General features: G+C 37.4%; 3 protein-coding genes across 3 annotated transcripts; all 3 read left to right on the forward strand.

Annotated features, from left to right (window-relative positions):
- The first annotated feature begins 12,620 nt into the window (after positions 1-12,620).
- Positions 12,621-17,086, forward strand: LOC117333049. Its single transcript, XM_033892171.1, has 2 exons — positions 12,621-13,058; positions 16,643-17,086. The coding sequence occupies exons 1-2, from the start codon at positions 12,635-12,637 to the stop codon at positions 17,056-17,058; spliced, it is 840 nt and encodes a 279-aa protein (XP_033748062.1). The 5' UTR covers positions 12,621-12,634; the 3' UTR covers positions 17,059-17,086.
- A 6,893-nt stretch (positions 17,087-23,979) lies between these two features.
- LOC117332400 (complement C1q tumor necrosis factor-related protein 4-like) lies at positions 23,980-27,141 on the forward strand. The gene is made up of 2 exons (XM_033891285.1): positions 23,980-24,299; positions 26,706-27,141. The coding sequence occupies exons 1-2, from the start codon at positions 23,984-23,986 to the stop codon at positions 27,116-27,118; spliced, it is 729 nt and encodes a 242-aa protein (XP_033747176.1). The 5' UTR covers positions 23,980-23,983; the 3' UTR covers positions 27,119-27,141.
- Positions 27,142-31,588: 4,447 nt separating this feature from the next.
- LOC117332934 lies at positions 31,589-37,288 on the forward strand. Its single transcript, XM_033892013.1, has 2 exons — positions 31,589-32,006; positions 37,032-37,288. Exons 1-2 carry the CDS (start codon positions 31,589-31,591, stop codon positions 37,286-37,288), a joined length of 675 nt encoding a protein of 224 aa, XP_033747904.1.
- The last annotated feature ends 34,801 nt before the right edge of the window (positions 37,289-72,089 follow it).

A 72,089-nucleotide genomic window follows, 5' to 3' on the forward strand; every position in this document is an offset into this window, starting at 1 on the left:
TTGGTATAAATTGTATACCATTTGAGCTTCAAATGAGCTTTTTGGTGATGGTTTCACTATAACATATATTCATGTACAGTAAAATATTTAGTTGCGTGAGACCTTTAGCGCGAGACTACCAAATCAACGGAGTTATATATTACCATACAATATTTTTGACCAATAGCGAGCATGTAATAATTCATTGCAGCAACAATGTATGATCCTCTGAACTGACAGTGTTATACTACAGATTGGAAAGGAGCTTCTTGGAATAAAGAATTGATCAAACATATCAATATATATATATGTATTAGTTATTTTATCTTTCATACTACCAGAGACATGGTGTATACGTCTCTGATACTACATGTATATGTTTTGATGCTGAAAAATGTGTTGTCCCGGACATATTATTAGCATTTATTACATTTTACCAGTGAAATATCAAAAATTATTCATTCTATAAAAGTGATACTAGTGAAAAATATCACTTTTGCTGATTTGACCAATCAAATTAATGATTAGAAAATACCAAAATAATTGACCAATCAGAAAGCCCGACATATATGTCAGCACCTGGACAGGGGAAACTACTTTTTTTGTTTACAAATTGTCGCTGTAGTCCTAGTTAGCATACGGGGTAGGGTTTTCGTTGATAAAAAATGTAATAAACAGAATATCTAACAGTGTCTTCAGAAAAACCAAATATATTTCACTCGTGTGGCTAATATTTTGATATTTTTCACTCGTGCTGCGCACTCGTGAAAAATATCAAAATATTAGCCCCACTCGTGAAATATATTTGGTATTACTGAAGACACTGTTAGATATCCTCTATTTACTTTCAGGAAAAACAAGATATGAATTGAATATCATTCATTATTCACTTATCCAGCTTAGGACGTAGGTTGTAATCCCGTTCTCAAAATCAAAATCCTGTCAATTCTTTCTCCACTCGCCATAGCCTCTGAAGCCATGCTATTTGAAACGTCAAAAAATCGTTTGACCCACTATACTATATTCTAATTTGGTAACAACTGACCGGACGTAAGTTAGACTGACCATCATGCAGTCCCTAAGTCTTTAATTCGGTCCCGGATATGACGCGACAGATGGCGTTACTGGTCAAGATGAAGATGTGATTGGCCAATGTAGCGGTAAATGCAAAATGCAGATATGCAGTTAACAACGAAACAAATTTTTTTTTTTTTTTTTTTTTTTTTTTATTATTTTTTTATTTTCAAAGACATTTCATTTTGGATTACAAGGCAATAAACATCACATTCACACACTTCACATTCACACACATATATACTGAAGAAAACCAAACTGTCAATTAATGGGTTTTTTTCATTGTATTATGTATTATGGAATAAATTTAGTATATATGAAATTTAAGTTAAGATTGAATGCAAGCTGAACAAGTGGATGTATTTCTTTTTGAAATGACACATTATTAAAAGCATTTTCCTGTTTCAAATGCAGTCTTATTATCACCAAAAATGATTCAAACTGATATAATTTTGAAATCCGTGCTGAGACGCATTAGATCGTTAATTTATTTCACCAGCAGTTTTATATTATAACAGCATTAAAACAACGCCGTTTACCTTTTCTTAAAAGATATTTCTTGTTGTTATTAGTGCTCAACTAAATTGTAGGACTAGATTATCTCCCCTTGTGCGAAAACTTGGAATCTAGGATCAGACATATTAACGAGACCAAATCATAGACCTCAATTTAAGTTATAATCTTAATATTCTGTGACCAGTCTACTGGTAACTATGCGATATTTATTGAGTTTAATATTTTTTCTTATATATAACATGATTTTGTCTATATCTTTACAAATGTACAAATGCAGCTCAAAATCTGAGAAGCTCGCTGTATATTTTTCTGAGACTGTAAAGAAGTTCTTTATGCAAATTATTATACTAAATGGAATATAACTGTAAAAGTGAGAGAGAGAAAAAGGGATAAAATCTTTTTAGAAAAGGTTGAAGATTATATAATAATGGAAAATGGCATTGCAAAGGATGTGAAGTTGATAGCGTGGATCAATTTCCACACCTAGGTGTTATCTTAAATTACAATAAATATGAATGTCCGAAAACAGTTTTACATATAATATGCAAGGACGTAGACTATTATGTTTACTATATTTTCAAAGTCTTCAAAATTAAAATTAATATTATGAATTAACCAAGCTGCGCGTTTCCACAGGCATCTGCTTCTGGATTAGTATTAATACATGATGTAGAAAAAAAAAAAGAAAAAAAAAGAAAAAAACAAAACAACAACAACAAAAACAAAAACCAGAAAAATAAATAATGTATTATTGTTCACCTATTGAATACTGGTTAATTGCCACACTTTTCATTCAGATTTCAGTACCAGGTGTCTTCAACAGCAAAGATTTTGCCAAAGCTACTGGAGCAAGACCAAAGTCAGTAGCCAAGATGTCGCCACACAAGTCTCCATTTTCTATTCCATAAACAACTTACACAAAAGCATCCACAATAGGAAAAAGAAAAACTGCAGCTCTCAATATCTGAACGAATTCAACAATTATCTCACGTTGTTAATTGTTATACATATTGAGAAATAAATACCCCAGTATAATATAATTGGCGAGAAGCTTCGAATTTAATGCTATTTTGGTATTATATACCAATATGTTAAGTTTATTTGAAATGGCTACCCATTCCTAGATTAAATCATGCATTTTAATCACTGATTGGTATGTGGTGAAGTTATTTTCACTTTTATTCCAGATGTCCAAACAGGCATCCATTCTGTATGATGTTCATGATGTTCGTGATGTTCGTCCAAAAGAGAAGGTGAATACTACTTGACACAAGAAAATTGACACATTCAAGGCAAAAATAGCAGGCCCGAAAAGGAAATGTTTGATTTTTCTGATATCTTGGGAACTTTCAGAGAAACAGAAAAAAATTAATAATAATAATAAAAATAGAATAGAAAAACATTGATGAATTTGATACAAAAAACAATTTTAAAAATGGCAAGTACGTATTTCTTCAATTTCCTGGAATGTTTTTAAGATCAATAATTTCAGGGGTTTAGGAAAAATCTTTGATTTGAAAATAGGTCTACATAAGATATCATTGCTTGAAACTTGAATCTAATACCATGAGTGCAAAATTTGTAGCTTGTGTTTAAAATAAAGATTAAAAAACGTCATTTTGCTTCAATGCTCTCTATATTACCAAGAAGTTATTTATATCAAACTTTTAATCTGAAAGGAATTCTAAGTAGACATGAAATGTTAAAATTAAACTTTATCAATACATTCTGAAATTGTAAGAAAATACTGTAGAAAATTTTTGAAACTTTTGACAATTTCGATAATTTTGAAAATCACTTTCAAATAAAATTCTAACAATACCATATATTAAAAACAAACAAAATAAAGCCATATAAAATATGTTATTTGTGATTTAGATATGAAAGAAACATGTATAAAAAAAGGGAACAAAATACATATCGGTCAATAATATACACCCATAGAATGCCATGTTGTGTTATACATTGCAGTGAAGTAAGATTTGCAACACCTTATGAGTGGGGATGTGCTTTAACCCTCATTTTTACCCTTACTACAAAGCCAATGTTTGATTTTCTAACTGTTTGGGGGTACTTCTGGACAAAAATGTAATACCAAATTAAACAAAGGCTAATAACTGTTGCAAAAGTAGTCAAATCAATCTGCATCTTTAGGACACTATATCTGGTTATAAAACCTAAAATGTTTCAAAGAAGGCAGTTGAAAACTGTAGCTGAAAATCTCCGGACATAAAATTAATACTTTTGAAAAAATATTCGAATAAAAATGCCTCTCATAGAAACACAACTATGTATCCTGTTTAGGTAGCTAATCAAGTTTCTAAGGAAATTGTTGATAGATCTAAGACTTTTAATTTTTGACTACCAAAGTGGTTAGAGTTTTGAAAGTGGTGGCGGTAGTTTCTTTGTTATATTTTTGAAACTGTTGAAATCCCTACCCCATAACGATATGTAACATTGCTGGGCACCAAGAGATTAACACAACCCTGTTGTAAAAATAGGTCCAGGGGTCTTTTCCCACCCCTAGGGACTTCCCGGTAGTTTCCTGGTTATACTTTTGAAACCGGTGACATCCCCACCCATTAACCATACAAAGCATTGCTGGAGGTCAAGAGATAAACGCAATTCTGATGTAAAAATAGCCCAAGGGGTCTTTCCCCACCCAGGGGATTTTGAACTTTGTTTCTGGGTTATATCTTTGAAGCAGTTGAGATCGCCACCCCATAACCATATACAGTGTGTATTGCATTGTTCAAAATTAACAAATAGAGCTGTTAACGAAACGAACATGCACATTTGGTGAAATCCAACCAAGTGAGTGATACAGGCCCTTTGAACCTCTTGTTAGAATTAAGAAGATCATTGTTTTTCTGTTTATTTTGGTTATGATAAGATTATGATTAAGTTTGCTGAACCATACAAAAATTGAAAAAAACCCGCAAGGAATACTGTTTTAAATAAAAAAGTTCAACACCAAACCAGTTTTAATTGATACAAGTTCATCTTAAGTTTTTATTGTTTTTCTGTTGGTAGACTACACAGTACAGCGGAATGAGATCCTCCAAAGGCATGCCAATCTTCCCGTGTTGAATCCTCCGGAGTTTCAATTCCTAAATCTGTTAGGGAAAGGAGCAAAAGGATCTGTTTATCTAGCTATGGCTAACAACACTGTCCCAACAGCAGTAAAGGTGTACCATTCAGAATATTCCAAAAAAGCTCCAAGAAGACATTTTAAATGAATCAAGCATTTTGTCAATTCTGCAGGACACTGGTTTTGTGCCGCGGGTTTATGGTTTACTTCCCGACCAATCCGACGTAAGAAAACGTATGCTGGTACAGGAGATTTTAGGAAATGGCAAAACACTCGATTCTTAATGGAAGAGACCCAACTATTGATATTAACACTGCAATCAAAATCAATATTGCCTACTAGTTGGTGTATGCACTCATGGTAAGGAATTATTTAAAAAAAAAAAAAAAGATAATGCAAGCATAAATGCTAAAAATACTCTGTTAGATATCCTTAGTTTGCATACAGATAATGATCTGTTAAGTTTTCTCATAGATGATATGATGTATTTGCTTGTGCAATTTAAGATAATGGGGCATGTCAAATGCATGTTTTCAGAAGGTACACATGTTTGCTGTTTTATCTGAAATATGATTTCTGGAAGGTTTAACATTTTATTTACAGGTCATCCATGACAAAGACATCTTGTTAAATTGTATCAAAATTAACAATGTCAATGTAGACACAGTACAGTTGAAACAGTGAAGGCTTTTAAGATTGCAAACAAACTTTAGCATCTGACCATAAAACTATTAAGAGTGTTTCTCATTATCTTTTTTTACTGAAAACTTTTCAATGTTTAATAAATTATTTCTGCAGCATGGCAAATAAGTCGAATATGTGGTACAAAATGTATATTATAAGTGTTTAGCAGCAGGTATATGAAAGATTCTGTTCCTTTCAGATACATTGATTTTGAATTTGCAACATTTCAAGGGAGTTGTAGATACTCTATCCAGACAGGTATTGCTTTTGTAGCAATTTTCGGTGGTCAAGAGTTCTCCTGGCTTGTTCCAGAAGTAAGGTTGGGTGGTCAGGCCACACCTCAGTCAGATATATACAGTGTAGGGTATCTTATGTCTTAACTGCAGTGCCCAGAGTTGCAGGAAATTGTATTTCTTTGCCCCCAGGAAAAAAACTTACTACAGACCCGACCTCAGTGTAATTTTAAACATGCTAAACTTTATCATGTGTGTTAACTAGACTCGAACTTTTTTTTGATCCGCTTACAAGAAATTTGGACAAGATACAGCATACTAAGGTCAACAGTTAAAGGTCAACGCAATAAGGTCAAAGGTCAAGGTAAAATTTCGATTATTACTTCACATAACTACAAGAAAAAAAATTTATAAAAAAAAACAAAAAAAACCACTAAGCTCAAAGAAATAGCTTTTGTAAATGATAATTATACGATTAATCATTTATCTTAGCTATCTTGAAGTTCTCTAATTGAATTCAATTGCTTAAATTTAATTAACAGACCTGATCATAGTTTTCCATAAAGTCAGGGACGTACGTATGTTCCTGATAAAGTCATGTAAATTCAGTTTAAATAGAAAACTTAGATATTTGTTTGATTGAAATACACATCAAATTATAATAGACAATACTGTGTACTTTTGAAAATGGGAATGGAGGTGGGAGACAGGACGTGATTTACAGAACAGGATGCGAACCTTTGGCACACCGTGAAAAGTTGTAAGTTCGTAAGTCACTGGCGTGGATGGAAAATGCCCGTAAACTTGGCCTGCTGTAAATCAGACACTGTCAATATCAAAATCAATAATAGTTGGTTAATTTATTATTTGAACTAAAGGTTTTAATTTTTGCATATCGCATATATTAGACACATAACCTGTATATATTGTAGTTTAGCATTTGGCATTTTTCCAAAATCTGCAATTTTTTCTTAAAAAAATTATACTTTCTATACCAGATACATTTTTGAAATAGCAACATCTAAATATCTATTTATAAAAAAATATCGTATAAATCTATATAGCAGCTATGTATTTTATTTTAGATACAATTTGTGGTGGTGATATACAATGTAATAGTGATGTATGCTATAATTATTTCCCTTAAGGGTATATGCTGTTTAAAGTTTTCTATAAAGTTATGCTGGAAATATATCTTTCAGTGTATAATCTGTACAATCAGAACTTGTTGAATGAGATTCACCAAATGGCAAGCAACGCGAATGAGACAGGTGATCTGTGAAAATCTTTTATTGCCAGTAACAATAACATGTTTCTACAAAACGGTACAATGAATAACCAAACATAGATACATCATGATCAGTGTCAAAGAAACTCTTGTGGAACAAATAACCAAATATAGATACATCATGATCAGTGTCAAAGAAACTCTTGTGGAACAAATAACCAAGCACAGATACATCATGATCAGTGTCAAAGAAACTCTTGTGGAACAAATAACCAAACATAGATACATCATGATCAGTGTCAAAGAAACTCTTGTAGAACACAAAATACCTTAGTAATAAAGAATCACAAAGACATCAATGTCACAAACTCTTTCATATGACCAAGACAAATCAATGTCTCAGAGACTCTTTTATCTGACAAAGACAGGTTGACATCACAGATTCTGTGATATGACAAAGACACGTTGACATCACAGATTTTGTGACATGACAAAGACACGTTGACATAATAGATTCTGTCATATGACGAAGACACAGTAATGTCGTAGAGCATATCTAAGTAACACAAATGAAATACTTGCTATTGGTTTACATCAACTAGCAGCAGTTTCATAGCACCATGTGCTAATTAAATCTCTGTTATCCACTATAATTTTTGCTGAGGAAACAGATTTATATAAGTTTAACTTCTGGAACCAATTTTATTGTATGTTATATTGCTTGGATGATATACTGTACAAATCTATGAAATAAAAATACGGTTTATACTAAAATACCTTTTCTGTATAAAATATGAAACATAATTTCAGAATATCAAAAATGTACATAGATTTAGATATCAGTCAATGAAATATATATACGATACAAAATGCTGCAACACAATAAATACTTGGGCTATCATTCAATGTTGCTTAAAGGGAAGCAACACTGACTCGATAAAAACATTACAGGATGATTGTTTCTGTTGAACGAAGTCCTATGAATATCTTGTCAATAGACACAAAACACGCGAAAATAAGAAAATTTTACAGCACTTATCGCTTAACTTTAGTTTATATTTAGTTTATTCTCCCTGACCGCAAATATATCTATACCCATCACAGTCACGTTATTAATTGTTATCAAACCTTTATTTTACACCTAACATAACCTGATATCCGAGAACATTTATTTTACTAAGTGTACTAAAGTTTTAATCGACTCTCCATTTGCTTAAACAACGCTAACTAAGGTTAATAACAACGGAAACTTCTGGTGACACGAACTGTGACCCTAAATTTAACATGCCGTTTATATATAAGCAGATAGCTGTGGTTACCATATGTCATAGACCTTCCAGTCTTTCCCAGTTTGTCCCCGATAGACTCCAAAGCAATATGGCTGACTCTTTAGCCATTCTTTTTATTCTGACTTTGGTCGGTAGATTGTCGGCAGCAGACAAGGACGATTCCCTGATTCCTCAATTTCGAAACAGGAAATGACTTCTGTTATGGATAAACTTGTGCGTGAGCGAATGGTGGAGATGGAATCTAGAATTGAACAAGAAAATAATATTTTGAAACATGATATTTCTGTTCTTGAAAATGCCAACAAAGCTTTGAAGACTGGTTTTGAGTTTCTGGAAGCGGAGAACAGAAAGTTGAAAGCAAAGATAGATTCTGTAGAGAATGACCTTGAAATACTGCAATTAGCCGCTTCGAGGACAGCAATGCCTGTCAATACGGAGGATGACATCAAACCAGACAACGTGTCCAAAAGAATTTCTACTTTTGGTAAGTGCATCCTTTTCTTGTTTCACAAAAATTTTCAGCGACCAAATGTCTTTCTTTATCACAAATGAATAGCAATTGGTCGAACAAGATTTCTCATTCGAACACATTGCGATGCGATGCTATTTTCAGGTGTCCGATCAAGTATCAAAACTGGGTCGCCTAGGTATCACAACGCCATTTGGCCATCCAGTGGCCATTCACAACTATAAACAGATAGGTTTGTTCGGAGTGAAAGTAAAATAGAAAATAGTATTTGCGAATGTGACTGAAAAGTAAGTTCATTATATAAAGCATTCGCAAAATCGAAGTAGTTTACAGAAGCAAGTTCAGTGATGCACTGGTATATTCATGCATAGCCAGCCAGCCAATCGGGCAGCTGGCCTGTCTGCCAGTCAGCCAGCCAGTCAGCCAGCCAATCGGGCAGCTAGCCTGTCTGCCAGTCAGCCAGCCAGCCAGCCAGCCAATCGGGCAGCTAGCCTGTCTGCCAGTCAGCCAGCCAGGCACTCGGCTCATTAACTAACCAATAAACCCGACTAAACCATCCATCAGGTCAGTTAACTATCACGTTAGCCAACAACTAGCTAACCAGCTAAACAATAGTTCAAACACTCAGAAAGCTAACCAGTTATCATCTAGTCATTTGACGCCTTCCTGTGAAGTTTAATCATAATATCTGTATGATGTATAGATTTTATTGAGAATTTCATCATATTTTTCAGAATTTGGCATTTTTACTGTACATTGCTACCTGAGCTTCTTTCATTTGGAAGTTATGGGCTGATGAATGCCAACTGGACAGGCAAATTTAATGAAGCGCGCTAGCCTTTCATGTTGAAATTGCCTTTGTCCAGTTGGCATTCATCAGCCCATAATTTCCCAAATGAAAGCAGTTCAATGCTTGTACTTACATTTGACAACGATTTTTAAAGACTATATCCAGGAATTTTGCTCCTACGATGAATGAACAAATTAGTATTGTCAAAGACGGAACCACCTTTTCAACAGCCATCTTTCGTTATCGCCGACGTGACAATTATGACGTCACTATAGTAATGAAGTTATGGACTCGTAACCTTCAAGTGAGTTTGGTAAAGTTATATAGTGGGGCTGCAGTGTCAATGTAAATATAGACATGTACAAGTATGTCAAGCATCGTACAGTGTGTGTATTGCGCTACACGCGTGTTCAGGGCTCAGTTATCAAAATGTAATAAGTCTAACTGAAAACTGTATGTGTCCAGTTGCTTTCGATCTTATGAAGCTCAATTCCACTTAAGATATTGTTCAGAATTAGCGAAACTGCCAACAAACTGAAAAAAAATGTATACAACAATTTGATGAATAAAGCTCCACGGAGCATGCGCATCTAACAGAAAATGTTTCTAACCTCCTCGTATAATCAAGTGAAATCATTTAAATCTGCAATTGTGCCCGTCAATTACTCCATACGTTAGATGCATTGTTGCGCTGTTCTACTCCCAGGAGCTACTGCCTCTCTCGGACGCTTAAATGTCGTATTATAGATTGCAAAACAATTCACTGTTAGATATTCTGTGAAACTTTGATTCAATCCTGTATGTAACGTATTACTGATATGTTGTATGTACACGTGAAAATGTCCAATTGACAAATATCATATAACTGATAAAAGGAATTGTACACCTCTGAGAAGCCAGAATTTTTCTGTATTAAACTTGTTTTCTCGTATCTATTTTTGGAAATCGAATGTCATGCCATAGCAGAAAATGGCGAAAAATCATATGTCGATGTGCTCGTTTTCGAGCTATTGTTGATCAAATATAGAATATCAATTTATGTAACCCCTTGCCAATGAATTTTGAAGTAGAGACTTTGATAATGTCAACACTTATTTCTGTTAATTTTCAGGATAATGCCAACACGTAAAAAGAGTTCGTTGTGGCTTCACGCGCCCAAAAAAAGGTTAAATCCAATTTCGCTAACTCCAAAACTTAAACGTTTTATTACGACTACAAAAATACGCATAAACGTCAACGGGTAAGAAGTCCCTGGATCAAATGTAAAATACCAGAATCTTCCGGTAACTGGGTAAAACTAGAATTATCTGGAAATAAATGAAATCATGTGTCATATTGATTACAAGTATTTGATATCTGAATGAAAATCAAATGAAAGCCTGTGTACTGATATTCCCCGTCGGATTAAGATATTGGAGAGAGATTTTCCCCGTTGGAATTTTTTCGTGTCATTATAATTAGCCAATTAAGGTACTTTATAGCTGTAATCAAAACAAATTGTTGATTACTAATAGTTTATTGTAGTCAATGTTTAATGCCAAAACTCTGTCCATCGTGTTTTGATCGCGATTATTGGGTATTTTTGACAAAAATCATAGCAAATTCGTCGTTTGACAGTAGGGCAGCCGGATAATATTGAGCATCAATCAAACACGGCAAGTTTATGAGATTAACGAATTACTGATATGTATAAAGGAAATAGCGTAGAATTCCGTGGGTATCATCATATTTCCGATAGTATGTTAAAATGCCATGTATCACTATAAAACATACCCCAGCCATGTCCTTACGCCCGTCGGGTAGATACTCCCCGTCGGATTTGTATATACTCCCCGTCGGATTCGTAACTTCCGGTATCACCCGGTGTAATCGCAATGTTCAATTTGTAATGATTTACCAGCACATATGATAACCCGGATGCACGCTCTCTTAAAAGATCTGCTCAAAGAATGCATCGTCAAGCAGGGACACCTTCGACAGAATTTTAACAGACGAACATTTTCACAGTGCAGAGTTAGCTCAGTGTGAAATTTAATTGAATTTAGAGCACGTGTCTAAAAGTTAGATACGAAAAACAGAAATTGCGTTTACTTTTTTCCACTTGTATGTTAGAAATACTTAAAACAGTAATTTATTTGATATCAGTGTTAAAGCAGGACAGTTTCTTTATATTAAAAAAGAATGTAGAAGAAATCAAAATTCTGGTATATTAGTGTAAAAGAAATGCTGAAAGCAACAACAGGACAGCTACATGTACATTTGTGGTTAAGGGAATTAACTACACCAACATCCAGGGCCTTTGATTAATGCAACTTCCAAAATTTATTTTTTTCAAACCCCCGCTCTAGGAATACGCTTTGATATTGCAAACCAACTTATTTTTGCGTTCGTTTTCATAAAATGCCTACTGTATCTGTGATTGAAACTATTTAGTGGCGATTAATTTCCGCAAATTTCCATCGTCCACAAAACACGAGAAAATAAGTTGGTCTACTGTTCTGACAGAATGATATCTTACAAAACTCATCGCTTAACCTTAGCTTTATTCTCCCTGATCTCTAAGACATCTATACCTCTCACAGTAACGCTATTAATGATTATTTACTTTTATTTTACACCTGACATATCTTGATATCCGGTTCGTATCTTCTAGTAAATATTCAATGTCTACAGCATATTATTGGTGAGTTCGTATATTCTAGTAAATATTCAATGTCTACAGTATATCATTTCTGAGTTCGTATATTCTAGTAAATATTCAATGTTTACAACATGTTATTGGTGAGTTCGTATCTTCTCGCTAATATTCAATGTTTACAGTATATTAATTGTGAGTTCGTATCTTCTTGTTAATATTCAATGTTTACAGTATATTATTTGTGAGTTTGTATCTTCTCGCTAATATTCAATGTTTACAGCATATTATTTGTGAGTTCGTATCTTCTCGCTAATATTCAACGTATACAGTATATTATTTGTGAGTTCGTTTTTTCTAGTTGATAGTGAATATATCCAGTATATTTTTGAGATTCCCATCGATTAGTTAATACAAGTTGATAGTTCGCGAAACATATGTATACAGTATGTTAACTGCACGGTATATCATCCGCCGGTTTCTTTGAGAAAATCCTCTGTCCCATTCATGTTCGACCTACATCGGCATAATATCTCTCGTACGATGTATAAAAATAAAGAAGGTCGAGCCATGTCAACGGAGATAAGGTGAGATACATTATATACGTCTTTAATCTCCATGTTTTTACTTTCTAGCCAGAATCGGAATGATCATGTCGGATTCCATTTCGCTACTAATTCTTTTGGCAATTCTCAGAAGTTTGTCGGCGGCTGAGAATGACGATCGTCATAACTTGTCAATTTCAAAACAGGAAATGAATGTTTTTATAGACAAACTTGTAACTGAACGTATGTCCGAGGTTGAGTCTAGATTTATGAGAGAAATTTCTGATCTGAAAGCTGGATACGTGTTATTGGAAAGTGAAAATAATCGATTGAAGTCCAAGATTGATACTATAGAGAATACCGTTGGGTTATTGGAGGTAGAGAACAGGATGTTGCATTCCAAAGTTGATTCTTTGGAGAACGAATTACAAATGACAAAAGCGGTGTCTTCTTCGAAAACGTCTCCTGTCCACTCAGAGAACGAAACAGATGTTCGGCATGTTTTTCGAAGAGTTGCTCCTGATCGTGAGTATAGTTTTCTCTGTTTATCGTTCCTTGTGGTTTTCATTTTCTACCAGCAAATACACGAGAGCCCGTACACTATGATAAGTACAGCCAAACCTGCTTTAGCGGCCACCTGAAATAAGCGACTCCCTCTCATATGTGACCGTAGTATTCCCTAACAACGTGATTTACTATACATGCTTACTTAATTACGCGACCACCTGTCAGACGCGGCCAACCCCGACCATTTCTGTGCACCAAATACCAAGACCAACTTTTACAGCGGTATTCAGATTTTTAAAAGGAAAACGGAAGTTAATAAGAAAAATCGATGTCCCGAAAAAGTGATTTCAGTGAGTACATTCGCAAGAAACTCATACACAGCAGCCATAGATAAGCAAACAAAGCCGCGTATCATTTTAGATTTTACAGCAAAATGAGGAACCGATTAAGTTAATGGATGAAGGGAAACCTGCTTTCAAAATAGCGGAGTCATTTTGTGTTGGGAAGCACAAATTAAGAATTTGTGAAAATGAATTATTTTAAAGGACTATGAAAAGAATGTACCAAGAAATTTGAAACGACTTGGATTCTTGACTGGTAAGGAGGTTGTTAATCGATTGTGTCCTAACTGGTTCAATAATGCGAAGTTTAAACGAATTATTGTTACCTGTCGACCTTTAAAGACTAAGGCATTGCAATTTGTTAAAGGTTTTGGGAGAAAGGATTTTGTGGTTTTCAACGGATGGTTGGAAAGTTTCATTAAGAAAAACAACAACGTTTTCGTGATCATGAGCGGCAAAAGAGGAGACATTGCGAATAGAAAAGTAAATGACTGGAAGGCTAAACTGCCATTTATTTGTGAGGTATATGATCGATTAATTTGTAAAGTGTATAACCCATTAATTTGTGAGGTGTATGACCCATTAATTTGTGAGGTGTATAACCCATACATTTGTGAGGTGTATGAACCATTAATTTGAGGTGTATGACCCATACATTTGTGAGGTGTATGAACCATTAATTTGTGAGGAGTATGGCCCATAAATTTGTAAAGTGTATGACCCATTAATTTGTGAGGTGTATGACCCATACATTTGTGAGGTGTATGAACCATTAATTTGTGAGGAGTATGGCCCATCAATTTGTAAAGTGTATGACCCATTAATTTGTGAGGTGTATGGCACATTAATTTGTGAGGTGTATGAGGCAAAGGTTTTAACATGACGAAACAGATTTTTTTTTCGGAAGACTGTGCAGGGGAAGAAAAACAAATAATTTCAGTTGTCGTCTGACCGGAGAGAAGCGTATAGTCTTAGTTATCAAAAAATCATCCAAGCCTTACTGTTTTAGCACGATTGCCCCTAAAACAGTACCAGTGATTTATAGAAGCAACCGAATGGCATGGAGGAATAGTTTTCTGTAAGGAGAGTGGTTAAAACATTGAACAGACAAATTAATATATAGACATATTAACCCCACCCCCAGTTTACATTGCCCCGTTTCACCAAGAAGTGGACATTAGTAATATGTTTGTTTAATCCCTGCCACCCATTACCCCTTTTCAGACCGAACAATATTTCTCACACCAAGCCAACGGATCAGGGGTTATTTTTAGTCGTCAATTTAGAGAGCTCGTTGATATTGACAATGAATGGTCACTTGTGAAACAGTAACTTTCGACTAGTCCCTTCCAGAACGACAAATCCTTCAATTCCTTGATGATGAAGCTAGAAGCATGGATTGGTTGAAATGCTAGACACTGTTGTTAAATTTTAAGAAATAATGATGGTGACTGGTCAAGATTAGCGACTTCTAACCAATAAGAAATGACATGAGGCTTTGTTTTATGGTTGTATGGAGGTTTCCTCTAACAAAGAGTTTCCATAGGTATCCCCGTACATATTGTAGTTGGTGCATTGGTAATATAACTAAATATTTTAATTTACCGTATTGTCCTTGTGATCGCGAAAATTTCCCCCACTCGTATTATTTTGATATCAATTTGCATAATCTCGAACTACAAACGAAGGTGGATCGATCGCGAAAATTACCCCAACGCGTATAGTTTACATATCAAAATCGCGAAATCAACCACCCCGCGAAAATAACCACGTTTACAGTAACAAATTTCAATTCATTTAGCGTTTTAGGTTCATCACACATCGTCCCTGCAGGTAGGGCGTAAGAATTGTACCTGCTGCCCCCATTGCATGACCGTAAGAGGCGACTAAATTTGGGATCTTATCTTTTCTCTTCTTTCTGAACAACTTTCTTCTTCCTAATGTCTCCCTTGACAATGCCTCACTTTTGGCCTTTAGTTGAGCGTTCGCCCCTGTGAGGAAGGCTTTGGGCCCTGTCCCCTAGCCGAGACATACCAGAGTCTTTAAAAATGGTAGTTGCTGCTTCTTGCTTATCGCTCAGCATATTAGGAGTGGGACGACTGGTTCGCCCGTTGTCAGTATAATGTCGCACGCACGGGAGGCCGTCCTTAAATGACCTTAGCTGTTAATAGGACGTTAAACAAAATAAACCAAACCAAACCAAATTCATCACACATCGAGTCCTAAAACTTTCCATTTCTAGTAGGCATATAAACTCAGATATATTGTTATCGTGTTTATTATCAAATTATATCAAAATTATTAAAAGTTGGCAGCAGTGATTACTCTGGGAGTCTCGTACAAAATCCAGATTATGTACTTAGTACCTTGAATGGATTCCGACGTATATCTTGGGTTTCACAAATTATTTACAGTGACCTGATGTCGTGTTATATCCCAAAAAAATAATTGTCCGAACTAAATTGCATATCTTTAAAAAAAAAATAAAAAATTCTGGGAATCGAAACCGGTCGCTTAGGTAAAAGGCGAGTATTGCGACAACGCCACCCGGCCAAGTAGCAGTCCTGGGTATCGTTTCACAAAGCTTCGTAACTTACGAATGTTGGAGGTAAAAAAGGACGACACTTCGGGGGTAAAAAATTGTACGCCGGTCCTATTCTCGGGTCACGTACACAGACTATGAACTTTATTCTATTCTATCAAAACAATCGTATTATTGATTGAAGATCAATTTTTCTATAAAATTTCCATTCTTATTGTTTATCATGATGTAAAACAAACAGTAACAATCCAATTTTCACAGATTTTGCCCAATGCCCATAGACATACATAATGTTCTTAAAATAGACCATATGTTGGCACAGTCTGCGATTATGCGTACAATTAGTTTCATGACAATGTGTATTTTGCCGACATCCCTCCTCGACTTTCAAAACCCGGTTTTAACCTCAAAACAATCGCTCACAAGGCATAGTCGTTCTCTTATGCTAATTTGTAAATGAGTACGACGTCATTTTCTATTCAAAAGGGCATGCTTGCGCACGATTTTAAATTGTTTTCGTAAGTTACGGGTTGATATGTCGCAATGTTTTTGCGTAACTTACGAAGTTACGAAGTTTTTGTGAAACGCTTAGACTAGTAATTCGTAAATGTGACTTACGCAAATTTCGTAAGTTCCGAAGCTTTGTGAAACGATACCCAGAACTATATTCAGTTTGTTTTGTTACAAATGAAAGTGAAATGAATTTTACTTCGTTACAGATCCCACTGGTCCCCAGGTAGCCTTTAAAGCCAGACTTACACACACACTGACGGATGTTGGTCCCACGGAGATCATTGAATTTGACGCTGTCGAGCTAAACATCGGTAACGACTATAACCCGGCAACCAGCATCTTCACTTGTGATACCCCGGGTCTGTATGCATTTCATTTAACAATGATGCTAAAACTTAACAAAAACGTGGAACTATTCTTCCAGAAAAATGGTCAGACGTTTCACAACTTTTACCTTCATGACAATGAGGATTTTTACGGTACTGGGTCAACGATGTCTTTAATTCAGCTTGACCGGGGCGACACAGTGTGGATCAAATCTGACCCGTACCATTCGTCAGGAGATCTCACACATCCTAACTACTGCTATTTTTCTGGGTATCTTCTTTATCCCAGAATCTAGGGTTTCCTCCTAACATTGGTCAATACAAGTGTCATTCTTTATGCATTTTAATGAAATAAAATAATCTAAAAATGTTCATGTTTTCATATGGCTTTTTTTACTTGAACAAGATGATGTTTTGACTATCAATTACTGCTTTACGCATTCAAATAAAACTGATATCATTAGAATGTCTTCAACATCGATATCGTAATTTTGATCGTGAACATTTCCTGACGAAAAATGTGACAAAAGAAATGCATAGAACATGGCTTTAGTCTTGGTTGTATTTGGTGTACCTCCGATGAAATATCTGAACAATGATTCCCCCGCTAACGTTATTGGAGACCTGAATATCTCCATCGATAGAGAGAAACAAAGGAAAGAAAGGCAGTGTATTGTAGGTAACATAGCTGCTCATGCAAGTAGTCGATGACATTCAACAAAATATTTTATTGTAATCAATTTTCAAATGCACAAAATGAGTACTTTCTGTAGATATATTTTCAATGTCATCCTAAATACTTATACTTTTTATAAAATAATTAGGCCAGCGATGGTGTCATGATACTCCTTACTACAATGTGTACTATTGAGCTTACTCAACTGTGACAGGTCATTCATACACGTGTAGTGCATGTGTTGTCACCCAGGTCAGTTTGCAAAACTGGTTTGGGAAGTGTAGGGGACTATGGGTGTCTCAGTCAACTCAAGTAGGTGTGGACCTCATGCTAAGCATGCTGTTTCAAGGTATTTTATAAGGAGCCCAAGGTAGGGTGGGGTAGTGCCTGGCAGAACTTTGACGAAGAAGGTGGTCTTGGGGCTCGCCTCTACAATGCAAGTGCAAGGAGGCTAGGGTTGTGTGTTTTTTCTGTGGACCGTGTCCATGAGGCTGTGTGCCCTGTGTTTTCTGTGATCTGTGTCCATGAGGCTTTGTGCCCTGTGTTTTCTGTGGACTGTGTCCATGAGGCTGTGTGCCCTGTGTTTTCTGTGGACCGTGTCCATGACGCTATGTGTCTCGTTTTTGTTAAGGACTGTGTGTCCGGATGAAGCTACCTGGGAGTTGATGTGAGTATTGCCAAATGTATATTTGCTTGTTCATATGAGAGTGTAGATTAAATGCTCATTAAAGGGGGTTTTGAAGAAATATTCTACTTTTACGTAAGTAATAAGTATATAGTTTATCACTAGACTGAGATATGTGTGATAATTATGTAATGGTAATATGGTATTTCTTAATGGAGTGTCGACCGTTAGTGATACTGAAGGCTGTGATAATGTTGCAATAAACATTATGGCTAGATTAGGGACTATAATGTATTGGTTATGCCTTGTAGGTAACCTCTTGTTGTGACCCCGACGTTATATAGGCCTCCTCTAGAAGTTGGTTTGTGGTAGCCTTGATGTGACCTTGAGTCATCCATTGAAGTTGGAATTAAAGTTCAACCGGAAATGTTGTCTACACCATGGAGTTTTGAGTGACATGTTCTCCATACCTGCGGGAACCACGCATACGTATGGATTATACGACTTTTGGAATATTGGTGACACCGTGTGCAGATTATTAATGTAAAGTTAAATATTTGTAAACCTGGGTCATATAAATATATAGTTAGGCGTGTGCGGAAGAGTGATGTTACAGTGTTTGTGCATTTGCTGTGTATGCAATATATATATTGCTTAGTTGTAAATAAGTATATATCAGTTTGTTGTCATAAGTTTTGAGACATTATACCATATCTCGTGGCAGGGGGTCAAACATTATTGATAGAAAAGGATGCGAACTTCTGACACACTGTGAAAAATTGTAATAATGTATCAATTCCATATAATAATCGTGTAAGATCCCCTGTTTCATACACACCTGCAATATGATTGGTTGATTTTTGTGTGAACCACACGTGTTTCAAAGAACTCTGAGTCAATTGATGAAAATCACATATATAGGGATCAATTATAAAGTACAACACGACAATATGTGATGCGATGGTCGCGAAAGCATGTATTCGCGAATATGACTGAAAAGTAAGTTCATTAAATAAAGCATTCACAAAAAAGTGATTTACAGTAGCAATTTCAGTGATGCACTGATATGTTGATGTATAGCCAGCCAGTCAGCTAATCGACCAGCTAGCTTGTCTGCCAGTCAGCCAACCAACCAGTCAGCCAATCGGGCAGCTGGCCTGTCTGCCAGTCAGCCAACCAGCCAGTCAGCCAATCGGGCAGCTGGCCTGTCTGCCAGTCAGCCAACCAGCCAGTCAGCAGCCAATCGACCGACTAGCCTTTAAGCCAATCAGCCAACCAACGAACCAGACTATCAGCTTGCCAACCGGCCTTGAAACCATCCAACAACCAGCTAACCAATAGTTCACACAGAAAGCTAACCAGTTATCATCTAGTCTCGTAACGCCGTCCTGTAAAGTTTAATCATAATGTCTGTATGATGTATATATTTTATTGAGAATTCCATCATGTAATATAGACAAGAAGTAAACTGACACATTCTAACCACCTCTCGAGTGTTACCACAAGGTTCAGGTAAGATATTGCTATCTAAAAAATAATGATGAATAGATGGAATGATAAAAGAAATATTCTGTCGGACTACAGATTTACGTTTATATTGAATAAATTTAATATGGATTATATTTTGGGATTATCACATTATGCTTTTACATTCTATGAAAATGAACATGCGCATACAAGAAATGACTAAAGTTGTTAAATGTTACTCACGTTGGCATCCCCTTTGCCTAAGTGGCGGACCAACATAGGGACGTCTTGGCCTTAAATGAGACTCCCGCAACCGATTTCTAACTGTTCTTGGACACACTGGCCGACCCTTGGTGTCGACAACTTGACGTGCCATCTCCATCGCAATCTGAAATCGGTAACGGAGTCGCTAGAGACGTATGTCTCTATCTTGACGTCGCGACGTAATACGTTGGCATCCACTCCAAACTGGCAAAAACAGTATGACTCTGAGACGCCTAACTAAACGGGATATTGTTGCCTCAAGTACACCATATTGCTGGGCTACATGACGTTGCGAATGCCCCTGCATTATCAGAATTATCAGAGCAATTACCCTACCCCTATCAACTTCGCTCAAACGCGGCATTTCGCTGTGCAAATTCGACAGAATTTTAACAGACGAACATTTTCACAGTGCAGAGTTAGCTCAGTGTGAAATTTAAATTAATTTAGAGCACGTGTCTAAAAGTTAGATAAGAAAAACAGAAATTGCGTTTACTTTTTTACACTAGTATGTTAGAAATACTTAAAGCAGTAATTTATTTGATATCAGTGTTAAAGCAGGACAGTTTCTTTGTATTAAAAAAAATGTACAAGAAATCAAAATTCTGGTATATTTGTGTAAAAGAAATGCTGAAAGCAATAATAGGACAGCTACATGTACATATATGGTTAAGGGGAAAAACTACACCACCATCCAGGGCCTTTGATTAATGCAACTTCCAAAACTTGTTTTTTCAAACCCCCGCTCTAGGAATATGCTTTGATACTGCAAACCAACTTATTTTCGCGTTCGTTTTCATACGACATTTACAGTCATAAGATGCCTACTGTATCTGTGATTGAAACTATTTAGCGGTGATTAATTTCCGCGAATTTCAATCGTCCACAAAACACGAGAGAATAAGTTGGTCTACTGTTATGACAGAATGATATCTTACAGAACTCATCGCTTAACCTTAGTTTTATTCTCCCTGATCTCTAAGACATCTATACCTCTCACAGTAACGCTATTAATGATTATTTACTTTTATTCTACACTTGACATATCTTGATATCCGGGAACATTTATTTTTCTAAGTGCCGCTGCACTGTCTATAGTGTATCATTTGTGAGTTCGTATATTCTAGTTAGTATTCAAAATCTACAGTATGTCATTTGTAAGATCGTATATTCTAGTTAATATTCAATGTCTGCAGTATATCATTTGTGAATTCGTATCTTCTAGTAAATATTCCATGTCCACAGTATGTCATTTTTAAGATCGTATATTCTAGTTACTATTCAATGTCTGCAGTATATCATTTGTGAGTTCGTATCTTCTAGTAAATAGTCCATGTCTACAGTATGTCATTTGTAAGATCGTATATTTTAGTTAATATTCAATGTCTGCAGTATATTATTTGTGAGTTCGTATCTTTTAGATGATGTTCAATGTTTACAGTATAGTATTTGTGAGTTCGAATCTTCTCGCTAATATTCAATGTTTACAGTATATTATTTGTGAGGTCGTATATTCTAGTAAATATTCAATGTCTACAGTAGATTATTTGTGATATCATATATTCTAGTTGATATTCAACGTATACAGTACATGTATATTATTTGTGAGTTCGTTTTTTCTAGTTGATAGTGAATATATCCAGTATATTGTTTGAGATTCCCATCGATTAGTTAATACAAGTTGATAGTTCGCGAAACATCTGTATACAGTATGTTAACTGCACGGTATATCCTCTGTCGCATTCATGTTCGACCTACATCGGCATAATATCTCTCGTACGATGTATAAAAATAAAGGAGGTCGAGCCATGTCAACGGAGATAAGGTGAGATACATTATATACGCCTTTAATCTCCATGTTTTTACTTTCTAGCCAGAATCGGAATGATCATGTCGGATTCCATTTCGCTACTAATTCTTTTGGCAATGCTCAGAAGTTTGTCGGCGGCCGAGGATGACGATCGTCATAACTTGTCAATTTCAAAACAGGAAATGAATGTTTTTATAGACAAACTTGTAACTGAACGTATGTCCGAGGTTGAGTCTAGATTTATGAAAGAAATTTCTGATCTGAAAGCTGGATTCGAGTTATTAGAAAGTGAAAACAATCGATTGAAGTCCAAGATTGATACTATAGAGACTACCGTTGGGTTATTGGAGGTAGAGAACAGGATGTTGCATTCCAAAGTTCATTTAACAATGATGCTAAAACTTAGCAAATACGTGGAACTATTCTTCCAGAAAAATAGTCAGACGTTTCACAACTTTTACCTTCATGACAATGAGGATTTTTACGGTACTGGGTCAACGATGTCTTTAATTCAGCTTGACCGGGGCGACACAGTGTGGATCAAATCTGACCAGTACCATTCGTCAGGAGATCTCACACATCCTAACTACTGCTATTTTTCTGGGTATCTTCTTTATTCCAGAATCTAGGATTTCCTCCTAACATTGGTCAATACAAGTGTCATTCTTTAATGAACTTCATTTTAATGAAATAAAATAATCTAAAAGTGTTCACGTTTTCATATGACTTTTTAGACTTGAACAAGATGATGCTGTGACTATCAATTCCTACTTTACACGTTCATGTAAGGATTGAATAAAGTTATGTTGAGGTGTATGGGGGTATAAACCTCAATAGGACTTGAGACAAATTTTATGAACTGCGAAGTCCATATATTCCTACGCCGGACTTGATATAGTTCATTGAAAAATGACTTGAGTTAACTGTGGTAGGTTCATTGAGTCTGAATTAAGTGGACAAATAAATATTTAAGATTGATGCATTACGAATATCTTCATCACCAATATCATCAACATTGCCTGACCAAAAATGTGACAAAAGAAATATTTGGTTTTGGGCTTGGTTATATTTTGTATACCTACGATGAAATATCTGATTGATGATTTTCCTGCCATGGGTATTGGAGCACTTGGTAACTACATAGAGAAAAACAAAGAAAAGAAAGACAATATATAATAAGTTGGTCCTCTGTTATGACAGAATGTTATTACAGCACTCATCGCTTAACCTTAGTTTTATTCTCCCTGATCTCTAAGACATCTATACCTCTCACAGTAACGCTATTAATGATTATTTACTTTTATTCTACACTTGACATATCTTGATATCCGGGAACATTTATTTTTCTAAGTGCCGCTGCACTGTCTATAGTGTATCATTTGTGAGTTCGTATCTTCTAGTTAGTATTCAAAATCTACAGTATGTCATTTGTAAGATCGTATATTCTAGTTAATATTCAATGTCTGCAGTATATCATTTGTGAATTCGTATCTTCTAGTAAATATTCCATGTCCACAGTATGTCATTTGTAAGATCGTATATTCTAGTTAATATTCAATGTCTGCAGTATATCATTTGTGAGTTCGTATCTTCTAGTAAATATTCCATGTCTACAGTATGTCATTTGTAAGATCGTATATTCTAGTTAATATTCAATGTCTGCAGTATATTATTTGTGAGTTCGTATCTTCTAGTAAATATTCAATGTCTACAGTATATCATTTGTGAGTTCGTATCTTCTAGTTAATATTCCATGTCTACAGTATATCATTTGTGAGATCGTATCTTCTAGTAAATATTCAATGTCTACAGTATATCATTTGTGAGATCGTATCTTCTAGTAAATATTCAATGTCTACAGTATATCATTTGTGAGTTCGTATCTTCTCGTTAATATTCAATGTTTACAGCATATTTGTGAGTTCGTATCTTCTGGTTGATATTCACTGTCTGCAGTATATTATTTGTTAGTTTGTATTTTCTAGTTGATAGTGAATGTATCCAGTGTAGTGTTTGAGATTCCCATCGATTAGTTAATACAAGTTGATAGTTCGCGAAACATATGTATACAGTATGTTAACTGCACGGTATATCATCCGCCGGTTTCTTTGAGAAAATCCTCTGTCCCATTCATGTTCGACCTACATAAGCATAATATCTCTCGTGCGATGTATAAAAATAAAGGAGGTCGAGCCATGTCAACGGAGATAAGGTGAGATACATTATATACGCCTTTAATCTCCATGTTTTTACTTTCTAGCCAGAATCGGAATGATCATGTCGGATTCCATTTCGCTACTAATTCTTTTGGCAATTCTCAGAAGTTTGTCGGCGGCTGAGGATGACGATCGTCATAACTTGTCAATTTCAAAAAAGGAAATGAATGTTTTTATAGACAAACTTGTAACTGAACGTATGGCCGAGGTTGAGTCTAGATTTATGAAAGAAATTTCTGATCTGAAAGCTGGATACGTGTTATTGGAAAGTGAAAATAATCGATTGAAGTCCAAGATTGATACTATAGAGACTACTGTTGGGTTATTGGAGGTAGAGAACAGGATGTTGCATTCCAAAGTTGATTCTTTGGAGAACGAATTACAAATGACAAAAGCGGTGTCTTCTTCGAAAACGTCTCCTGTCAACTCAGAGAACGAAACAGATGTTCAGAATGTTTATCGAAGAGTTGCCCCTGATCGTGAGTATAGTTTTGTCTCTTAATCGTTCCTTGTGGTTTTCATTTTCTACCAGCAAATACACGAGAGCCCGTACACTATGATAAGTACAGTCAAACCTGCTTTAGCGGCCACCTGAAATAAGCGACTCCCTCTCATATGTGACCGTAGTATTCCCTACCAACGTGACTCACTATACATATTTACTTAATTACGCGACCACCTGTCAGACGCCACCAACCCCGACCATTTCTGTCCACCAAATACCAAGACTAAATTTTCAGAGCGGTATTCAGATTTTTAAAAGGAAAATGAAAGTTAATAAGAAAAATCGATGTCCCGAAAAAGGGTTTTCAGTGAGTACATTCGCAAGAAACTCATACACAGCAGCCATAGATAAGCAAACAAAGCCGCGTATCATTTTAGATTTTACAGCAAAATGAGGTACCGATTAAGTTAATGGATGAAGGGAAACCTGCTTTCAAAATCGCGGAGTCATTTTGTGTCGGGAAGCACAAATTAAGAATTTGTTAAAATGAAATATTTTAAAGGACTATGAAAAGATTGTACCAAGAAATTTGAAACGACTTGGATTCTTGACTAGTAAGGAGGTTGTTAATCGATTGTGTCCAAATGGTTCAATAATGCGAAGTTTAAACGAATTATTGTTACCTGTCGACCTTTAAAGACTAAGGCATTGCAATTTGTTAAAGGTTTTGGGAGAAAGGATTTTGTGGTTGTCAACGGATGGTTGGAAAGTTTCATTAAGAAAAACAACAACGTTTTCGTGATCATGAGCGGCAAAAGAGGAGACATTGCGAATAGAAAAGTAAATGACTGGAAGGCTAAACTGCCATTGATTTGGGAGATATATGACCGATTAATTTGCAAAGTGTATAACCCATTAATTTGTGAGGTGTATGAACCATACATTTGTGAGGTGTATGAACCATTAATTTGTGAGGAGTATGGCCCATAAATTTGTAAAGTGTATAACCCTTTAATTTGTGAGGTGTATGGCACATTAATTTGTGAGGTGTATGAGGCAAAGGTTTTAACATGACGAAACAGAATTTTTTTTCGGAAGACTGTGCAGGGGACGAAAAACAAATAATTTCAGTTGTCGTCTGACCGGAGAGAAGCGTATAGTCTTAGTTATCAAAACATCATCCAAGCCTTACTGTTTTAGCACGATTGCCCCTAAAACAGTACCAGTGATTTATAGAAGCAACCGAATGGCATGGAGGACTAGTTTTCTGTAAAGAGAGTGGTTAAAACATTGAACAGACAAATTAATACATAGACACATTAACCCCACCCCCGTTTACATTGCCCCGTTTCACCAAGAAGTGGACATTAGTAATATATTTGTTTAATCCCTGTCACCCATTACCCCTTTTCAGACCGAACAATATTTCTCACACCAAACCAACGGATCAGGGGTTATTTTTAGTCGTCAATTTAGAGAGCTCGTTGATATTGACAATGAATGGTCACTTGTGAAACAGTGACCTTCGACTAGTCCCTTCCAGAACGACAAATCCTTAAGGAATTGACATCAAATGATGATGATGATGATGATGATGATTATTCGGGTCCAGATTCATATATGTATTGTTCTAGAATTGTTATGATGCTTTCAAATATAAACTATTTGCTAGAAGCATGGATTGGTTGAAATACTAGACACTGTTGTTAAATTTTAAGAAATAATTATGGTGACTGGTCAGGATTAGCGACTTCTACCCAATAAGAAATGAGATGAGGCTTTGTTTTTTGGTTGTATGGAGGTTTCCTCTGACAACGGGTTTTCACAGGTATCTCCGTACATATTGTAGTTGGTGCATTGGTAATATTGATATTCTAATTTACCGTATTGTCCTTGTGATCGCGACGAAGGTGGATCGATCGCGAAAATTACCCCAACGCGTATAGTTTACATATCAAAATCTCATAATTAACCACCCCGCGAAAATAACCACGTTTACAGTAACAAATTTCAATTCATTTAGCGTTTTAGGTTCATCACACATCGAGTCCTAAAACTTTCCATTTCTAGTAGGCGTATAAACTCAGTTACAATGTATATTGGTATTGTACGTATTATCAAAAGTTGGCAGCAGTGATTACTCTGGGTGTCTCGTACAAAATCCAGATTATGTACTTAGTACCTTGAATGGGTTCCGACGAGTATCATGGGTTTCAAAAATTATTTACAGTGACCTGATGTCGTGTTATATCCCAAAAAATAATTGTCCGAACTAAATTGCATATCTTTGGAAAAAATAATAATCTGGGAATCGAAACCGGTCGCCTAGGTAAAAGGCGAGTATTGCGACAACGCCCACCGGTCATCAAGTAGCAGTCCAGAACTATATTCAGTTTGTTTTGCTACAAATGAAAGTGAAATGAATTTTACTTCGTTACAGATCCCACTGCTCCCCAGGTAGCCTTTAAAGCCAGACTTACACACACACTGACTGATGTTGGTCCCAGGGAGATCATTGAATTTGACGCTGTCGAGCTCAATATCGGTAATGACTATAACCCGGCAACAAGCGTCTTCACCTGTGATACTCCGGGTCTGTATGCATTTCATTTAGCAATGATGCTAAAACGTCACAAATACGTGGAACTATATTTCCAGAAAAATGGTCAGACGTTTCACAACTTTTACCTTGCGGATGATAATTTTTGGGGTACTGGGTCAACAATGTCTTTAATTCAGCTTGACCGGGGCGACACGGTGTGGGTCAAATCTGACCAGTACCACCCGCCAGGAGATCTCACACATCCTAACTTCTGCTATTTTTCTGGGTATCTTCTTTATCCCAGAATCTAGGATTTCTTCCTAACATTGGTCAATACAAGGGACATTCTTTATGCATTTTAATGAAATAAAATAATCTAAAAGTGTTCACGTTTTCATATGGACTTTTTTACTCAAACAAGATGATGCTTTGACTACCAATTCCTGCCATACGCATTCAAATAAAATTGATATCATTAGGTTATTGGAGACCTGAATAGCTCCATCGATAGAGAGAAACAAAGGAAAGAAAGGCAGTGTATTGTAGGTAACATAGCTGCTCATGCAAGTAGTCGATGACATTCAACAAAATATTTTATTGTAATCAATTTTCAAATGCACAAAAAGAGTACTTTCTGAAGATATATTTTCAATGTCATCCTGAAAACTAATACGTTTTATAAAATAATTAGGCCAGGGGTGGTGTCATGATACTCTTTACTACAATGTGTACTTTTGAGGTTACTCAACTGTGACATGTCATTCATTCACGTGTAGTGCATGTGTTGTCAGGTGAGTTTGCAAAACTGATTTGGCAAGTATAGGGGATCATGGGTGTCTCCGTCAACTCAGGTAGGTGTGGACCTCATAATAAGCATGCTGTTTCAAGGTATTTTATAAGGAGCCCAGGGTAAGGTGTGGTAGTGCCTGACAGAACTTTGACGAATAAGGTGGTCTAGGGGCTTGCCTCTACAATGCAAGTGCTAGGAGGCTAGGGTTGTGTGCCTGAGGGAAAACTCTACCATGTAGTGTATAAGCTGTGTGTGCCTGAGGGAAAACTCTGTGGACCGTGTCCATGAGGCTGTGTGCCCTGCATTTTCTGTGGACCGTGTCCATGAGGCTGTGTGCCCTGTGATTTCTGTGGACCGTGTCCATGAGGCTGTGTGCCCTGTGATTTCTGTGGACCGTGTCCATGAGGCTGTGTGTCTCGTTTTTGTGAAGGACTGTGTGTCCGGATGAAGTTACCTGGGAGTTGATGTGAGTATTGCCAAATGTATATTTGCTTGTTGATAGGAGAGTGTAGATTAAATGTTCATTAAAGGGGGTTTTGTAGAAATATTCTACTATATTCTACGTAAGTAATAAGTATATAGTTTATCAGTAAACTGAGATATGTGTGATAATTATCTAATGGTAATATTGTATTTCTTAATGGAGTGTCGACCGTCAGTGATGCTGAAGGCTATGATAATGTTGCAACAAACATTACGGCTAGATTAGGGACTACATGTCATTGGTTATGCCTTGTAGGTAACCTCTTGTTGGGACTCCGACGTTATATAGGCCTCCTCTAGGAGCTGGTTTGTGGCAACCTTGATGTGACCTTGAGTCATCCATGAAAGTTGGAACTTTCGTTCAACTGGAAATGTTTTCTACACCATGGAATTTTGAGTGACATGTTCTCCATATCTGCGGGAACCACGCACGCGTATGGATAATAAGACTTTTGGAATATTGGTGACACCGTGTGCAGATTATTAATGTAAAGTTAAATATTTGTAAACCTAGGCCATATCAATATATAGTTAGGCGTGTGCAAAAGAGTGATGTTACAGTGTTTGTTGTGTATGCAATATACATCTTACTTAGTTGTAACTAAGTATATATGAGTTGGTTGTCCTGGTTTTCATAAGTTTTGAGACATTATACCATTTCTCGTGGCAGGGGGTCAAACATTATTGATAGGAAAGGATGCAAACTTCTGGCACACTATGAAAAATTGTAAGTTACTAAGTTACTGGTGTGGATGGAATAAGCCCGTTAAAAGTATCAATACCATAAAATAATCGTGTAAGATCCCGTTTCATACACACGTGCAATATGAAAATCACAATTACAGTAATTTTTTTTTGTTTTGTTTAACGTTCTATTAACAGCCAATGTCATTTAAGGACGTGCCAAGTTTTGGAGGTGGAAAAAAGCCGGAATACCAGGAGAAAAACCACTGGCCTACGGTCAGTGCCTGGCAACTGCCCTACGTAGGTTTCGAACTCGCAACCCAGAGGTGGAGGGCTAGTGATAAAGTGTCGGGACACCTTTACCACTCGGTCAAAGCGGCACATCTATAGGGATCAATTATAAAGCACAACAGTAATTATGTGATGTAGTGATCGCGAAAGCTTGTGTTTGCGAATGTGACTGAAACATTGAAGCATTCGCAAAATCGAAGTGGTTTACAGAAGCAAGTTCAGTGATGCACTGGTATATTGATTCTTAGCCAGTCAGTCAGCCAGTCAGTCAGCCAGCCAGCCAGCCAGCCAATCGGTCAGCTAACCTGTCTGCCAGTCAGTCAGTCAGTCAGTCAGCCAATTGACCGGCTAGCTTGTCTGCCAGTCAGCCAGGCACTCGGCTCATTAACTAACTAACAATCCAGACTACCGACGGTCAACCGGCCTGACAACCATCCATCACGTTAGGCAACAACTAGCTAACCAGCTAGCCAATAGTTCAAACACTCAGAAAGCTAACCAGTCATTCTAGTCATTTGACGCCTTCCTGTAAAGTTTAATCATAATGTCTGTATGATGTATAGATTTTATTGAGAATTTCATCATATAATATAGACAAGGAGTAAACTGACACATTATGACCACTTCTGGAGTGTTGCCACAAAGTTCAGGTAAAATATTGCCATATAAACAATCATTATGAAGAGATGGAATGATAAAAGAAATATTCTGACGGACTACAGATTAACGTTTATATTCAATATGATATTTTGGGATTACCGCATTATGCATTTACATTCCATGACAAAGAACATGGACATACAAGAAATGACTTCAGCTGTTAAAGGTTACTCACGTTGGCATCGCCTTTTCCTAAGTGGCGGACCAACATAGGGACGTCGTGGTCTTACATGAGACTCCCGCAACCGATTTCTAGCTGTTCTTGGACACACTGGCCGACCATTAGTGCCGACAACTTGACGTACTGTCTCCATCGCAATCTGAAATCGGTTACGGAGACGCTAGAGACGTATGCCTCTATCTTGACGTCGCGACGTTATATGTTGGCATCCACTCCAAACTGGCAAAACAATATGACTCTGAGACGCCTAACTAAACGGGATGTTGTTGCCTCAAGAACACCACATTGCTGGGCTACATGGCGTTGCGAATGCCCCTGCATTATCAGAGCAATTACCCTACCCCTATCGACCCCGCTCAAACACGGCATCGCTTGTAATCACAATGTTCATTTTGTAATGATTTACCAGCACATATGATAACCCGGATGCTTGCTGTCTTAAAAGATCTGCTCAAAGAATGCATCGTCAAGCAGGGACACCTTCGACAGAATTTTAACAGACGAACATTTTCACAGTGCAGAGTTAGCTCAGTGTGAAATTTAAATTAATTTAGAGCACGTGTCTAAAAGTTCGATAAGAAAAACAGAAATTGCGTTTACTTTTTTCCACTAGTATGTTAGAAATACTTAAAGCAGTAATTTATTTGATATCAGTGTTAAAGCAGGACAGTTTCTTTGTATTAAAAAAAATGTACAAGAAATCAAAATTCTGGTATATATGTGTAAAAGAAATGCTGAAAGCAATAATAGGACAGCTACATGTACATATATGGTTAAGGGGAAAAACTACACCACCATCCAGGGCCTTTGATTAATGCAACTTCCAAAACTTGTTTTTTCAAACCCCCGCTCTAGGAATATGCTTTGATACTGCAAACCAACTTATTTTCGCGTTCGTTTTCATACGACATTTACAGTCATAAGATGCCTACTGTATCTGTGATTGAAACTATTTAGCGGTGATTAATTTCCGCGAATTTCAATCGTCCACAAAACACGAGAGAATAAGTTGGTCTACTGTTATGACAGAATGATATCTTACAAAACGCATCGCTTAACCTTAGTTTTATTCTCCCTGATCTCTAAGACATCTATACCTCTCACAGTAACGCTATTAATGATTATTTACTTTTATTCTACACTTGACATATCTTGATATCCGGGAACATTTATTTTTCTAAGTGCCGCTGCACTGTCTATAATATATCATTTGTGAGTTCGTATCTTCTAGTTAATATTCAATGTCTACAGTATATTATTTGCGAGGTTGTATCTTCTAGTAAATATTCACTGTGTACAGGATATTATTTGTGATTTCGGATACTCTAGTAAGTATTCACTGTCTAGAGTATATTATTTGTGAGTTCGTATCTTCTAGTAAATGTTCACTGTCTACAGAATATTATTTGAGTTCGTTTTTTCTAGTTGACAGTGAATATATCCAGTATATTGTTTGAGATTCCCATCGGTTAGTTGATACAAGTTTATAGTTCGCGAAACATATGTATACAGTATGTTAACTGCACGGTATATCCTCTGTCGCATTCATGTTCGACCTACATAAGCATAATATCTCTCGTACGATGTATAAAAATAAAGGAGGTCGAGCCATGTCAACGGAGATAAGGTGAGATACAATATATACGCCTTTAATCTCCATGTTTTTACTTTCTAGCCAGAATCGGAATGATCATGTCGGATTCCATTTCGCTACTAATTCTTTTGGCAATTCTCAGAAGTTTGTCGGCGGCCGAGGATGACGATCGTCATAACTTGTCAATTTCAAAACAGGAAATGAATGTTTTTATAGACAAACTTGTAACTGAACGTATGTCCGAGGTTGAGTCTAGATTTATGAAAGAAATTTCTGATCTGAAAGCTGGATACGTGTTATTAGAAAGTGAAAATAATCGATTGAAGTCCAAGATTGATACTATAGAGACTACCGTTGGGTTATTGGAGGTAGAGAACAGGATGTTGCATTCCAAAGTTGATTCTTTGGAGAACGAATTACAAATGACAAAAGCGGTGTCTTCTTCGAAAACGTCTCCTGTCCACTCAGAGAACGAAACAGATGTTCAGAATGTTTATCGAAGAGTTGCTCCTGATCGTGAGTATAGTTTTCTCTCTTAATCGTTCCTTGTGGTTTTCATTTTCTTCCAGCAAATACACGAGAGCCCGTACACTATGATAAGTACAGTTAAACCTGCTTTAGCGGCCACCTGAAATAAGCGACTCCCTCTCATATGTGACCGTAGTATTCCCTACCAACGTGATTTACTATACATGCTTACTTAATTACGCGACAACCTGTCAGACGCGACCAACCCCGACCATTTCTGTCCACCAAATACCAAGACTAACTTTTTCAGCGGTATTCATATTTTTAAAAGGAAAACGGAAGTTAATAAGAACAAGAAATATCTTTAAAAAGATAAACGGCATAGTTTTAATGCTGGTGGTTATAATGTAAAACTGCTGGTGAAATAAATTTCAGTGAGTACATTCGCAAGAAAATCATACACAGCAGCCATAGATATGCAAACAAAGCCGCGTATCATTTTAGATTTTACAGTAAAACGTGGAAGCGATTAAGTTTTTGGATGAAGGGAAACCTGTTTTCAAGATCGCGGAGTCATTAAAATGATTTTGTGTCGGGAAGCACAAATTAAAGCCACATACTCACGAAGAAACATATATCAATGTTTACATTTTGAGCTTTTAACAGTTTTCAGACTTGGTACATACCTAACAGACTATCGTGAATCAGAAATTGAAAGAAAATGTGTATTTATGGAAGTATACGGGGAATTCCCAAAAATAATAACTGTGGCTGTCGGACCAAGTTTCTCTGAAAATTAGTCCCATAATGCAACGGCGGCTTTTACAGTCCATACAAAATGGCGGAACGCCGCAAGCGTGGAACTGCGAAAACGCAGACAGATTCTGCCAAAAAAGACATAAAAGTGTGTGGAATCGGCAAAACCCCAGTATTTCCTTAGGAAAGGAAATGACTCGTTGTAACTTAACGAGAGAAGAAAAAGGAGTAGACTCGAATTCCTATTTTTTCCTATTTGATTGCTGGTTAGCTTTTGAACATTGTCAACATCACCGATCTAAGATTTTATCGATGTTGTGTTGTATGCGTATTACTACATTTTAAAATCAAGTATTTAGTTCAGTAACCTGGGTATTACGCAAATAGCATATTCTGTTAATAGGTTTAAGTGAAAGCATTATTAGGCAAAGTTCACGTATGCTCGATGTGTAAACAACGGCCATGTGTGTAGTTTATGTGCATGCTATTATTGTCTCGTTCTCGGCTCCGTGACAAATCTCGCTATAAATATAAATGCGGCGTGTTATTTTATACACTGATGTCTCAAGGACTCCCCCGGTCAAGCGTCCAGGCCAGTGGTCATGAGCATCTTGGATTCCCATTGATACACGTGTGCAACTAGAATTTTAGGTTGTTTGGAAATATGTGGCTTTAAACATTTTTGAAAATGAAATATTTTTAAGAACTATAAAAAGAAGGAACCTATCAATTTGAAACGACGTCGATTCTTGAATGGTAAGGCGATTGTTAATCGATTGTGTCAAACTGGTTCAACAATGCGAAGTTTAGACGAATTATTGTTACATGTACCTGTCGACTTTTAAAGACTACGGCATTGCAATTTGTTAAAGGTTTTGGGAGAAAGGATTTTGTGGTTTTCAACGGATGGTTGGAAAGTTTCATTAAGAAAAACAACATCGTTTTCGTGATCATGAGCGGCAAAAGAGGAGACATTGCGAATAGAAAAGTAAATGACTGGAAGGCTAAACTGCCATTTATTTGTGAGGTATATGACCGATTAATTTGTAAAGTGTATAACCCATTAATTTGTGAGGTGAATGACCTATTAATTTGTGAGGTGTATGACCCATACATTTGTCAGGTGTATGAACCATTAATTTGTGAGGAGTTTGACCTATAAATTTGTAAAGTGTATAACCCTTTAATTTGTGAGGTGTATGGCACATTAATTTGTCAGGTGTATGAACCATTAATTTGTGAGGAGTTTGACCTATACATTTGTAAAGTGTATGACCCATTAATTTGTAAAGTGTATGAACCATTAATTTGTAAAGTGTATGAACCATTAATTTGTGAGGTGTATGACCCATAAATTTGTAAAGTGTATGACCCATTAATTTGTAAAGTGTATGAACCATTAATTTGTGAGGAGTTTTGACCTATAAATTTGTAAAGTGTATGACCCATTAATTTGTGAGGTGTATGGCACATTAATTTGTCAGGTGTATGAACCATTAGTTTGTAAGGAGTTTGACCTATAAATTTGTAAAGTGTATGACCCATTAATTTGTGAGGTGTATGACCCATAAATTTGTAAAGTGTATGACCCATTAATTTGTAAAGTGTATGAACCATTAATTTGTGAGGTGTATGGCACATTAATTTGTGAGGTGTATGAGGCAAAGGTTTTAACATGACGAAACAGAATTTTTTTCGGAAGACTGTGTAGGGGAAGAAAAACAAATAATTTCAGTTGTCGTCTGACCGGAGAGAAGCGTATAGTCTTAGTTATCAAAAAATCATCCAAGCCTTACTGTTTTAGCACGATTGCCCCTAAAACAGTACCAGTGATTTATAGAAGCAACCTAATGGCATGGAGGACTAGTTTTCTGTAAGGAGAGTGGTTAAAACATTGAACAGACAAATGAATACATAGACACATTAACCCCACCCCCAGTTTACATTGCCCCGATTCACCAAGAAGTGGACATTAGTAATATTTTTGTTTAATTCCTGCCACCCATTACCCCTTTTCAGACCGAACAATATTTCTCACACCAAACCAACGGATCAGGGGTTATTTTTAGTCGTCAATTTAGAGAGCTCGTTGATATTGACAATGAATGGTCACTTGTGAAACAGTAACCTTCGACTAGTCCCTTCCAGAACGACAAATCCTTCAGGAATTGACACCAAATGATGATGATGATGATGATGATGATGATGATGATGATGATTATTCGGGTCCAGATTCCATATATGTATTGTTCTAGAATTGTTGTGATGCTTTTAAAAATAAACTATTTGCTAGAAGCATGGATTGGTTGAAATACTAGACACTGTTGTTAAATTTTAAGAAATAATGATGGTGACTGGTCAGGATTAGCGACTTCTACCCAATAAGAAATGACATGAGGCTTTGTTTTGTGGTTGTATGGAGGTTTCCTCTGACAAAGGGTTTTCACAGGTATCCCCGTACATATTGTAGTTGGTGCATTGGTAATATTAATATTCTAATTTACCGTATTGTCCTTGTGATCGCGAAAATTTCCCCCACGCGTATTATTTTGATATCAATTTGCATAATCTCGAACTACAAACGAAGGTGGATCGATCGCGAAAATTACCCCAACGCGTATAGTTTACATATCAAAATCGCGAAATCAACCACCCCGCGAAAATAACCACGTTTACAGTAACAAATTTCAATTCATTTAGCGTTTTAGGTTCATCACACATCGTCCCTGCAGGTAGGGCGTAAGAATTGTACCTGCTGCCCCCATTGCATGACCGTAAGAGGCGACTAAATTTGGGATCTTATCTTTTCTCTTCTTTCTGAACAACTTTCTTCTTCCTAATGTCTCCCTTGACAATGCCTCACTTTTGGCCTTTAGTTGAGCGTTCGCCCCTGTGAGGAAGGCTTTGGGCCCTGTCCCCTAGCCGAGACATACCAGAGTCTTTAAAAATGGTAATTGCTGCTTCTTGCTTAGCGCTCAGCATATTAGGAGTGGGACGACTGGTTCGCCCGTTGTCAGTATAATGTGACCGGGTGGGGTGTGCTGCTGGATGTCTTCGGCAGTATGCTTCAGTGAGGTAGCACTATAAATCGGCAAACGTTCCGGCCTATCACAAGGAGACTTACCATGAACATACCGCAGCCTCCCAAAACACACATACGCACTCACCACACGCATGCATGTCGCACGCACGGGAGGCCGTCCTTAAATGACCTTAGCTGTTAATAGGACGTTAAACAAAATAAACCAAACCAAACCAAATTCATCACACATCGAGTCCTAAAACTTTCCATTTCTAGTAGGCATATAAACTCAGATATATTGTTATCGTGTTTATTATCAAATTATATCAAAATTATTAAAAGTTGGCAGCAGTGATTAATCTGGGAGTCTCGTACAAAATCCAGATTATGTACTTAGTACCTTGAATGGATTCCGACGTATATCTTGGGTTTCACAAATTATTTACAGTGACCTGATGTCGTGTTATATCCCCAAAAAATAATTGTCCTAACTAAATTGCATATCTTTAAAAAAAAAAAAAAAAATTCTGGGAATCGAAACCGGTCGCTTAGGTAAAAGGCGAGTATTGCGACAACGCCACCCGGCCAAGTAGCAGTCCTGGGTATCGTTTCACAAAGCTTCGTAACTTACGAATGTTGGAGGTAAAAAAGGACGACACTTCGGGGGTAAAAAATTGTACGCCGGTCCTATTCTCGGGTCACGTACACAGACTATGAACTTTATTCTATTCTATCAAAACAATCGTATTATTGATTGAAGATCAATTTTTCTATAAAATTTCCATTCTTATTGTTTATCATGATGTAAAACAAACAGTAACAACCCAATTTTCACAGATTTTGCCCAATGCCCATAGACATACATAATGTTCTTAAAATAGACCATATGTTGGCACAGTCTGCGATTATGCGTACAATTAGTTTCATGACAATGTGTATTTTGCCGACATCCCTCCTCGACTTTCAAAACCCGGTTTTAACCTCAAAACAATCGCTCACAAGGCATAGTCGTTCTCTTATGCTAATTTGTAAATGAGTACGACGTCATTTTCTGTTCAAAAGGGCATGCTTGCGCACGATTTTAAATTGTTTTCGTAAGTTACGGGTTGATATGTCGCAATGTTTTTGCGTAACTTACGAAGTTACGAAGTTTTTGTGAAACGCTTAGACTAGTAATTCGTAAATGTGACTTACGCAAATTTCGTAAGTTCCGAAGCTTTGTGAAACGATACCCAGAACTATATTCAGTTTGTTTTGTTACAAATGAAAGTGAAATGAATTTTACTTCGTTACAGATCCCACTGGTCCCCAGGTAGCCTTTAAAGCCAGACTTACACACACACTGACTGATGTCGGTCCCAGGGAGATCATTGAATTTGACGCTGTCGAGCTCAATATCGGTGACGACTATAACCCAGCAACCAGCGTCTTCACTTGTGATACTCCGGGTCTGTATGCATTTCATTTAACAATGATGCTAAAACTTAACAAAAACGTGGAACTAGTTCTTCCAGAAAAATGGTCAGACGTTTCACAACTTTTACCTTCATGACAATGAGGATTTTTACGGTACTGGGTCAACGATGTCTTTAATTCAACTTGACCGGGGCGACACAGTGTGGATCAAATCTGACCCGTACCATTCGTCCGGAGATCTCACACATCCTAACTACTGCTATTTTTCTGGGTATCTTCTTTATCCCAGAATCTAGGATTTCCTCCTAACATTGGTCAATACAAGTGTCATTCTTTAATGAACTTCATTTTAAGGAAATAAAATAATCTAAAAGTGTTCACGTTTTCATATGACTTTTTAGACTTGAACAAGATGATGCTGTGACTATCAATTCCTACATTACACGTTCAATTAAGGATTGAATAAAGTTATGTTGAGGTGTATGGGGGTATATTTACAGTCTGTGTTGCATTTGTCTATATGTCGTTGGTAAACCAAATTGTATTCATGAGACTGTATACTACAATTTACAGTGATTCGGTCAGAGTAGGAATACAGCCCCGGGTGTTGCTGATCAAAACAATGGCCGCCAGTTACTTTCGACCTGGAGATTTCGAATGCTAGCATTTATAATCCACAAAAAAAAAAAAATGCAACTTCACAAGTTATGAGAGTAATATTTTATAATTAAAACAAAATGTAGTCAACTCAAAATAACTATAAGCGCCGTTCTTGATCTAGAAATTATCAAATTGTCAATGTTGTCACACTCACAGGGGCTCGTTTCCGAATTTTCAGAAATGTAAGACACAACATTAAAGGTCCAGTATTTATAGAAAAATAAAATAAAAATCTTGTGAAAAATCGGGAGCATCGACATGGTTTCCGGTTGTGTATGTATATTGGATTTCAGTTTTGTGGTTATTCACTGATGTTAAAGGCCTACCTTGCAAAATCGAGCCCCTGTGAAGTTGAAAATCGTCTGCTAAGATGTGACCGGTAAGACTCATTGACTGGGATATGTTTCGAACGAAATATCCTTGAAATCGTTTTCACATACTGTCAATACGCCTTTCATTTAGAATTTAAGAACTGATATTCTTCTGAAAATAACGCAAATCCAGTCGATAGAAACTTAGTGTTTCCGAGGAATCGAGTCTGTCCTGTGCAATACCCGTTCAAAGCCGCATCACTTCTAAATGTTAACCGTATAGCATTGCGCCGAAAAACGGCTTTGGATTTTAAACAATAAGAAATTCTGCAATTTTGAATAATTTGTCGATATCTACAAACGTATGTGAAATAGAAAATAAAGTCAAATTTGTGCAAAATCATTGTATGTGTTTGCTATTAATAACGACACGAGGGACTTTATTATTCCTTCTGGAAATTTCGGCTGTTCCAGTATTTGAACGTGATGACGTCAGTGGTAGTGTAAGCGGCAAAATTAAACGCGTCATAACATACAGTAAATAAAAAAAATCTTTATGAATATAAATATAAGCATTGAACTGTTACCAAATGGTAGTATACAGTCGATATGAATACAATTTGGGTGACAGATAAATATTTCATGTCGCCCGTGTCACCCAAATTGTACTCATATCGACTGTATACTACCATTTGGTAACAGTTAAATGCTTAAATAAACCTCAATAGGTCTTGAGACAAATTTTATGAACTGCGAAGTCCATATATTCCTACGCCGGACTTGATATAGTTCATTGAAAAATGACTTGAGTTAACTGTGGTAGATTCATTGAGTCTGAATTAAGTGGACATATAAATATTTAATATTGATGCATTAGGAATATCTTCATCACCGATATCATGAACATTGCCTGACCAAAAATGTGACAAAAGAAATATTTGGTTTTGGGACTTGGTTATATTTTGTATACCTACGATGAAATATCTGATTGATGATTTTCCTGCCATGGGTAATGGAGCACTGGGTAACTACATAGAGAAAAACAAAGAAAAGAAAGACACTATACAGTAGCTAAGATTGCTACTCATGTAGGTAGTCGATGACACTTTAAAAAAAATTAAACAATGATACGTCAATAATTCGAGGAATAGGCCTGCGCTATCAGTTATAGAGAGCTATATTTATGAGAATTATATTCATGAACACATACAGACTTTAGTTGGCGTAAAGGACCTTCCTGCTAAATTGTCTAAATTAGCTTATCTCCGGTAGTTTGAAGTGTGAGTTTATCAGCCGCTTAGGTTCTGTAAAGATGTAAGGATTGAGATAACAAATAGCTTTGCTATATGTTTTATTGTAACATTAAAGTTAATAATAAATTGCCAAAAATCTCATACACAACTTTCCATCTCACTTGGCCAAGACCAACATCTGGGAAGCAAAATATAAAAGTTTCAGCACAGCATTTTATGCATTTTCTGAAGATAGCTATCAAAATGTGTCACCAACGTGGATTATATACATCCGGGTCAGGTGTAGAGGTCAAGTCAGGACTTTTCACACAACAGTATCCTGGAGCACAAAATACATGATCAATATTAATATTTTACATCACAAAATCTAGATTGACATCTCTACTATAAATCCAAATTAAATTCATTGACAAAAATGAAGTTCAGAAAAGAGTTCGATTTACTTTCCTTAAATACATACATTTTTTAGAGGACTTCATTCGTGGGGCCTGAACCCGGAAGTACTTAATTGTGCTCAGTCCTATTATCACTGCCTAGCTAAATTGTCGCACTAAAGGATCTCCTGCTTGTTGGAAGATTATGGCCTCAAAATATATACAAAAAGAATATAAAGCTCAATAACATTTACAATTTTGATATTCTATATAATAGTCTAGAACAACCATGGTACACTATTTCACCCAACATACCTTTACAACTACCCAATCGTTATCGTCAGATGAGGGAGACAATTCCTTGTGGCGAATAAACTAGCTGAATATAAACAGACGACCGATCAGAATTTAGGAGCCAGCGATGCCTGGTCAGCGCGACACATTTGGTCTTTTCAATGACTCTAAAGCATTCAAAGACATAGAAAGAAAGAAAATCTTTCTATTGAAAGTCAAGTTTGATTCCATAGAAACTTCTACATTTTGGGTTATTAGAAGATGAGAAGAGAATATTGAAATCCAAGGTTGGTTCTATAGGGACAACCTTTGGGTTATTAGAAGTTGAGAAGAGAATATTGAAATCCAATGTTGATTCGATAGAAACTTCTACATTTTGGGTTATTAGAAGTTGAGAAGAGAATATTGAAATCCAATGTTGATTCGATAGAAACTTCTACATTTTGGGTTATTAGAAGTTGAGAAGAGAATATTGAAACCCAATGTTGATTCGATAGAAACTTCTACATTTGGGGTTATTAGAAGTTGAGAAGAGAATATTGAAATCTAAGGTTGTTTTTTGTGAAGAACGAGTTATAGACGATAGATCCTGATAATTATGTGGAAATGTCTGTAATTAAAAATGGTCCACAAATTGTACGTAGGAAATCAGTACTACTTTGGAATAGGTTAGACAATTGCTTTAGTTCAGATGGACGAGGATGATACTGTGTTGATAAATAGTCCATTCCACAATAATGAAGATCTGGTATATGCTGGGTTCAGCTACTTTTCCGGGTTTCTTCTTTATCCCAGAATCTAGAATTCTTTTTCAATGGTATATCGGTGTGATAAACGCAATGGTGAAATCCACTTTGTGATTGGACAATTTCAGGTTTCTGAAAATTTGAAATGTAGATATTAATTTTCATTTACCACAGACGTTTGCATATGGTTAGTATTTATAGAAACTTTAAGCAAGCCCCTACTCTTACTATACAACATTATGTAACACTTGAAAAGTCGGAAGTGGGGCCAGAGCTTCGATTCACTTTGAATTTCAGTTCAGTCCGACTAAAATATCAAGTGCAAACAAACTCCAGTAACGTACCATGGCTGAAATATGAAACTTTATTTTATTCATCGAAACAAGGGCTTCATGAAAGGAAATCTGATTTTCTGTAAAACTACAATTAAATGCTTGATCTATTCGTTCGTAAAATGTCCAAAATAAAAACCAAATTAGATTATTCTGAAAATATTGAACATTTACGATAACATATTATTTTAGGTGTGACGTGTCAGGACTGCATACAATGTATTAGCGTCGGTGTGGACAGCCTGTCGGATTAGATAAGGGTCGGTTTAGACAAGTTTCACTGAAGTTTAAACTTACATACATTAACATGAGACGTAACTAAACATTGATATTGATATTGTTATGTTGATAATCCATTGGCATTCAAAATTCGTTTTTTTTTTAACCTGAAATTTAAGTTATTAAATAAACCACATAGCCTTAAATTACAATGCAATAGAAATTGTGACGTCATGATGTCGTGACATCAGTATGGACATGACCCCACTGTTTTTGTTTCCTATCTCTTGTTTGTGTTGGTCTATCCACAAACTAGATTTTACCTTTAAGCAAAAATTACCGATTTGGATTTTTTTTTTGTCGCACAAAAAAAAAAAAAAATGAAAAAAAAATGTAAACGAGAATTGTTCGTTTCACTTTCTTTCAATAATAGCACTTATATTCCGAATTATATACAATTGTCTGGAAATATCCTAAAACATAGGTTTTTTAACATAATTTATGTATGTTTTTAACCTGCTAAACAAGTTCAAACTCTATGAACGGTATAATTAACACGGTAATGCGGTTTATCATTGGTCTATTGCTAAATTGGTATCACCGTCATGGGTCATCATTGTGACGTCTTACTGACCACTGGTCGCGCCTTCAAGCGGCAAGGCAACATTTTCCTGAAGCCTTCGGACGTCCTGAACAAAATGGTATTGGGATTTTTTTTACGAATTGCACACGGGAGCCTTTTTTCGCCCTAAGGCCCCGCCTTTTTTTCGCCCTAAGGCCCCGGATGGTTCTTCATTTTCGAACTGCTGTCTCGTCGTCGTACTGTGCTCCGTCGCCACAAAATGAAACCGCTTTACGTCACGGATTTAGTGAAGTTTCGGTATTAAAATCCTAAACCAAATTCAGATGATAGATACTGTCGTCGGCCACATCTACCATCCCGCCAATGGTGTTTAAAATCGGTCAATTCAACAAAGATCCATCAACGTATGAATTCCAAGCATTCTATACATTTCAAGTGGAACTGGAAATTCTATTCTTTAGTTCTCAAGAGTTATCTCTCTTTGTGCCAAACTTTCGTCGAAGCTTAAAGCAAGTTGTTTTGATTCTTTAGAGGAAATGCATGTTATCACCTCACTGTTCGTTTTGTAATAGAGATGAGGCATCATATAACCCCCTGTGATAGACGTGTAGGCAAAGCATGGTCGTTGTTGCACATATGCATGCATATATAAACGTTCTACAGGCGAGAATAATAAACATGTTACAGTCCCCTGTGCTAGTTTTGTAATACATGTATGTAGGAGGCATTGTTAATTATGTGATGTTTAGGTAGCAGTATATTTTGTACAGTCCCCTGTGGTAGTTGATACATTATTAGAAGGGAAGCAATAATAATGTTACAGTCCCCTGTGGTAGTTTAATAATGTTACAGTCCCCTGTGGTAGTTTACTAATGTTACAGTCCCCTGTGGTAGTTTAATCCTGTTACAGTCCCCTGTGATAGTTTAATCATGTTACAGTTCCCTGTGATAGTTTAATCATGTTACAGTTCCCTGTGATAGTTTAATCATGTTACAGTCCCCTGTGGTAGTTTAATCATGTTACAGTCCCCTGTGGTAGTTTAATAATGTTACAGTCCCCTGTGGTAGTTTAATCATGTTACTGTCCCCTGTGGTAGTGAAATAATGTTACAGTCCCCTGTGGTAGTTTGATCATGTTACAGTCCCTTGTGGTAGTTTTATCATGTTACAGTCCCCTGTGATAGTTTAATCATGTTACGGTCCCCTGTGGTAGTTTAATCATGTTACAGTCCCCTGTGGTAGTTTAATCATGTTACATTCCCCTGTGATAGTTTAATCCTGTTACAGACCCCTGTGGTAGTTTAATCCTGTTACAGTCCCCTGTGGTAGTTTAATCATGTTACAGTCCCCTGTGGTAGTTTAATAATGTTACAGTCCCCTGTGGTAGTTTATTAATGTTACAGTCCCTCTGTAATAGTTTAATCATGTTACTGTCCCCTGTGGTAGTTTAATAATGTTACAGTCCCCTGTGGTAGTTTAATCATGTTACAGTCCCCTGTGGTAGTTTAATCCTGTTACAGTCCCCTGTGGTAGTTTAATCATGTTACTGTCCCCTGTGATAGTTTAATCCTGTTACAGTCCCCTGTGGTAGTTTAATCATGTTACAGTCCCCTGTGGTAGTTTAATCATGTTACAGTCCCCTGTGGTAGTTTATTAATGTTACAGTCCTCTGTAATAGTTTAATCATGTTACTGTCCCCTGTGGTAGTTTAATAATGTTACAGTCCCCTGTGGTAGTTTACTAATGTTACAGTCCCCTGTGGTAGTTTAATCCTGTTACAGTCCCCTGTGGTAGTTTAATCATGTTACAGTCCCCTGTGGTAGTTTAATCATGTTACAGTCCCCAGTGGTAGTTTAATCATGTTACAGTCCCCTGTGGTAGTTTAATAATGTTACAGTCCCCTGTGGTAGTTTAATCACGTTACAGTCCCTTGTGGTAGTTTAATCATATTACTGTCCCCTGTGGTAGTTTAATAATATTACTGTCCCCTGTGGTAGTTTAATCATGTTACAGTCCCCAGTGGTAGTTTAATCATGTTACAGTCCCCTGTGGTAGTTTAATAATGTTACAGTCCCCTGTGGTAGTTTAATCCTGTTACAGACCCTTGTGGTTGTTTATTAATGTTACAGTCCCCTGTGGTAGTTTAATCATGTTACTGTCCCCTGTGGTAGTTTAATCATGTTACAGTCCCCTGTGATAGTTTAATCATGTTACAGTCCCCTGTGGTAGTTTAATCATGTTACAGTCCCCTGTGGTAGTTTATTAATGTTACAGTCCTCTGTGATAGTTGAATCATGTTACAGTCCCCTGTGGTAGTTTAATCATGTTACAGTCCCCTGTGGTAGTTTAATCATGTTACAGTCCCCTGTGGTAGTTTAATCATGTTACAGTCCCCTGTGGTAGTTTAATAATGTTACAGTCCCTTGTGGTAGTTTAATCATGTTACAGTCCCTTGTGGTAGTTTAATCATGTTACAGTCCCCTGTGGTAGTTTAATCATGTTACAGTCCCCTGTGGTAGTTTAATCATGTTACAGTCCCCTGTGGTAGTTTAATCATGTTACAGTCCCCTGTGGTAGTTTAATAATGTTACAGTCCCCTGTGGTAGTTTAATAATGTTACAGTCCCCTGTGGTAGTTTAATCATGTTACAGTCCCCTGTGGTAGTTTAATCATGTTACAGTCCCCTGTGGTAGTTTAATCATGTTACAGTCCCCTGTGGTAGTTTAATCATGTTACAGTCCCCTGTGGTAGTTTATCATGTTACAGTCCCCTGTGGTAGTTTACTAATGTTACAGTCCCCTGTGGTAGTTTAATCATGTTACAGTCCCCTGTGGTAGTTTAATCATGTTACAGTCCCCTGTGGTAGTTTAATCATGTTACAGTCCCCTGTGGTAGTTTATTAATGTTACAGTCCCCTGTGGTAGTTTTATCATGTTACAGTCCCCTGTGGTAGTTTAATCATGTTACAGTCCCCTGTGGTAGTTTAATCATGTTACTGGCCCCAATATGCAACAATACGAAGAAGTACAGTGCGAATGGCGGCAAAAGTGATAACGCGAAGAGCGACCGAAACAAAACAAAAACAAAACAATACCAGCAAATTACACGACATCGACAACGCGGCATACTTTGTATATTGTGTTTTCGCGTTGGCGAAAAAAATGAAAAATAAAAAAAAGATAAAAGGAAAATTGTTAAAACATATCTTCATCAATTATTCAAAAATCATTGAACACAAATACACATACACTATACATATATACAATTCTACAAATCTTTCCAAAATCTACCTATGCGGCTTTCCTTCATCTTCAGATGCGACCGTGGCACGCTTTCTGCCGCTCGTATCATAGATCCTATGACTTTGTTACCACACATGGACTAGAGTATTCCTTGACTCTACCTACACTTAAGCTTCCGAGAGTTATCTTTCTTCGTGCAGAACAATTACGAAAATAAAGCCCCATACAACGGCACCGTGTATACCCGTACACCGGAAATTGGTAATATATTAGGTGGGTATTTTCACCACTTAGAAGGGATACAATGCCATCACCTCGCGACTGGGTAAGTTGACTATGAGCAGTGAAAAAATTTCTTCATTGTCATTGCAGTTCAATGAAAAACGATCAATAACTTGTCTGTCACACAGGATGGGAAAATGTCAACCAATATTAACAACTGTACAGGTGTTACCACAAGTGACTCTAGTATAACACTCTTAGTACCTCCCCATTAGACATAGCTCCCACAGGGGACTGTAACACTCTAAGTACCTCCCCTATTATACATAACTCACACAGGGGACTGTATAACTCTAAGTACCTCCCTATTATACACAGCTCCCACAGGGGACTGTAACACTCTAAGTAACTCCCCCTTTTTTATACATAGCTCCCACAGGGGACTGTTACACTCTAAGTACCTCCCCTATTATACATAGCTCCCACAGGGGACTGTAACACTCTAAGTACCTCCCCTATTATACATAGCTCCCACAGGGGACTGAAACACTCTAAGTACCCCCTATTATACATAGCTCCCACAGGGGACTGTAACACTCTAAGTACCCCCCTATTATACATAGCTCCCACAGGGGACTGTAACACTCTAAGTACCTCCCCTATTATACATAGCTCCCACAGGGGACTGTAACACTCTTAGTACCTCTCCTATTATACATAGCTCCCACAGGGGACTGTAACACTCTAAGTAACTCCCCCTTTTTTTATACATAGCTCCCACAGGGGACTGTTACACTCTAAGTACCTCCCTATTATACACAGCTCCCACAGGGGACTGTAACACTCTAAGTAACTCCCCCTTTTTTTATACATAGCTCCCACAGGGGACTGTTACACTCTAAGTACCTCCCCTATTATACATAGCTCCCACAGGGGACTGTAACACTCTAAGTACCTCCCCTATTATACATAGCTCCCACAGGGGACTGTAACACTCTAAGTACCCCCCTATTATACATAGCTCCCACAGGGGACTGTAACACTCTAAGTACCCCCCCTATTATACATAGCTCCCACAGGGGACTGTAACACTCTAAGTACCTCCCCTATTATACATAGCTCCCACAGGGGACTGTAACACTCTAAGTACCTCACCTATTATACATAGCTCCCACAGGGGACTGTAACACTCTAAGTACCTCACCTATTATACATAGCTCCCACAGGGGACTGTAACACTCTAAGTACCCCCCCTATTATACATAGCTCCCACAGGGGACTGTAACACTCTAAGTACCTCCCCTATTATACATAGCTCCCACAGGGGACTGTAACACTCTAAGTACCCCCCTATTATACATAGCTCCCACAGGGGACTGTAACACTCTAAGTACCTCCCCTATTATACATAGCTCCCACAGGGGACTGTAACACTCTTAGTACCTACCCTATTATACATAGCTCCCACAGGGGACTGTAACACTCTAAGTACCTCCCCTATTATACATAGCTCCCACAGGGGACTGTAACACTCTTAGTACCTCCCCTATTATACATAGCTCCCACAGGGGACTGTAACACTCTAAGTATCTCCCCTATTATACATAGCTCCCACAGGGGACTGTAACACTCTAAGTACCTCCCCTATTATACATAGTTCCCACAGGGGACTGTAACACTCTAAGTACCTCCCCTATTATACATAACTCACAAAGGGGACTGTTACACTATAAGTACCTCCCTATTATACATAGCTCCCACAGGGGACTGTAACACTTTTAAGTACCTCCCCTATTATACATAGCTCCCACAGGGGACTGTAACACTTTTAAGTACCTCCCCTATTATATATAGGTCCCACAGGGGACTGTAACACTCTAAGTACCTCCCTATTATACACAGCTCCCACAGGGGACTGTAACACTCTAAGTACCTCCCCTATTATACATAGCTCCCACAGGGGACTGTAACACTCTAAGTACCTCCCTATTATACATAGCTCCCACAGGGGACTGTAACACTCTAAGTACCTCCCCTATTATACATAGTTCCCACAGGGGACTGTACCACTCTAAGTATCTCCCCTATTATACATAGCTCCCACAGGGGACTGTAACACTCTAAGTACCTCCCCTATTATACATAGTTCCCACAGGGGACTGTACCACTCTAAGTATCTCCCCTATTATACATAGCTCCCACAGGGGACTGTAACACTCTAAGTACCTCCCCTATTATACATAGCTCCCACAGGGGACTGTAACACTCTAAGTACCTCCCCTATTATACATAGCTCCCACAGGGGACTGTAACACTCTAAGTACCTCCCCTATTATACATAGCTCCCAAAGGGGACTGTAACACTCTAAGTACCTCCCCTATTATACATAGCTCCCACAGGGGACTGTAACACTCTAAGTACCTCCCCTATTATACATATCTCCCACAGGGGACTGTTACACTCTAAGTACCTCCCCTATTATACATAGCTCCCACAGGGGACTGTAACACTCTAAGTACCTCCCCTATTATACATAGCTCCCACAGGGGACTGTAACACTCTAAGTACCTCCCCTATTATACGTAACTCTCACAGGGGACTGTAACACTCTAAGTACCCCTGCTATTATACGTAACTCTCACAGGGGACTGTAACACTCTAAGTACCTCCCCTATAATACATAGCTCCCACAGGGGACTGTAACACTCTAAGTACCTCCCCTATTATACATAGCTCCCACAGGGGACTGTAACACTCTAAGTACCTCCCCTATTATACATAACTCCCACAGGGGACTGTAACACTCTAAGTACCTCTCCTATTATACATAGCTCCCACAGGGGACTGTAACACTCTAAGTACCTCCCCTATTATACATAGCTCCCACAGGGGACTGTAACACTCTAAGTACCTCCCCTATTATACATAGCTCCCACAGGGGACTGTAACACTCTAAGTACCTCCCCTATTATACACAGCTCCCACAGGGGACTGTAACACACTAAGTATCTCCCCTATTATACATAGCTCCCACAGGGGACTGTAACACTCTAAGTACCTCCCCTATTATACATAGCTCCCACAGGGGACTGTAACACTCTAAGTACCTCCCCTATTATACATAGCTCCCACAGGGGACTGTAACACTCTAAGTACCTCCCCTATTATACATAGCTCCCACAGGGGACTGTAACACTTTAAGTACCTCCCCTATTATACATAGCTCCCACAGGGGACTGTAACACACTAAGTACCTCCCCTATTATACATAGCTCCCACAGGGGACTGTAACACTCTAAGTACCTCCCCTATTATACATAGCTCTCACAGGGGACTGTAACACTCCAAGTACCTCCCCTATTATACATAGCTCCCACAGGGGACTGTAACACTCTAAGTACCTCCCCTATTATACACAGCTCCCACAGGGGACTGTAACACTCTAAGTACCTCCCCTATTATACATAGCTCCCACAGGGGACTGTAACACTCTAAGTATCTCTCCTATTATATATAGCTCCCACAGGGGACTGTAACACTATAAGTACCCCCCCCCCCCCCCCCCCCCCTCCCCTATTATACATAGCTCCCACAGGGGACTGTTACACTCTAAGTACCTCCCCTATTATACGTAACTCCCACAGGGGACTGTAACACTCTAAGTACCTCCCCTATTATATATAGCTCCCACAGGGGACTGTAACACTCTAAGTACCTCCCCTATTATACACAGCTCCAACAGGGGACTGTAACACTCCAAGTACCTCCCCTATTATATATATCTCCCACAGGGGACTGTAACACTCAAGTACCTTCCCTATTATACATAGCTCCCACAGGGGACTGTAACACTCTAAGTACCTCCCCTATTATACATATCTCCCACAGGGGACTGTAACACTCTAAGTACCTTCCCTATTATACATAGCTCCCACAGGGGACTGTAACACTCTAAGTACCTCCCCTATTATACATATCTCCCACAGGGGACTGTAACACTCTAAGTACCTCCCCTATTATATATATCTCCCACAGGGGACTGTAACACTCTAAGTACCTCCCCTATTATACATAGCTCCCACAGGGGACTGTAACACTCTAAGTACCTCCCCTATTATACATAACTCCCACAGGGGACTGTAACACTCTAAGTACCTCCCCTATTATACATAGCTCCCACAGGGGACTGTAACACTCTAAGTACCTCCCCTATTATACATAGTTCCCACAGGGGACTGTAACACTCTAAGTACCTCCCCTATTATACATAACTCCCACAGGGGACTGTAACACTCTAAGTACCTCCCCTATTATACATAGCTCCCACAGGGGACTGTAACACACTAAGTACCTCCCCTATTATACATAGCTCCCACAGGGGACTGTAACACTCTAAGTACCTCCCCTATTATACATAGCTCCCACAGGGGACTGTAACACTCTAAGTACCTCCCCTATTATACACAGCTCCCACAGGGGACTGTAACACTCTAAGTACCTCCCCTATTATATATAGCTCCCACAGGGGACTGTAACACTCTAAGTACCTCCCCTATTATACATAGCTCCCACAGGGGACTGTAACACTCTAAGTACCTCCCCTATTATACATAGCTCCCACAGGGGACAGAATAATGTTATCCACCATCCCTATTATATGTAGTTACCACAGGGGACTGTAGCGTGCTATTTGGCTCCCCTCTACTATATAGCGTTATCTGACTGTCTTACGAATTTACCACCATAGAAAAATGTGTCGGTGGTTAATGTTAAGCTTATATACACTAAAATTCATGATTTAATGAAAAGACTTAATTGCCAATATGTTGGACGTTTGGCATGCGGAGACCGTGCAAATTATAGTGCGATTCGTTCACCTGATTTGGAGCAGAACGAAGCGATAAGCACAATAACCAGATGGAGGTTAATTCTGAAAGAAATTTAGAAAAAAAAAAAAACAAGGAAAAACAATACTGCTGTTAAATTCTTTATGAATGAATTTTAATAATTCACTCTTCAACCTCAGCCTGGATTCGCTTATCCGGAATTAAATCCATCCTAGAAATACAAGGCGATGACGTCCGTTTTCATTATACGTGAAGATTATTTATAGAATAGATCTAACACCTTCACTTCGTTATGACGCACATTCACTGCACGGAAACAAGGTGTTTTAACGAAATTGTCATTCTGATTGAAATTTGTAAAACGAAGACAAGGCATGATAACAAGATAGGTATACACGGGACCATGCGTTTCGGAAGGATACGCGTTTTTCTTCACCGCGACAGCCGCGTTTTCAAATCTAGGTCAGACAAGGTGACTTTCTCGAGAAAATCTGGGAAGTAACAACTTTCAACCAAAAATTCAATCAACCTCTCGTTTTCACCCTCGGTATTTCACATCTTGGCCTTAGTAATGTTTTAGAAATACGCTAAAGATGTATTCATAGCCATGCATATTGTATCCTTATATCATGACATCATCTATATTAACAAACAAAATTGAAACAAGAAATATCTTTTAAAAAAGATAAACGGCATAGTTTTAATGATGGTGGTTATAATGTAAACTGCTAGCTTGTGAAATGAATTAATGAATTAATGCGTTTCAGCACAGATAACAAAATTATATCAGTCTGAATCAATTTTTGGTGATGATAAGATTGCATTTGGATCAGGAATTAATTTCATTAATGTGTCATTTGAAAAGATACATCCACTTATTCAGCTTACATTCAATATCAATTTTTGTTTCGTTTTTAACTGGATATCTGCATTTTGCATTTACCGCTACATTGACCAATCACATGCTTCATCTTGACCAGTAACGCCACCTGTCGCGTCATATCCGGGGCCAAAAGAGTCGTGTTAATTGTGATTATGGCAAACTTTGGAAAAATAATTGGAGTTCCCTCTCTGAAATTCAATACGGATTTCACTCAGCACGTGTGTATGAAGTGGTGGTCATTTTCCTTTGATTGTGGCTGAGTACGATGTACTTCGGACATCTGTTGGCCTGATTGACGTCAGAATGGCCAGAGTGGTCACTGATTACACAGCAGCGGTCAGTCGTTATACCCATAACGTCCGTAATGAGAGGTCATTCGAAGTGGCAGACATTTTGACGGTGATTCAGAAATACCACGTGGATCCGTGCACTAAACGTATTGAAAGCTTAATTCCAATTACTGACCTCAAACCTTCAACTTAATCCCAAAAATATTTACAAAATGTTATGAAATAACTCTATCAGGACTTTTAAACAATATTTTACAAACTTACAAATATTGTAATGAATTACTATACATCATATATATTATATATAATAGGCTAGCTCAAAATCTGATTACATATCATTAAGCTGATCATACTATACACGATGATAACTGGGACAGGTTTTGCTCTATGTTATTCCAAGCATTGTTAGCTTAATGCTAAAATGTTAAATAAAACAATTCCTTTCTTCCTTTTTATTCATGAAATTCTAAATTGGATCTACGATGAAAAAATAATCTACCGAAAGGTATAATTTGAATAAAGATATACTTTTGACCGGCATTATCATTTCATTTCGAATCGTTTGGTTAAGATAATAGCAAAGCTTAACGTTTCATTAGTCAAGTGGTATCCGGAATTTGCTCAACAGGATCCTCGCTCTTTATTAGTGATGTTTGGAATATGTTTATATATATTTCAGAATGATGCGAAAATCAAAATCATGCGGCAGGAAGGTACTAATCATTTCTAAATTTGCCATTGGTAAATTCAAATACATATTTGTACCTACACTACAATCATGCGTCTTAAATATGACGTATACTTTTAATTTCGCTTCGGTTAAGAAAATTCAGTTTAATATAAAGTTCTTAAAATTTACATTTCCATGTGGTTTTTTTTTAAATCTTTTCCGTTTAAAACGGATTTTCCTCGTTTGTTTGTTTTTTTTTCGTTTGTTTTTTGATACAAATTTAAGCCGATACAAATTGAAAGGTGTATTTCGGTTGGCGAAAATCTTACCAGAATAACGGCGGTTCGTTCTCCGTATCTATCGCATACAACTGTATGACGCGGTATTTATGACCTATTCATGATAAACCGTGCGTTAGATTCCAAAAACTTAGGAATAATGAACTTTTTTGTTTGTGAAAATAAGATTTTTCTGATCAATGAAGTGCATTTCAAAATCCCAATCATAAGAAAGAACTATAAAGAATTATTGAAATGTTACACAGAATAAAATGTGTCCGGAAAAAATTTTGTTGTATACAGCCACTGTCGGTTTAAACATTACGCTGTATTTATTCACGGGTTGTGTATTAGGACTAAGACCACAGTTAGCTTCGCTATATGTTTCATTGTAACATTAAAGTTCATAATAAATTCCCAAAATCTCATATACAACTTTCCATCTCACTTGGCCAAGACCAACATCTGAGAAGCAAAATGTAAAAGTTTCAACACAGCATGTTGGGTATTTTCTGCTGTCGACATGTGTCACCAATGTGGATTATATACATCCGGGTCAGGGGTAGAGGTCAAATCAGGACTCATCACACAGGATCCTGGAGCACATAATAAATGATCAATATTATTATTTTACATCACAAAACCTAGATTGACATCTCTACTATAAGTCCACATTAAATTCATTAACAAAAATCAAAACTCGAAACTAAAATAATTTTAATACTTCATTTACACATCCATCTCTTGTCATACACGAAAAGACACAGAGACTTTCCAATAAAGTCCGTCATAAACAGTTAAGGCAAAATGGATTTTGATCATGGTCAGTTCAAACTTTTTCTTCACTTGCACTTTTCTTGACTAAAAGTTCTGTGAAAACATACGTGGAAAATTGTTATTATCAATAACATGTTTTGTTTGTTACGTCATACTGCGGAGGTACATCCGGTGAATTCGAACACTGAGTAATGCGGTCGCCTTGGGAGAATATGTCAACTTCCTGTTTTTTGTTGTTGGACAACTATATACTGCGTTACGTGAGAATCCGAATACATGTTCATACATGATATTGCTGGTCCAATTCACTGTCGATAGAGGTACGAATCACATTTCTCCAGATACATGTCCATTAGTGACCATTACTGGCATTATTTTAGACAATCGGCCTACTGAAACAATACTGCACATTCTGACAATCACGAATCACGCTGGCGAACAGCGAGTGATTAAAAGAATTTTCATATCTTCAAACAAGTGTATTCGATTCTTTCCAAAACGAGAAAAATGTGTTAATTTAACCAGAAGGAATAAAACCACGGTGTATCTATGACTTCCCGCTCAAACGAGACAAGTGCGACTAGCATTGTTTGTTTACACACATCTCACGTTCATATTCATACTCGTTCGGTTCGTTGTCCTGTGGTTCATAGTCCTATGAACCGAAACAGAGCTTATTAGGTTTATATATAGTTACACTGTAGCGTAAATGTAGTAATTCCGGATATAATTGACTGGCTTTTATTTTCATCTAATATCAACTATACACAAACAAAAATGTCCGGTGCATCTTAATCAGATATACGCAAACGAAGATGTCCGGAATAAAGAGGTTCTACTATACACAAACCAGGGTTCAATGAGGTATCATTGTACATAAATAAAAATATCCGGTCTAAGGAGGTTCCACTCTCCAACGAAACATCATTGTGTGATGACGGAGACATGCTCTTACCGGTAAAAACTCCCCAACTCAAGGAATGTAACTCATTTGTATGCGCCTGGGTGAGTCCCGACAGTAAATTCACTTCCCCATTTTGCTGTTCCGACTTTAACAAGAAACGAAATGATCATTCGCGAAATTTATATCAAATCTGGGGTAGCTATTTTGTCAATTATGAAATTTCATTTCCTCTAGATTTGACTATATTCATGTGAAATGTAAAATTCCGTTAAGATTTGCAGTCGTTTCCCTTGCTATGTGCTCTTCAGGCTTTGCGACACAGCGCCCTGTATCAATTAATTTAGGCGCTTTAAAGTCAGAAGGCTCTGTTTCCACAATTACCGAGTTCGTCCCGGGGGAAAAAATCATCACTCGAACCGATTGTAAGAGCGACATTTTCATATTTATTTATATTTTATCGAGGAAAGATTTAAATATAAAGTAGATTAAAGAATATCCTTGAAAGGAAAGTGGAAAGTTTGAATTGTAGCAGAGAGCCAAAATTTGTTGTCGGCGAGTCGTGTACTGTAATATCGAACGTGTAAGTGTCGGGACACCCACCATGGTGTAGTGACGAAGATATCACAAATGTAGTGACTTAGATAAGTCTGGATTTGATGCGATGGATCGCGAGTTCGGGTCTTCTGACACAAATGTATAGACATTTCGATCGTGTATTAGATTTGGTATTCCGTTAGGGCTAAATTTCAAATATCGTGTTTAGGTCGAAGGAGCGAAGAGCGAAAACACGATGGCGAAGAAGCAAAAACACGATGACAAAGGAGCAAAAGGACGATGGCGAAGGAGCGAAAACACGGTGGCGAAGGAGCGAAAACACACTGATGAAGAAGCGAAAACACGATGGCGAAGGAGCGATATAGGAAATTTGGACCTAACGGAGCACCATGGATTTGTATCCTACCTGACTTGAAAATAGTGTGATTTAAAGGAGTGTAAATGACATAAATCACGCAATGACGTCATACTTGTATCCACGGAGACAACGACAGATTACATGAAAAAAGACTGTTCCACCTACGACAGACGTCAGACAGCTGATTTTGATTTATTTAATTTTCAGACGAACGGGACAGATTGTAAAATATTATCACGATACTAACTTATAATTTAACCAACAGGGACAGTGCAGCAGGTAGCTGTATAATAAATTGATGATAACATTGAATTTTCCATTTCTAGGTAGCAACATCTCTATTTCGCAGTGTTTTTAGGGATTTTCCCCCAATATATAGCGATTTACGTTAAACATATCGACTATTGAGGGGGAATATCACAACGGATGTTTCTAGAGATACTGGTTCATGAACACTGTGGGTATCGTAATGGTCGACAATATTCTATGTCCTTGTGTGATCTGATGATAAACCAGTCTTAGCTTTACAAAGCAGGTGTCATCGTAAAAGAAGAAGACACCTCTTGCATTTTTTAATTATCTCTTTGATATTTTTATGCTTTTATTCAAGTTTTTTTCCTTTTACTACCAATATTATTTTGATATTTGTCAGAAATGAAGTACTTATCTGTGTGCCCTACTTATTGGACGTTCTTGTTTCCGTACGCTCTGGCAACACCAGAAAGGTTTTATAAGGTTTATATGTTTTTAAATAAGCGATAATTAATTTGAATTACAGCTTGGTGTGAGAATTGTATTATGTTGTAATTTTCGGAAGCCATTTTGGCCGTGTTCTCGATCTGTACTAAATGACATGTTAACGGTCGCCATAACGACCATTCACCCTCATGTCCACTTAAATCTAACATTTCCTAAAATTAGAGCACAGGGCTAACGTACTTCAATTCGTTATAGGTCAATGTCCAGAGATAATAACGTCATTTATGATACATATTAACATACTTATGTACGATATTAAATGATATGATTTTTTTTTTACTTGATATGAGATTTTATGAAACAAGTTTTTATATTTGCGAGAATTAGCGAACAAAAATAAGATCTTGAGACGAGTTTTGTAAATTCTCAAACGGAATGAAACCAAATTTAAAATACTTTTAATCACATAACTTAGAAAACTTGCATTTTGACAGGTTCTAAAGTCAAAGAACTTACTCAACGGAGACAGCCATTTTGTTGCGCAATTCAATGTTCATGACGTCACATCATTGTCTATCTCATGACGTCACAATCGATTGTTGACTCGCGCCGCCAATGAAAAACGCACGAGGGTATATTATTCAAAACCTTACACTGCCAATTCACTAAATAACACATATTATGACGTCATTAGAAATGTGACGTCATCATTTTTGTCCGTGAAAACCAATAAATGAATAAATAAATAAATGAATAAATATAACTAATGCATAAATAAATGAGCAAATAAAATATGAAAAATAGAATTATCAAAAATTAAATTAAATATAGATAATAAACAAATAAAAATAAATAACAATAATTATAATAATAGATGGAATATCTAAATAATAATAATAATAATTACAGAATAGATAAATATTTTTATGTCATTATCTGAAGTGTCAAAAATCTAAGAAATTCTGAATGTAAAATATGAGGCTGGATTTCATTATAAGGCATTCCACTATTCAAAACGTTACGTATAAATAAAATCAACAAGGAACGAAATGATTGGCGACACATCCGGAATAAATCAAGCAATTTCTGTCGGACGAACGGACTGACTATATTACTATGCACAGACAAATTAGGCGATCTCTGTATGGCCGGGCGAACAGACATACGTTATACATTAGACAAATTAAGCGACTGTGCATTGCCGGTCGAACAGACTGACATTATGCATTAGACAAATTAAGCGACCTCTGCATTGTCGGACGAACAGACTGAAACTATATATTTGACAAACTAAGCCATCGATCTACATTGTCGGATGAACAGACTGACGACATACATAGAGAAATTAAAAGACGCCCTCACGGATGAATTTGCTAACCTATAAAATACCATCCAGTAGCACAACAAGGATTCTAATTATCATTACAGTAATGTATAAACACAATGTCCATTGCCAAAAAGTCAGCCGGTCATAACCGATTCCGTGACAGACTCCTCCGGTAGGAAATCTCGACGTTTGCTGATGTGCCAGCTACAGTTTATAAGTCTAAGGAAACCTGACACAAGAAGGAACATTTATCTTGGTAGTCAGGCGACCCCAGATGTCCCAAACACTGATTGATAACCTCTCCTCTGCCGTCACGTCACGTGCTCCGACTGAACTCTCTAATACATGTTCCGGTTGTAAAACGTTTCTACTCTCCACTGACTAGAGAGCGATTAAGTCGCTTTGTACCGTCACCGTAACTTTATTATCTTTATTACTTAGAAGTACGGATATATACTATTAAAGTAAATGTGGTTGAAAATATTATCAAGTTTTATCAACCAAATTGATTAAAAATCTTATTTAATTGGATTAGTCACGGGCTTATTAGCGATAGATGTGTAGCGATTGATTGTGGAATCGTTAAGAGGCTGAGAAGAACGAAATCGATATATCGCTTGTGTTTATTCATAATCAGCACTTTGATTTCGTCGGCAATGAACACCAGGCTATAATATCATCTTGTAATCGAAGAAAAACTACGAGACAGACAGCGGAATTCAGGTTAGTGGTCACAATTTTTACCTCTCTTTACTAAACCCTGTAAAAACAGAAACCTGTCGTGTTTAACGAGGTTTTCAACTTGTAGATTTAAGCATTGTTTTGTAAGAAAGGCTTAAAACTCGGGGTGTCTGTGGAATTTCCTTGAACCAATTCATACGTAAATTACACTGGCATAATATGAAAATTAGAAATCTGTAATTAATTTGGCTGCCTCCATTGATAATACAGATAAAGTCCAATTTAATGTTAAATCGACCCTGTGTTTAAGAACACCTGTGTTAACCGGAAATATTTTTTTGAAATGTTCATTTGCTTTTATTTATTATCCTACAAATACATTGTTTAGCTACAGTGTAGTTAGTTATTCGTTTACCGTCTGGGGCCGCGGTGGCCGAGTGGTTAAGGTGTCCCGACACTTTATCACTAGCCCTCCACCTCTGGGTTGGGAGTTCGAAACCTACGTGGAGCAGTTGCCAGGTACTGACCGTAGGCCGGTGGTTTTTCTCCGGGTACTCCGGCTTTCCTCCACCTCCAAAACCTGGCACGTCCTTAAATGACCCTGGCTGTTAATAGGACGTTAAACAAAAACAAAACAAAAACAAACCAAAGTTTACCGCCTACATAACTCCACCTTTTGCTGGGTTAATGTCCCCGACTATAGTCAGTTTTCTTTCAGCCTTAGCTAGTTACTGGTTTACCGACTACATTACTAGGTTTCGTCTCACCGACTATAGTCAGTGTTCTGTCGGCGTTAGTTATCTACTGGTTTACCGCCTACATGACTCGGTCTATTGCTAGGTTTCGTCTCACCGACTATAGTCAGTGTTCTGTCGGCGTTAGTTAGTTACTGGTTTACCGACTACATTACTAGGTTTCGTCTCACCGACTATAGTCAGTGTTCTGTCGGCGTTAGTTATCTACTGGTTTATCGCCTATATGACTCGGTCTATTGCTAGGTTTCGTCTCACCGACTATAGTCAGTATTCTGTCGGCGTTAGTTAGTTACTGGTTTACCACCTACATGACTCCGCCTATTGCTAGGTTTAGTCTCACCGACTATAGTCAGTTTTCTGTCGGCCTTAGTTACTGGTTTACCGCCTACATAACTCCACCTTTTGCTAGGTTTTGTCTCACCGACTATGGTCAGTTTTCTGTCGGTCTTAGTTACTGGTTTACCGACTACATTGCTAGGTTTCGTCTCACCGACTATTGTCAGTGTTCTGTCGGCGTTAGTAAATTACTGGTTTATCACCTACATAACTCCACCTTTTGCTAGGTTTTGTCTCACCGACTATGGTCAGTTTTCTGTCGGTTTTAGTTACTGGTTTACCGACTACATTGCTAGGTTTCGTCTCACCGACTATAGTCAGTGTTCTGTCGGCTTTAGTTAGTTACTGGTTTACCGCCTACATGACTCCGCCTGTTGCTAGGTTTTGTCTCACCGACCATAGTCAATGTTCTGTCGGTCTTAGTTACTGGTTTACCGACTACATTGCTAGGTTTCGTCTCACCGACTATAGTCAGTGTTCTGTCGGCTTTAGTTAGTTACTGGTTTACCGCCTACATGACTCCGCCTGTTGCTAGGTTTTGTCTCACCGACCATAGTCAATGTTCTGTCGGTCTTAGTTACTGGTTTACCGACTACATTGCTAGGTTTCGTCTCACCGACTATAGTCAGTGTTCTGTCGGCTTTAGTTAGTTACTGGTTTACCACCTACATGACTTCGCCTGTTGCTAGGTTTCGTCTCACCGACTATAGTCAGTGTTCTGTCGGCTTTAGTTAGTTACTGGTTTACCGACTACATTGCTAGGTTTTGTCTCACCGACTATGGTCAGTTTTCTGTCGGTCTTAGTTACTGGTTTACCGACTACATTGCTAGGTTTCGTCTCACCGACTATAGTCAGTGTTCTGTCGACTTTCCTTAGTTACTGGTTTACCGCCTACATGACTCCGCCTATTACTTGGTTTAGTATCACCGACTATAGTCAGTGTTCTGTGGGCGTTAGTTAGTTACTGGTTTACCGCCTACATGACTCCACCAAAGGTCAGTGTTTTGTCGGCGTGAAAATACAATTTCCTTCCGTAGTTTTTTTTATAAAGGGACTTAAAATGTACTGTAATACAGTACAGTGGATGATGAAATTGTAAAAATGTAATATAGGACTTATTGCTGACATAAAAAAACCTCATAATAAATACAACTTATAACCAGATGCTTGAAAATGACCGAAATCTACTTTTACTCTTTTAAAGCGCGATATAATAGTAGCCGTTATACGGTTTAAAATGTTCGAAAAACAGGCTCATTAGTTTATGATTAACATGTTATTCATATGATATAATTTAATCAATGTTTCCATAATTGCTTTTATTATACTGGTGTGACGCATGGTCGTGTGAATGAATAACTCGCTACACAGAATTACATATCTCATTGCGTTCATACCACCGTTAACGCAATAAAAACGCTGTCCAATCTTTGTAAATTGTATCTTTTATATCAAAGAATCAAAAATCTACCACGTGAATTTAATAAGGTTCAGTCATGAACCGCCGATACTATCCATATTCGTTTTCGGAAATGGCTGACCGTCATTTGCGCCAAAGTAGTAAACTACTGTTATACATTGAAATTTAACATTGAAATCTAACATTGAAATTTAACATTGAAATCAAACATAGAAATTTAACAACGAAATCTATCGTAGAAATCAAACATTGAAATCCAACATCGAAATCAAATATTGAAATCTGACATTGAAATCTATCATTGAAATCAAGCATTGAAAACTAATATAGAAATCTGAAAAGAATATCATTCCATTCAACAATTCTCGGGCGAAATAAAAGGATGTGAAAACCATACCCTTCCACCTATACATTTTCCGTAATAAAGACATTTTTCGAGATAATGTAATGTCGGATTACCGGGTTTTATAGCTAAATTACAATATACCGAACCCTCTTTAATCCGGTACACGAGTATATACTGACATAGTCTCTAATCCAACATACTGTCGTGGTCACATTTCTTATACGGAAACTCGTGTAATCCGAATACAAGTTGTACAGGTATAGGCTATTATTCCGGATTAACGGGTATTGTAAGGATTGAAAGAGGTTAACAGAGGTAGCAGGCGCTCAAAGCAGACACCTCTGTAGACCCTCTTTAATCTGGACGCATTCCAAACCGGAAACATAGATGTATACAGTTAGTCTTGTGTATCGGGACACTCGGGAATGGGACCGAGAATTTCCGAAATAAAGAAGTTAAGTAAATGATGTATGAGATAAAATGTAGAACTGTTGCCATCATACATTTTACCGAAAACTAGAAACAGTCTTGACAAAAAAAAAATAAAAAAATATTGAATGTGACTAAAATGTAATTATCAGAATTAGATAAATGTATATATGAACAGGAACACAGTCGAATATTGTTATCTCGACGTCAACAGGGTCATTAAAAAACTTCCTGATATCTTGAGTATTCAAGGAAACCGAGTACATGTATATTAAATACACTTTTTTTACCATTGGATTGAATTTTACTTCGAGATAAACATGGTCTGGGAGGGATCGGAATTCCAGATAGGAAAGTCTGGCTGTATAATGATATCTTATTTTAATTAATAGTTGAACTGAATTTGCACCAGGACAGTGTTGTTGTCTCTATATTAGTGAGTTAATACTCATATTTTGTTCTTAATTAAATTAAAGTTTTAATCTCATTTTTCCCCATTTTCTTAACTGCATGGAAATCTGTTTAAAATATTTGTTTTCTACTTAACAATGTACATGTATAAAAGTGTGTATATACTCATTACGAAAAAAGAATATATGTAAAGAACTGGTTTGTATACATTGAAGCTCGAGAGTTAGGACTGTTTTTACGGGTGGTCGGGTGGCACAGTGGTAACGCAATATTGCCTTTCACCTAGGCGGCCAGGGTTCGATTCCACGATCGGGAGTGAAAAGGTATGTGGTCACTTGCCCGACCACAAGGTTTAAAATTTCTCATGTTGCTACGGTTTCCTACCACAGTAAGACAACTCGCGCGCTTCAAGCAGGGTCAACAAGATATATTTATATAAGTTTATATAATTGAAATTTTTGTAGAATAGATTAAATTTATTCTTTTATGATGCGTATAACTAATATTACACATGGCAATTGATAGCAGCGCGCTTATAAGAAGGATTAGTGTTGATTTGATAAATAAAAAAACAGCGAATACGTGTTATTATCCGAAACATGACAGCCATACTATTAAGCGGAACTCATTTCACTATTAACTGCTTAATATCACGTAGTATGGAACATATACATGTAATGTATGTTTTTGTACTTACGGTACTCGAAGTGGTAGGCTATCACCATAACCCCATATCTCGTTATAACGATTTGTGATATTATACGAATTTTCGCTTTTCTTTAGTCGGCCTGGTATCAACTATGTAGAAATAAGGGTTTTCCATGATTTCAATTGTCCAAACACATACATTTAGGCACTTTTCTGAACAGTGTATCTTCAAATCTCGATTTGTCGATATCTTCTGTGATAGTAGAGATAAGGTAGTTAATGAGGTATTAATGTAGATCTAGAACATCATGTAGGACACAATCTACTGTTCAGACTAACCTGCCTAATCTGACATCCTTTAATACAAAATATTGGTCAGATTAACCTGTATAATATGACACCCTTAGATACATAATATTGGTCAGACTTAACTGTCTAATCTGACACCCTTAGATACAAAATATAGCTTTTATCAACCTGTCTAATCCGACATCTTTCGATATACTATATTGGTAGGATTAACCTAAACAGTCCGACATTACTTGATACAAAATTTTGTTCAGTCTAGCCTGTCTAATCTGACATCAATTGATACAATATATTGGTCAGATTAACTCACATTTGAAATATTTCACCATTGTCATTAACACTCATTCACTCTTAATTAATTCTATCTAGATCTGTGCTTTTGAATAGCTACTGTTACCGCCTATAGGCTATAGCCTGCGTCCTCTGTTCATCTAAAGCCATCATACCTTAGTTTTGTGTTTTTTTTTTTTTATAAATTAAACCTTGCACCAAAATGAAATAAAATAAAACAGTGTCGGACCAGGAAAAAAACCCGGATTGTTTTCATGAATAATTCTATTTAGATTTATCTGTAGAATTCACACACTCCGGACAACATCACCGTTGCTTCTTCATCGTGTTGTCAATAATCACAGGGAACCTTTAACTGCCTATCAGTAGAGATCGCCGTCAGCCTCTGTACTCCAGACTCCGAGGCTCTAACTGAAATAGTTGTGATTAAGCGTTTATCTAATCGTGATTTTAACGAAGTTGTCAGTATGTTTGCTGCATATACGGTTAAGCTAAGGATTCAAATAATGTATCTGATATGAAAAAAATATTCCTGTGAATTAATATGTTGTACATGATATTTTTAAAGGTATTTATATAAGTAGAAATTCCCGATAAAACCTGTTATTACATTTCCTTTGATGCAACGTATCATTCGTCTGTTTCTCAGCAGGCAAGATAAATGGAATTAACCTGTATTTACCGTACACTGTTTGGTAGGTAAACCTGTATTTACCGTACACTGTTTGGTAGGTAAACCTGTATTTACCGTACACTGTTTGGTAGGTAAACCTGTATTTACCGTACACTGTTTGGTAGGTAAACCTGTATTTACCGTACACTGTTTGGTAGTTAAACCTATATTAACCGTACACTGTTTGGTAGTTAAACCTATATTAACCGTACACTGTTTGGTAGGTAAACCTGTATTTACCGTACACTGTTTGGTGGGTAAACCTGTATTTACCGTACACTGTTTGGTAGGTAAACCTGTTTTTACCGTACACTGTTTGGTAGGTAAACCTGTATTTACCGTACACTGTTTGGTAGGTAAACCTGTATTTACCGTACACTGGTTGGTAGGTAAACCTGTATTTACCGTAACTGTTTAGTACGGAGACCTGTATCTACCGGACACTGAGACTTGAGTACATAGGAACTTCGGCCTCGGAATAAACTGATAACGAAACCCTAATAAACCGGAGCCCCAAAGTATACGAACCTTCGTAATAGGAAACGTGATCAATCATGCATTCAATAACCGATGACCCCCCGCAGAGATGAACACTCAAAGTGAAGCAAGGCCATGGGAGCCTGACGGAGGAACAAAATCTTTGAAAAAAAAAAGATGAAAATCTTATTTCAGTTGGCTTTTTTACGAGAGAGCTTATAGGGTTGGTTGATCCTACCCCTGTAAAACGCAAATTGATTTTACGTAAGGTATCTTGTGTGCTACGTCACATTATACTTTACTATGTGTGCGTCACTTCATTCTTGCGTTAATCTTGAACACTACGCTAAAATATAAGTTCGCCAATTCAAATTATTCTACAGTATCTAAAACCCATTCATCAACTCGGTCGTTTCCTCTTTTGTATTTCCCTTAATTTTCTCATCTCTTCCCTATTTCTTTTTCGGCATTACTTTGCTTCCCATCTCTCCCTTTTAATTTCATCTTCCTCAGATTCGCCCATTTGCTTGTTTCTGTATCTTATAAACAACTTTTTTTGACATTTACATTTGCACTTTTGATTCACTTAGCCTCTTTTGTATTATTCAAAGCATACGGACAAGTTTGTGAGACAACGATATGCTTCTGTTTCTTTTTCTCGTTTTTTAGCAGTTCGTTTAGTGCAGTTTATACCACATTCCGGGAAGAATGTTCTGTCAACTAAGCGCGCAGGAATATAATTAATCGCTTCCGGGTCACGCAGCAAATCATCATGTCAGAGGTCACACTGCTCTGCACTGAACATTTGTGTATATATCACAATGTACAAATTACAGTGTATGGTGGTAAACCGTGAAATATAGGTCAGTCGGGACATACAAAGTAGGTGGTTCTGTCGTCTCAGGACAAATGGGTTTTACAGAGGTGAAGATTAGAGCGGTGTGCAGGCCAAAACTTTGTGGAAAATAGGTGTAATGACTTAAAGATTTTGCGCAAAAGGTGGCTTGGCAAAGAAAATGGGAGATTAAGACTAGTTTGGTAATAAAAATTAAAAGAGCGGTGGTCAAGGATTGGAGCCAAGCATATACAGGACCATTTCCTTCTGAAATTAAGCAATTTCTTAAATTGGTGATATCGGGATTGACCGTAATGCCTTACACTTAAGAAATATGTCTTAACGATGTATTTCATGTTCGACTTCGTCCTTACCATTTTATAGAGTAACCGTACTTTCAACTTATAATGACATTTTGCTTTAATTTGGCGTTTTCTTTCTTAGCTAGCGGGAGCCAGTACACATTTTGACTGTCAATTCGTGTTTAGTACAAGTAATTTACAAAAACTGTTTCATTTACCAATCGAAAAACAACATTTTATATAAACCGTACATTAACCAATCGAAAGACAACATTTTATATAAACCGTATCATTGACCAATCGAAGGACAACATTTTATGTAAACCGTACATTAACCAATCGAAAGACAACATTTTATTTTAACCTCACCATTAAACAATCGAAAGACAACATTTTATATAAACCGTATTATTAACCAATCGAAGGACAAATTTTTATGTAAAGAGTATCATTAACCAATCGAAAGACATTTTGTATTAACCTCATCATTGACCAATCTAAAGACAACTCATTATTAAGTTCGTATGATTTGTTATACGAATAGATTGTTCCCTGATTAAAACAATCAAACGAACGAATCAGATTGTCAATGTTATGTTGTAAATCAATATTCTGGACCATACCAGAAATATTTTACACGTAAATATAAAACAGATTTAATTCAAAGAGTCTTTGGAGATGAATTGAAACGATTCTTTCCAGCGATTTATTCCTAAAATAGCATTTAACCAGTAAACTTCTTCGCTATGAATTATTCTCATGTAATAGAAATATGGGTCGATGTTCGATCGGTATCGGGGGAGGACTCCATCACAAATGCTATCAAAGCCGACATGACCCTAAGCACTAGATTGGAAAGGGGCGTTGAATGTTCGTGATTAGCCTCGCGAATCACTACTACAGCCCCACGGCGAACATTAAAATCCAGAAATATTTACGGTGAAACTCGTCACCAAAACCTCTTCACTTGATTCCTCCAGAGGGCGCTACATGTGGAAAACGTGAAATTACACAAAACACCAGACAATTCCTATAAGAGAGACATGTATCGGTATTTCTTGAGCTGAATAATCACACAGACAAAATTAGGTCCAACTTTATGTGATTTGATTGGCGGGTCCTTACTCCGAAGATCTTTTATCCGGACAAAACTTGTATTCGGATAATCGAATTAAGCCAAGGTGCGTTTATCGGTGATTTGTCCGGATCTCAGATATGCCTTTGTACGGATAATGCGCAAACTGTATCTCTGTGGTCTGGTTATTCCTATGTATGCAATACATGTGTGTGTGTTTGAAAAGGTTCAAGGGCTAAGCCATTCTTGTCGATTACAAAATTACCTTAAGAAGAACATGACCCGAACTAAAAAAAATTAAGGTCAAACCTGTCTATATAGGCCGCTCACGGGAGTAGAGAAAGGAGGTCTTTATAGGCAAGTCGCCTGCGTTTTGTATCATTTGTAACGAATACAGGCGGACTTTATTTATAGAACCTTGTTATGGAGAAATGATCTTTATAGACAGGTTTTCTGTTACAAAGGTTTCATTATAGACAGGTTTTTCTAGTAAGGAGGTTGTCTTTAATATATTTTTGTTGTTATCAAACATTGTCATTTATGGACAGGTGTTTGTTATTCAGAGGAATCTTTATGAGATTTATTTTGTAACATCAAGGGTCTTTATTTAAAAAAAAAATGTGTCGATCATTATGCAGGTTTTATTATGTACAGGTGTTCTTAATAGGAAGGTTGCTACATGTTACACGGAGGTAGTATTTCCGGTCAATTATTACGTTGTTACGTTTATCTTTATACACAGGTTGTTATACAGATGTGTCGTTATACACAGGTTTTCATACATACGTGTCGTTATAAACAGGTTGTCTCACAGAAATGTCTTTATACACAGGTTGTCATACATATGTGTCTTTATACACAGGTTGTCATACAGATGTGTCGTTATACACAGGTTGTAATACAGACGTGTCGTTATACACAGGTTTTCATACAGATGTGTCGTTATACACAGGTTGTTGTACAGATGTGTCGTTATACACAGGTTGTCACACAGATGTGTCTTTATTAACATGTTGTCACATATAAATGTCGTTATACACAGATTGTCATACAGATGTGTCGTTATACACAGATTGTCATACAGACGTATCGTTATGCACAGGTTGTCATACAGGTGTGTCTTTATACACAGATTGTCATACAGATGTGTCATTATACACAGGTCGTCATACAGACGTGTCTTTATACACAGGTTGTAATACAGACATGTCTTTATACACAGGTCGTCATACAGACGTGTCTTTATACACAGGTTGTAATACAGACGTGTCTTTATACACAGGTCGTCATACAGACGTGTCTTTATACACAGGTTGTCATACAGATGTGTCGTTATACACAGGTTGTAATACAGACGTGTCGTTATACACAGGTCGTCATACAGACATGTCTTTATACACAGGTCGTCATACAGACATGTCTTTATACACAGGTCGTCATACAGACGTGTCTTTATACACAGGTTGTAATACAGACGTGTCTTTATACACAGGTTGTCATACAGACATGTCTTTATACACAGGTCGTCATACAGACGTGTCTTTATACACAGGTTGTAATACAGACGTGTCTTTATACACAGGTCGTCATACAGACGTGTCTTTATACACAGGTTGTAATACAGACGTGTCTTTATACACAGGTCGTCATACAGACATGTCTTTATACACAGGTTGTCATACAGATGTGTCTTTATACACAGGTTGTCATACAGATGTGTCGTTATACACAGGTTGTCATACAGATGTGTCGTTATACACAGATTGTCATACAGACGTATCGTTATGCACAGGTTGTCATACAGGTGTGTCTTTATACACAGATTGTCATACAGATGTGTCTTTATACACAGGTTGTAATACAGACGTGTCGTTATATACAGGTCTTGACATACATATTTGTCGTTATACGCAGGGTTTGACATACAGATGTCATTTTATAGACAAGATATATTTTATCTTTATTTTTGCTGCAGGCAGATGATATGTAGGAAAAGTTCGACTGTATCTTTCATTCTTGCTCAGTCGACTTCACAGACGACTCTTGACCATTCATGATGTGACCACTGGTCAGAACGATCTTATTGTCGATATAATGCGCAAACGGCAGGAACATTGTCTTTCTTTCATCGTAGTTACCAACAGAAAACTCCCTAATTACGTTTCAGCTATAACAGCTGGGGAGTTGGCTGACAGTCGGTCGCCATTAGCCTGATAAACCAATACATGGAATCGAATGGCCATGTCTGCTATCCTAACACCATCAGAGATCTTCCAAAATCATACACTGTGTCAATTTGTCGACCAATTTGCCAGCCAAAGAATAGTGACACGTCGTTCCGGAAGAAATTTGAATCCGAAATATATACATATAACCAGGAATTACTACGCGCCTGGTGTAAGGATAATTCCATTCATTTGCGTGATGATTGGGTCAGACAGGAAATAGGTCACAAATGATTATTGCTCCCATTATTTCAGAGACGACAGTTTCTATAAAACAGGAAAGGTGATGGTGTAAAAAGAGAACAGATGGCACAGTTTTTATGGAAAATTTACCAAAGGGTGGCAAATGTACACATAAATAAATAAATAAATAAATAAATAATAACAAAAAAGAAAAAAAAAAAAAAACGAAAAAAGAAATGAAAAAAAAAAGAAGATGAAAATAACTGAAAGGCAGTGTAAACAAGAGCGCAGTCCTTTGACGTTACAAATCTATTTGGTGATATATTGCGGCCTCATTACAGTGACATATTAAAGAAAATGTATAGATGATATATTGCTATTTTGGCAATTAAACGAGTTTTGACCAAATCACCCGAGCAAACCAGGCAGACGAGTTAGTCATAGACATTGTAATATCACACCGGGATTATTTCTAAGCAATTTGATTGTAATGTAGCAAGCATACTTAAAGAAGATGGTTGGGGTACCGCTAATTGTTTGAGAAAAAAAAGTACCGAACTATTTTGTAGCTGTGTAAAATGTTTGTTTTTCTTTTGAATGTTTTACTTGCAATTTGATGCTTTAAAACGGAAACGTTTTTCAAGGACACAAACACTTTTGAATGTAAATAGCTCAAAAACACATGTAGCTGGACTCGCTGAGAACGAAACATTGGCATAGGCAGTGACTAACTATAGAACCAGCAGAAAGCTTAGGCACATGCTATCTGTTGTCGGCATCAGAGAGAATAAGTTGTTCTTATTTGAATGCATTAGTATATAACACCCGCCCCCTCCTGCCCCCTGACGATATTAAGAGTCTACTTAATATGATTTTATGCTCATGGCCTCTGTGTCTAATCTTGTTTTGGATTTGGATGGTCCTTGACAATTACATGAAATGTTTGAACTGTGTGACATTTTCGTGTTGAAGTCATACAAATGAATCATCGAAAAGCGAAATAATTTTGAATTATTAGTTAGAAAATACTTCACGAAAAAAAACCCATTGATTCAGTATAAAATGGGTGTAATTTGAAACAGTACAGAGCGCATCACACATTTAAAAAAGAAGTCAGTTTAAAATTCACATTTGTTTCATTAAAGTAATTAAATATTATTTTCACAATTCTAAATTCGATTTTGATTTGCCCCATCCCTCCTTCTCCCTTTTCATATTTACCCCATCCCTCTTTCCCTCGTTACATATTTACCCCATCCCTCTTTCCCTCGTTACATATTTACCCCATCCCTCCTTCCCTCGTTACATATTTACCCCACCCCTCCTTCCCTCGTTACATATTTACCCCATCCCTCCTTCCCTCGTTACATATTTACCCCACCCCTCCTTCCCTCGTTAAATATTTACCCCACCCCTCCTTCCCTCGTTACATATTTCCCATCCCTCCTTCCCTCGTTACATATTTACCCCATCCCTCTTTCCCTCGTTACATATTTACCCCATCCCTCCTTCCCCCGTTACATATTTACCCCATCCCTCCTTCCCCTTTACATATTTACCCCATCCCTCCTTTCCTCGTTACATATTTACCCCATCCCTCCTTCCCTCGTTACATATTTACCCCATCCCTCCTTCCCTCGTTACATATTTACCCCATCCCTCTTTCCCTCGTTACATATTTGACCGATCCCTCCTTTCCTCGTTACATATTTACCCCATCCCTCTTTCCCTCGTTACATATTTACCCCATCCCTCTTTCCCTCGTTACATATTTACCCCATCCCTTCTTCCCCGTTACATATTTGCCCCACCCCTCTTTCCCTCGTTACATATTTACCCCATCCCTCCTTTCCTCGTTACATATTTACCCCATCCCTTCTTCCCCCTTTACATAGCTACCCAATCCCTCCTTCCTTCGTTACATATTTACCCCATCCCTCCTTCCCCTTTACATATTTACCCCATCCCTCTTTCCCTCGTTACATATTTACCCCATCCCTTCTTCCCCCTTTACATAGCTACCCAATCCCTCCTTCCTTCGTTACATATTTACCCTACTCCTTTCCCCTTTACATATTTGCCCCCTTTCCCCTAAACATATATACCCCATTCACATTCCCCTTTACATATTTGCCCCACCCCTCCTTCCCCGTTACATCTGTGTCCCCTCTTCAGCCTCGCCATCTTTATTGACGGTTACGTTCCCCACTTTCCCCCATGAATGTATCAGACAGAGGATATTTCCTATGGTACTCGAGTGCACTTTAGTATTCTGCTTTATAAACAGCCCACTAATGATATCCAAGAGCATTGTATTATATTTCGATCGCCAATTGTTCACCTTTGTAAACACGATGTACGTCAAATGACAATTCCGACACTTCAGTCCGGTAACCGTGTTTACTTTTAGGATCGACTCCAGCAGAGGGCGCTCTCTAACGAGCCATTTAATACTGTATCCAATTAGGTGCCTCCTTTATACGAATAAAAGAGATTTATTAATAGTTCTCTTGTGAAAGTGATCCAGATTTTACAAGTCAGTGATTTGACATAGTCTGGCAAAGTGCAGAGTTGTGTTAGGGACGTTCTCGCAGTTGGTTTGATTGGATAAACATACAAGATATGTTTTAGTATTCAGGTATGTTAATTCGTACAGGTGAGAAAAAAGGGTGTAACTTTTAAGTATTTAACACGGTCAGTTCAGTATATCGAACACAAATAATGAGTTAGTACACCGAGGTTCCCACAGCCCCTAAAAGCCTGTCTATCGATCGAACACACGGTCTATACCCGGTCATTGATAACATACTAGCTTGTGGCTGAATCATATGCTAAGGAATGCGATGTAGAATATGTACACAAAAATTATTAAAGCAATCATGAAAAAGGGGAAAAAAGAGAAAAAAAGAGAGAAAAAACACCCCAATGAAATAGGGGTCAATTAAAATACAATGTATATAATTTGCTCAAAAGCATCTTTCAACCCATTGTCGAAAACCCAGGAGTCTAGTTAATTGTGTCCCGTTTCGGAAACCCACGAGACTCTACACTGTTGTTTGTGTCCCGTGTCGGGAACCAACGAGACTCTACACTGTTGTTTGTGTCCCGTGTCGGAAACCCCCGATACTCTTCACTGTTGTTTGTGTCCCGTGTCGGAAACCCCCGATACTCTACACTGTTGTTTGTGTCCCTTGCCGGAAACCCCCGATACTCTACACTGTTGTTTGTGTCCCGTGTCGGAAATCCCCGATACTCTACACTGTTGTTTGTGTCCCTTGCCGGAATCCCCCCGATACTCTACACTGTTGTTTGTGTCCCGTGTCGGAAACCCACGGGACTCTACACTGTTGTTTGTGTCCCTTGCCGGAAACCCCCGATACTCTACACTGTTGTTTGTGTCCCTTGCCGTAAACCCCCGATACTCTATACTGTTGTTTTCTGTCCCGTGTCGGAAACCCACGGGACTCTACACTGTTGTTTTGTCCCTTGCCGGAAACCCCCGATACTCTACACTGTTGTTTGTGTCCCATGTCGGAAACCCCCGATACTCTACACTGTTGTTTGTGTCCCTTGCCGGAAACCCCCGATACTCTACACTGTTGTTTGTGTCCCGTGTCGGAAACCCACGGGACTCTACACTGTTGTTTGTGTCCCTTGCCGGAAACCCCCGATACTCTACACTGTTGTTTGTGTCCCATGCCGGAAACCCACGAGA

Source organism: Pecten maximus, chromosome 8 (genome assembly GCF_902652985.1).
Source record: "Pecten maximus chromosome 8, xPecMax1.1, whole genome shotgun sequence".
In the NCBI taxonomy this organism is placed as follows: Eukaryota; Metazoa; Mollusca; class Bivalvia; order Pectinida; family Pectinidae; genus Pecten; species Pecten maximus.

What these genes read in the sequence shown, in the direction of transcription:
- LOC117333049 (XM_033892171.1), top strand. Translation starts at nt 12,635, where the DNA reads ATGATCATGTCGGATTCCATTTCGCTACTAATTCTTTTGGCAATTCTC. An exon ending in TCGAAGAGTTGCTCCTGATC is followed by an intron (nt 13,059 to 16,642) that starts GTGAGTATAGTT and finishes ACTTCGTTACAG; the next exon opens with ATCCCACTGGTCCCCAGGTA.
- LOC117332934 (XM_033892013.1), top strand. Translation starts at nt 31,589, where the DNA reads ATGTCGGATTCCATTTCGCTACTAATTCTTTTGGCAATTCTCAGAAGT. An exon ending in TCGAAGAGTTGCTCCTGATC is followed by an intron (nt 32,007 to 37,031) that starts GTGAGTATAGTT and finishes ACTTCGTTACAG; the next exon opens with ATCCCACTGGTCCCCAGGTA.
- LOC117332400 (XM_033891285.1), top strand. Translation starts at nt 23,984, where the DNA reads ATGAATGTTTTTATAGACAAACTTGTAACTGAACGTATGGCCGAGGTT. An exon ending in TCGAAGAGTTGCCCCTGATC is followed by an intron (nt 24,300 to 26,705) that starts GTGAGTATAGTT and finishes ACTTCGTTACAG; the next exon opens with ATCCCACTGCTCCCCAGGTA.